Genomic DNA, 72089 nt, shown 5'->3' with positions numbered 1-72089 from the left:
TCAGGTCTTGAAATCTGTAATTTTTTATTGATGTATAATTGATTAATAATATTAATTTAGTTTTAGATGTACACCATAGTTGATTCACTATTTTTCTAGATAATACTCTATTGAACATTATTATAAAATATTTGCTGTATTCTTTGTGTAATATATCCTTGTAACGTTTCTTTTTTCACTTTATCTTTTTATTTATAATTGAAGGATAATTGCTTTATAATATTGTGTTGGCTTCTGCCATATATCAACGTGAGTCAGCCATAGGTATACATATGTTCCCTCCCTCTTGATCCTTCCTACCACCTCCTATCCCATCCCACCCGTCTACATTGACACACAGCACCACTGGTTTGAGCTCCCTGAGTCACACAGCAAATTCCCACTGGCTATCTGTTACATACGGTAATGTATATGTTTCCACGCTACTCTCTCCATTCTTTGCACCTTCTCCTTGTCCCCCTGTGTCCATAGGTCTGTTCTCTATGTTGAAGTCTGTGTTTTTAGCCAGGCTAATAGTGTCAGACTTTATTCTGGGGGGCTCCAAAATCACTGCAGATGGTGACTGCAGCCATGAAATTAAAAGACGCTTACTCCTTGGAAGAAAAGTGATGACCAACCTAGATAGCATACTAAAAAGCAGAGACATTACTTTGCCAACAAAAGTCCGTCTAGTCAAGGCTATGGTTTTTCCAGTGGTCATGTATGGATGTGAGTGTTGAGACTGTGAAGAAAGCTGAGTGCTGAAGAATTGATGCTTTTGAACTGTGGTGTTGGAGAAGACTCTTGAAAGTCCCTTGGACTGCAAGGAGATCCAACCAGTCCATTCTGAAGGAGATCAGTCCTGGGTGTTCACTGGAAGGACTGATGCTAAAGCTGAAACTCCAGTACTTTGGCCACCTCATGTGAAGTGTTGACTCATTGGAAAAGACTCTGATGCTGGGAGGGATTGGGGGCAGGAGGAAAAGGGGATGACAGAGGATGAGATGGTTGGATGGCATCACCAACTCGATGGACATGAGTTTGAGTGAACTCTGGGAGTTGGTGATGGACAGAGAGGCCTGACGTGCTGCCATCCATGGGATCGCAGAGTCGGACACGACTGAGCGACTGAACTGAACTGAATAGTTAAGAAACTGTCTTATTTTGGAAGATGATAAAAAGATCATCTAGCTCACCCCACTCGTTTTACAAAGTGAAAAATTTTCAAAATTTTTCAAAAAAAATCCACCCATTCAAAACATATTTAAAGGGCACATACTCAACACAGAAGGCAGTGGAAATACAGTGTCAAATTAAATAGGTGTGGACCTTGTCTAACAGGAAGATAGGGTTAAAGGCAGAAGTAAGAGTATGAGATTTAGTTGTTCAGTTGTTAAGTCGTGTCCAACTCTGGTGACCTCAAGGACTGTCACCCTCCAGGCTCCTCTGTCCATGGGATTTCCCAGGCAAGATTACTGGAGTGGGTTGCTGTTTCCTTCTCCAACAGATCCAGATTATGTCCTAAATCAGTGTTCCTGCCATTATGACACATAATTTTTCCTTACCTTGGGTTGCCATTACAATCCCTGTAACTGAGAGAGAGATAACATCACTGAAACGAAAAAAGACTTATATTTCCAATTTTTCTTATGCTTATAAAAGATCTGTTACATTTTCAATGGTTGCATCTTCTTATCTGCTCCCACACGTAGAAAGCTGAAGGTTGCATTGAAATGTTAGGATCTAGGAAGCATCTGCCTCTTCAAGTTTTTTCATAAGTGTTGGTCACTCAGTCATGTCTGACTCTGCGACCTCATGGACTGTAGCCCACCAGGCTCCTCTGTCCATGGAATTCTCCAGGCAAGAGTACTAGAGCAGTTAGCCGTTCTCTTCTCCAGAGGATCTTCCCGATCCTGGGATTGAACTTGAGTCTTCCACATTGCAGGTGGATTCTTTACCATCTGATCCACCAGGGAAACCCATGCAAACAGCTTCAAAACAAATCCTGACCCTTCCTTCCAATCACATTGCCAGCTCTTCACCGTCCTACAAAAGCTCTCTTACTTACTCATGTCCAATTTCTATAACGCACATTTGGGCTAACCTAATGTGAGACCTAAGCCCTAATGATGAGCTCAGTCTTTGCTCATATTGAGGAAAGCAAGCTCTTCTGTTGTCAAAGGTATGTAACTTTTACTTATGGAAGGATACATTGTGCAGTTTTGCTATCAATAGGACAAGTAATGCAGAAACTGATGCTTAACATGGTTCTTGCTCATTTTTTTAAGAAAGGTGGCTCAGTTGATACATTCTGCATGGACGTGAAAGGTTTGGGAGTGAAGCAAATCTCAAAATGAAGATTCTAGTATATTAAATCTCTGTTAGATATCAAAAGAGTTCATAACTAAAAGCTGATCATTTGAATATTAGTTTAAATTCCAAAGCTAAATAAATGCTCTCACTATTGCTAACTCTAAGATCTGGACTAAATAAACATCCACTTTAAGGGTCTTTACCAAAATTCATTAGGTCTCATTTGTTTATTTTTGCTTTTATTTCTGTTGGCTTGGGAGAATGACCTAAGAAAACAGTGCTATGATTTATGTCAGAGAATGTTTTACCTACGTTCTCTTCTAGGAGTTTTATGGTGTCGTGTCTGATTAAGTCTTTCCACCATTTTGAGTTGATTTTTTGCATATGTTTTGAGAGTGTGTTCTAACTTCATTGATTCACCTGTGGCTGTCCAACTTTCTTAACACTGCTTGTTGAAGAGACTGTCATTTCTCCATGGTCTATTCTTGCCTCCCTTGTCCAAGATTAATTGACCTTAGATGTGTGGGTTTATTTCTGGACTCTCTCTTCTGTACCATTGATCCATATGCTTGTTTTTGTGCCAGTACCGCTTTGTTTTGATTACTCTACTTTTGTAATATTGTCTGAAGTCTGGGAAGGTTATGCTTCCAGCATGGTTTTTTTTCTCAGGATTTCTTTGGCAATTCTGAATCTTTTATGGTTTCCTATAAAATTTAGCATTATTTCTTCTGGCTCTGTGAAAAAAAAAGTCATGGGAAATTTGAAAGAGATCACATTAAATCTGTAAATTGCTTTGAATAGCATGGGCTTTTTAACAATATTAATTCTGTCAATCCAAATCATGGGATATCTTTCCATTTTATTGAATCATCTTCAATTTCCTTTACCAATGTTTTAGCAATAGCTTTCTGCATATAAGTTTTTCACCATCTTGGTCAAGCTTATTTTTAATTATTTTATTTTATTTTTTAATGGGACTTTTAAAGGGATTGTTTTTTGACTTTCCCTCTCTGATATTTCATTGTTATTGTAAAGATTCATTTCGTTACATGCATCCCTATCTTAGAGGCATTAGGTACTCAATCAAATACTGTTGAATAAATGAATAGTGAATTACAGTATCATAATTCTCAGTAAATTCTAAGCAAATTTTTAACAAAATTTTTGTTTAATAACTAGTTTAACATCTACCATTTAAGTTTCAGATTTCATTGTAGGCGTATAGTGGAGATTTCTCAAGCATACTGATAATGGTGTTAACTTTTAATTTCATATTAACTTAATAGATTATACAATATATTAAAATAATTTTTAAACTTCAAATTGCTACACTCTTTCCAATTAAATTGTCATTTGTACTTGGATACTTAGATGGAATTTCATACTAAATTTTTAAAAGGCTAAAGCCATAAGAAATTATTCCGTTTGATACCATAAAGTTTGCGTATTTATTCAGATCTTCTTAACCTTGCAAGTCTGTTGAAAGTAGTATGGAAATTGTTCATGAACAGGCTTTCTCATTAGATTTTTGGCATCGCTACATCAGTCTCAGCCAGAACCCTGAAGAGCAAAGGCAAAATTGGAACACATTTATTTGAATATTTCAGACCCTCCAATGAGGTTACTTCCAAAAGCTAAGGAAGGGTCATGGGGATTCTTTTTTCCTTGCTTCTTCTTCTATGAAAGTCTTCCATTATCCAAATTCATTATTTTTAAAAAAAATGCTATCTCCAAATGTGCTTTATTTGTAGAATGTCAACGAAAAAACTTTTTGGTCGAGTTTCAGGTCCTGAAAACAATTGTATTAAACACAGTGGCCATCCAAGTGCAATTTAAAGATCCCCTGGCAATTTTCAAAAGGAGCAAGGATTAATCCCAAATCCTGGCCAATATCAATAAAACTGCCTCTAATTTCCTCAGTCCCGTTTGAGCTACTGTCAAGAACATAATAGGTTTCTCCCATTAGCATACATAGTTTCTCTCATACCTAGTTAACTCATTACTTTGTAAAGCACTCTAAAGTACTTTGAAATACCCCAAGTATGAAAACTGCTGTTTAAAAACAATTCTCCGCTGTTCTGCACCATATCAGAATAACCTAGCTAACCCACCTGAAATAACACTAATGACTCTTAAACTCAAGGCTTTACAAAAAGCCTTTTTTCTCCACTAATTCCAAATAAAGTAGATGGCATCATGTAAATTACTTTCAACCCTTATCTCATTAACCTGCTATAGCTTACCCTGTGTTTGAAAATGATCACGGGTGATATAAGTCCTCACTTTGACCACAAACATCTTGAAAACAGGGTCTAATTTTGTATCCTCCAGAACCAAATCATGGTACCTTAGAAAAGTAGATAGTAGACATTTGGTATAAACATTATTATTTATTTGTTAGTCCTTTCAAACATGTGTCCATTCACCTGTACTTCACACGTGGAAGTCATGAGTCAGGCACTACAGGTAAAGAAATAAAATTTTAAAATAAGTCAATATAAGATAAACAAATAGTTTGATTGATCCTCAGGAGCTCTTACAATAATGTTGGAAAACAGAAATGAAAATTGACAATAAAATACAATCAAATTCATAGGAATCCTTAACAGAGGGTCTATGGTAACATGAAGGAGCTTAACAGAGGATTTCCTGGTTGAGAGACACCTGAAGTGAGTCCTTAGGGATGAGTGACTAGTAGCGATGCCAAGTAGAGGAAGAACATCTCTTGGAGACAGAAGAGAATAAGCAAAGGCTGGCAGTTCAGGGAACTGCAAGTACTTAGCATGACTAAAACAGTGTTCTCAGTGGTGGCAGGACCGCCCCCTAGGGGATGCTTTGAAAAAGCAATGGAGATATTTTGCTACCAGGTCCCATTGAATGGTGGGTACAACTGGCCTATAAATGATAAAAAGCCAAGGATGCTAGATGTTCTGTAACAGGCAAGCCAATTCTGCATAATGAAAAATTGTCCCAAGTTCTATACAAGTTTGGAATGTCCCTTCAGACGTTCATATCAATGGAAAACTTGTACGTAACTCTCTTGGTTTAGAGCCTAACCTCATATTACATATAATATGAAAAATTTTTGCAGAATTTTAATGTACACTGAATTTGCCAGGAATGCAATCACCACATGAATCAAAGAAAGATTGTACTTCACCTTTTTTGGAACTTTATCAAGAGTTATTCACCATTTCAGAAAATAACATCAGTGATGCCACATATTTCTTGGTATCTGAGTTACCAATTCAGCCACCTGTGTCAATCCATATCTATAGTTATCATAGTCAAGGTGATTCTATTTATAAGCACAAGCATCTGATGATTTCATTAAGTCCAAGCATTTTATATTATTATTTATCACTTTTCTTTCAATTTTCCTTCATATTATAATTAAGGCATTTAACGCATTCTTTGCACAGATAGGTTTAATTTATGAGTTTCATTTCAGGATAGTAAAATTGTGTTACAAAATGCTCAGTGTAACAAAGAGGGCTTTATATTGCAGAGGAGAGATGGGCTGGTGTGTTGAGAGCATCTCTTTCCCTAAAGACCTCAGTTGTTACACATGAACCTCTAATTGCCATGAGATGTTCCCAGTTCTAAGAGTCTGATTATGGTTTAATGCTTGCTGGAAAAATAAATGAGAAAAATCAAGTTAGGGGACCACTTATTTTTCCCTGCATGAAACATTTTAATGTGATTTTGCACTTACATTTCCCTGGCTATTTCAGCAACATAAAAAGCCTATCCCATCTCAGGGCCCAAGTGAATAAATTCAAGAGCGTTTTTTATCTTAACTTCCCTAATTGGTCCTTCAGCATCATTCAGAGATGGTAGCAATGATACCAATATTAATAAGCTAGCATTTATTAAGCACCTACTACATACTAGGTACAATGCTAAGTATTTTTCATAGGTAATTGCTTACTCTTGCAATTACCTTGTAAAGGTATATACTTTTATCATCTGTTTTTGATAAGCAAACAGAATTAAGTGACTCTTCTGAGGCCACACCAGCTTTAAGTGGTAGAGGCAGGTTCTAAGACCAGATGCACTGGGATCCAGAACTCATAATATTTCCAAGATACTAAGCTTTGCATATGCAAAAATAGTTTTTTTCTCTTCTAGGTTTCTATAGTTTCTCAATTTTAGACAGAGAAGATTTCAGATGGACAAACTGTAGCACACAATTCAAATCTACTCCCACTTGAAGCTGTGGTAGAAAAACATTCATATCTAAAAAAGAGAATGTGACTAACTACTCAGTGATTGCTACAGGATACCATGAGAAAGTGGCAAATTTACTGGCTGCTCTCTGAAATGTTATGAAAGCATATCAGATATGAATGTATTGGTGTTGGGTTTGTCAGTGAATAACTAGTATTACTCCAGATTTGGAATCACTGAATAGATGTTATTTGGCCTACCTCTTACATTGCCCAACATCAACTGAAATATGGAACATGATCATACAGAAAAAAGAAGGAGTGCTTGAGTATGTCATCCTTTAGAAGAAAGCACTTTTTCTTGATCTCTATTAAAAATGTAAAAAGAAGATGCAACAGTGAAATCGTCACCATCTGAAGTGAGGGATTCCTTTATACCAAAAATAAGTTACCCATCACTATGATAAGTAGCACCCTCTTCTTGTTCAAAACATTTAGAACAAAGATTTCAAGTTAACGATGAAAGAGATCTGAAAAATATTGCCTTTAAATTTGCTCTAATATACAGAAGTGAAACACCCACCAAGTTTTACTTTGATTTCATTTGTTTTTTCACTTAAAAAAAAAACCTCTCCAGATTCATCTTCCTTATCGGCATCGTCACTGTTCACATGTGGAAGCAGTGGTGTTGAACAGAAAGATGGCTGGTTTGGGAACCAAAGAAATTTAGATTGCAATTCTGAGTCTGGATGGGAAGCCTGGAGCAAGTCACTTTTCTTACCTGCACTTCATTTTCCTTATCTGTAAAGGAGGATTATGCCACATATATAACAAAACCATGCCAGGCACATAGCATGTGTTCGATAAATGGTAACTATTACTGAACATGGTAAGTGCCAAAGAGGAGAAGAGGTATAAAATACGGTCACTGCCCTTGAGCAAGCTACAATCTACTTGGAATAAAAGGACTCATACATAAAAGATAAATGATAATAGAGTGTGGACTATACTAATTGCAAAATGAGTTAGACAAGAATATTTTTATAAATTTATTTTTTAATTGAATGACAATTGCTTTACAAATTTTGTTTTTTCTGTCGAACCTCAACATGAATCAGCCGTAGGTATATGTATAACATCTGTCCCCTCCCTCTTGTACCTCCCTCCCCTCTCCCTCCCCATCCAACCCCTCTAGGTTGATACAGAGCCGCTGTTTGAGTTTCCTGAGACATAGAGCTAACTCCCGTTGGCTATCTATTTTACATATGGCAATGTAAATTGAAAAAGAGTCCTACAGGGAGGACCAGGATGGTTTCATGAATGGGCAGAGCCTGGGTTGGGTCTTTGAACATCATTGGGAAAAATAAGAAGGTGTTTCCAATATCAGGGCTGGCATCCAGTAGGTATAGTGCCTGGGGTCTCAAGTATGTTTAAAGATCCATGAAATCTTTTCATTTTGATTTCTTCTAAAAATCAGAAGAAAGAGATGAATATAATAACAATGAATGTGTAATAATCAACCGAACCTGGATTTTATTTGTCTTTATAATAACACAGTCATAAAAAATAGTTGTTGTGATTTTTCTGGTGAAAGAAAGAATGAAGGCAGATATTCCCGAAGTCCATGTCAGTCATTCTGCAGACCTGCCAGAGAGAGGACTGGTAAACTTTTTCCAGAATTTCTGTCACTATGCTAATAATTTATTTTTTGATATAAACTAAATGTATCCCACCAAATTCATATACTGAATTCACATCATAAGTACAATGTGATTGTATTTAGAGATAGGGACTTTGGGGAAGTGCCTAGATGATGAAGGTGGAGTGCTTTTAAATCTTATTAGTGCCCTTATAAAAGAAACCCCAGGTTTAGCACCTTCCACAATGTGAATTTACAGTCTTCTAGAAAGTGGGCCCTCATCACTCACCGAATCTGCCAGCACCATGATATTGCACCTTCCAGCCTCCAGAACTGTGAGAAATAAACATTTCTTATTTACAAACCACTCGATTTACCTGCAGCTAACATAATACTCAAAATACTCAACAATGAAAAGCTGAAAGCCTTTCCACTAGAATCTGGAATAAGACAAGGATGCCCATTCACAACTTTTATACCACATAGTATTGAAAGTCTTAGCCATGGCAATAAGACAAGAAAAGTAAATAAAAGGTGACCAAATTGGAAGAGAACAGGTAAAATTGTCATTATACGCAAATGATATGATACTATATATAGAAAACTCTAAAGACTCCACATAAAAACTACTAGAACTGATAAATGAATTCAGTAATTTTACATGATACAAGATTAACATACAGAAATCTGTTGCATATCTTAACACTAACAATGAAATGTCAGAAAGGGAAAGTAAAAAAAAAAAAGCAATCCTTTCAAAATTGCATCAAAAAGTAAAACAAAATACTTAGGAATACACTTTATCAAGGTGGTAAAAGAACTGAGAAACTGGTAAAAGATGCTGAGAACTGTTGATAAAACACTGATAAAGGGAATTGAAGATGATTCAATAAAATGGAAAGATATCCCAAGTTTTGGATTGACAGAATTAATATTGTTAAAATGCACACACTACCCAAAGAAGTTTACAGATTTAATGTGATCTCTATCAAATTACCATGACTTTTAAAACAGAATTAGAAGAAATAATGCTAAAATATGTATGAAACCACAAAAGACCCAGAATGCCAAAGCAATCCTGAGAAAAATAACAAAACTGGAAGCATAACCTTCCGAGACTTTAGACAATATTACAAAGCTACAACAGTTCAAACAACGTGGTATTGGCACAAAAACAGACATATGGATCAATGGTACAGAACAGACAGTTCAGCAATAAACCCACACACCTATGGTCAATTAATCTTTGACAAAGAAGGCAGGAATATGCAATGCAGAAAAGATGGTTTTTTTAGCAAGTGGTATTAGGCAAGTTGGACAGCCACAGGCAAATCAATGAAATTAGAACACACCCTCACAACATGTGCAAAAAACAAACTCAAAATGACTGAAAGACTTAAATATAACACATGATACCATATAATTCCTAGAAGAGAACATAGGCAAAACATTCTCTGACATAAATCATAGCAATGTTTTCTTAGGTCAATCTCCCAAGACAATAGAAATAAAACCTAAAGTAAACAAATGAAACCTAGTCAAACTCATAAACTTTTGCACAGAAATGAAACATTAAGCAAAATGAAAAAACATCCTACAGACTGAGAGAAAATATTTGCAAATGTTGTGACTGACAACATTCCAAAAATTATAGATAGTTCATACACTCCAACAACAAAAAGATAAAAATGGGCAGAAAACCTAAATAGATATTTCTCCAAAGAAGACATACAGATGGCCAATAGGCACATGCAAAGATGCTCAACATCACTAATTATTAGAGAAATCCAAATCAAAGCCACTATGAGGTATCACCTCATATTGGTCAGAGTGGCCATCATCAAAACAATCTATTAACAATAAATGCTGGAAAGGATGTGGAGAAAAGGGAACTCGCCTACACTGCTGGTGGGAATGTAAATTTGTACAGTCAATATGGATACGGTATGGAGGCTCCTTAAAAAACTAAAATTAGTGTTACCATATGATCTAGCAATCTTACTCCTGGACATATATCTGAGCAAAACTACAATTTGAAAAGATACATGTACCCCAATGTTCAGAGGAGCACTATTTATAATAGTCAAGATATGAAAGCAATCTAAATGTCCACTGATGTAGTGTATATATAAACAATGGAATACTGCTGCCGCTGCTAAGCCACTTCAGTCGTGTCCAACTCTGTGTGACCCCACAGATGGCAGCCCATCAAGCTCCCCCATCCCTGGGAGTCTCCATATATAAACAATGGAATACTACTCAGCCATAAAAAAGAATGAAATAATGCCATTTGTAACAACATGGATAAAGTAAGTGAAGTAAGTCAAAAAGAGAAAAGACAAATACTATACAATATCACTTATATGTGGAATCTAAAATATGATACAAGTGAACTTATTTACAAAACAGAAACAGACCCACAGATATAGAAACAAACTTACAGTTACCAAAAGGGAAAGGGGATGAAGTAGGGATAAATTCAGAGTCTTGGATTAGTATATAACCATATATAAACCAGGTAAACAACAAAGTCCTACTGTGCAGCACAGGGAACTATATTCAATATCTTTTAATAAACCATAATGGAAAAGAATATGAAAAAGAATATGTATATATAACTGAATCATTTTGCTATACTCCAGAAACTAACACATTATAAGTCAAATATGCATGCATGCTCATTCTCTTCAGTTGGGTCTGACTCTTTGTGACCCCATGGACTGTAGCCCACCAGGCTCCTCTGTCCATGGGAATCTCCAGGCAAGAATACGGGAGTGGATTGACATTTCCTTCTCCAGGAGATCTTCCTGACCCAGGGATCCAACCCAGGTCTCTGGTATTGCAGGCAGATTCTTTACCATCTTAACCACTGTTTGTGAATCGTATCAGAAGCAACCATACACTAGATAACAAAACTGACTGTTATTTCAAAGGAAAATTTTAATAGCACACAAGATTCTCTCTTTCAGTTCATCAAAACTGACCTGACAGTTTACCTCCTAAAAATCTTCCATGCTTATTCTGGCTTCCCAATGACTCCAAGGACTCAACCCACAGGAGTCCAGAAACATGCGGCCCCTCTTTGTGTCTAGGTATTCTTGGGCTGTCCCCAGATGCTGAGTGAAACATGTCATCATTTCCCTTCTGACAGAAAAAGAAAAGGGGCAATCAGAGCCACCAACTGCAGTCCCTGATCCCTACCTAGATAACTTACCAGCACTGGAAAAGAGATAGTCCTACCGTCCAATAGAGAAAGAAAGAAAAACCGTATTTCAGAATTCTCTCTGGTTTATGTAAAGAGCTCAAAGTTATCTATCTTGTTTCCTCCTTGGTTTCAAAAATGAGTATCATGTTTCCGCACTTGCTGTCCCCAAATATAAATAATATGGTAAATTGATAACTGGGTTACATAAATCAGAGTCTTGTGTCTGAATTCCTTCTAGGTGACAATCATAGAATTTCAGAACCAAATGAGATCACAGGCAATATCAAATCCAACCATTTTATTCTGTTTCCAACTCTAAGTTCATAACTAACTAAATAGCCCTCATTGGATTGTCACCTCTTATGCTCCCATCAGCCTTGTCCTCTTAGGCCATGGTGATCTTCCTTAAGCTATTTTGTGTCTTCCCTTTTTTTTGCCTATCCTGTGGTGCGGGTGCTCACCAGGTTTTTAATTTTATTTTTTATTTTATGACACTACAGGTCAACCTGCAAAAATTTTTAAGGACAAATTTTTTTCTCCAAAAATTTTCCTTTCTTCAGCATAATCCCTCCTTCATAATGGAGGGTGAACTTCGGCAACTATTTAATGAGTGGTTGCTCTTTGGCCCAGTCTCAGCAGGATATTTTACCTTTTCTTTGATGATAGTTTTAGAATTTATCTTCTGACTAAGATGACCCACACTTTTGCATACTGGAAGAATCCATCCTGAGACTTTGAAAATATCCTTCCATCCAATGAAAGAGAGCATTTGTTATCAATTAAATGTGAAAAGGTGAACTCTTCTGGAATATTTCTAATTCTAATGCCTGCAGTGATGGAGACCTGGGTTTGATCCCTGGGTTGGGAAGATCTCCTAAAGATGGGAAAGGCTACCCACTCCAGTATTCTGGCTTGGAGGATTCCAGGGACTGTATAGTCCAGTCCATGGGATTGCAAAGATTCAGACATGACTGAGTGGCTTTCACTTTCAGTCTCTTTAATTCTAAAGCGCTATTCTCTATTAAAAAAAAAAATTGCTACCAAATACATATAGCTATTGAATGAACAGCATGGCTTCAACAGCTTGCAAAATGAAAATAAAATGAAATTTGGAATGTAATTCACAGTTATTTAGTAATCTGGTAAGTGGTACAGTAAGATGGTATAACAAAATAATTATGGGATTTGGAGATAAGAGATCTGCAATCCAGTGTCTACTTCAAAAGACTTGGTCAAATATTTAATTTCTTTGAGATTCAGTTCCCTTAATTGTAATTCTGGAAGGATGATAATAATAATACACCATCAGTTTGGTAAGAGAACATTTTATATATTAAATATAGAATGTATGCAAATATTTCCCTTCTATCTTACAGTATAAATAGCTCATAATTTTCTATTTTAAAGAGCTATGACTTCTTTGAATATGGGGAGAACACTGAGATAAATGGCCCTAGTCCATTCTGATCATTTCTATTATTTCTGATCTTTATATATATTTACTAGGGAAAAAATTACCTCTGTTCACTTGACTCAATAAATTAGCTTGTCTCATCTCCACTGCACTGGCACATAAGAAATGTTCAAAAAATGTTTGCTGAATGTTGACAAATGTCACGAAATTCCAAGGTAACACCCAGAAAATTTTCATGATGAAAATAAATGCAAGAATCTCATGGAGAAGAAAGTAAATGAAGAGAGGTAGAAAATCTGGATGAAAAGATGAAAATCAAGGCATTCATGAGATTTGGCAATAAGAGGGAGTCACAGCTCCCTAGAGGAGACCCAAGAGTCTCTCCATCCCCTGGAGGGAGTTCTCTGGTTCTGATTTCCTCCTTCTGACACGAGCATCTCTGGCCAGCTTCTCAGCAGGTCATTGATAGATGACTTGATTCCCTCTCTCTGTCCTGTTTAGTTTTCACTTCTCATATTTCCTCCTGCCTCTTATCATTGTTCTTCTGCCTTCCTCTAGCTGTACTTCTTCTCTCTTTCTTTCATTTTCATCAGTGTGTGCATGTTCATCTGTATCTATTGTATGGGAACACACACACACATGCATAGATTCAGACGAACTATATTGACCATGAAAACTTATGAATTCAACAAAGCTTTATTTAAATAATAACTAGCTGATATTTCAATAAGATAATGATTTAATCTACTAACTGATGTTCTTTTGTTTTTAATTTCTGGATACTTCTTCCAGCCAAGAGACAGCTTAGGTAGTCTAGACTTACTGCCATTAGGGAAGGGAAAATAGAGCTAATGAGTCAGATTTCTTGGCATAGCTAGTAGATTTTGAAGAATACATAATTGGCCAAAGTTGCATTCTTTCTGCAGTCCAGAGCTGATGAAGGGCTGGGGAAAGGAAAGAGCTTAACAGGGAAAGAAAAAACATAATAGGCAAGGTACAAATATGATGCCATCAAGGGGACAAGATAACAGAGTCTCCTAAGTATTGTGATCTGAGAGCAGAGGAGACCTTTGCATCCCTTTTCTGCATAGAGTTAAAGCAAAGGAGCAAATGGGTAAAGAAAAGCCCCAAGTCAGTATTGGCAGAGGCAAGAAAATAAAAATGGCTGAGTACATATTGATGCCTTAATGAGTGACCACAAATTCAGTTCAGTTCAGTCACTCAGTTGTGTCCAATTCTTTGTGACCCCATGAACTACAGCACGCCAGGCCTCCCAATCCATCACCAACTCCTGGAGTTTACTCAAACTCATGTCCATTGAGTAGGTGATGCCATCCAACCATCTCATCCTCGGTCATCCCCTACTCCTCCTGTCTTCAATCTTTCCCAGCATCAGGGTCTTTTCAAATGAGTCAGCTCTTCACATCAGGTGGCCAAAGTACTGAATTTCAACTTCAACATCAGTCCTTCCAATGAATATTCAGGACTGATTTCCTTTAGGATGAACTGGTTGGATCTCCTTGCAGTCCAAGGGACGCTCAAGAGTCTTCTCCAACACCACAGTTCAAAAGCATCAATTCTTCGGCACTCAGCTTTCTTTATAGTCCAGCTCTCACATCCATACATGACTACTGGAAAACCATAGCCTTGATTAGAATGGACCTTTGTTGGCGAAGTAATGTCTCTGCTTTTTAGTATGCTGTCAAGATTGGTCACAACTTTCCTTCCAAGGAGTAAGCATCTTTTAATTTCATGGCTGCAATCACCATCTGCAGTGATTTTGGAGCCCAGAAAAATAAAGTCTGACACTGTTTCCAGCGTTTCCTCATCTATTTGCCATGAAGTGATGAAACCAGATGCCATGATCTTAGTTTTCTGAATGCTGAGCTTTAAGCCAACTTTTCACTCTCCTCTTTCACTTTCATCAAGAGGTTCTTTAGTTCTTCATTTTCTGCCATTAGGGTGGGGTCATCTGCATATCTGAGGTTATTGGTATTTCTCCCGGCAATCTTGATTCCAGCTTGAGCTTCATCCAGCCCAGCATTTCTCATGATATATTCAGTATATAAATTAAATAAGCACAGTGGCAATATGCAGGCTTGACGTTCTCCTTTTCCTATTTGGAACCAGTCTGTTGGTCCATGTCCAGTTTTAACTGTTGCTTCCTGACCCACATACAGATTTCTGAGGAGGCAGGTCAGATGGTCTGGTATTCCCATCTCTTTCAGACTGTTCCACAGTTTATTATGATCCACACAGTCAAAGACTTTGGCGTAAACAATAAAGCAGAAATAGATGTTTTTCTGAAACTTTCTTGCTTTTTCGATGATCCAGCAGATGTTGGCAATTTGATCTCTGGTTCCTCTGTCTTTTCTAAAACCAGCTTGAACATCTGGAAGTTCACAGTTCACGTATTGCTGAAGCCTGGCTTGGAGAATTTTGAGCATTACTTTACTAGCATGTGAGATGAGTGCAATTGTGCAATAGTTTGAGCATTCTTTGGCATTGTCTTTCTTTGGGATTGGAATGAAAACTGACCTTTTCCAGTCCTGTGGCCACTGCTAAGTTTTCCAAATTTGCTGGCATATTGAATAGAGCACTTTCAGACAGAATGCTTGATGAACTATGGACAAAGGTTCATGACATTGTACAGGAGACAGGGAGCAAGACCATCCCCAAGAAAAAAAATGCAAAAAAGCAAAATGGCTGTCTGAAGAGGCCTTACAAATAGCTGTGAAAAGAAGAGAAGCAAAAGCAAAGGAGAAAAGGAAAGATATACCCACTTGAATGCAGAGTTCCAAAGAATAGCAAGGAAAGATAAGAAAACCTTCCTCAGTGATCAGTGCAAAGAAATAGAGGAAAACAATAGAATGGGAAGACTAGAGATCTCTTCAACAAAATTAGAGATACCAAGGGAACATTTCATGCAAAGATGGGCTAAATGAAGGACGGAAATGGTATGGACCTACCAGAAGCAGAAGATAGTAAGAAGAGGTGGCAAGAATACACAGAAGAGCTATACAAAAAAGATCTTTATGACCCAGAAAACCACAGTGGTGTGATCACTCACCTAGAGTCAGACATCCTGGAATGTGAAGTCAAGTGGGCTTTAGGAAGCATCACTACGAACAAAGCTAGTGGAGGTGATGGAATTCCAGTTGAGCTATTTCAAATCCTAAAAGATGATGCTGTGAAAGTGCTGAGTTACCACAAACAGTGACTTTTATATTAACAAATATTTCTTGTTTTACAGCTACAGATGTCACCATTTCAAATAGAGTCTCCACAGAGTAAGACCAAGGTATTTACAGGACTTTACTTCTTTCTGAGGGCTCTCAAGGCTTTCCTGCTTCCAAAAGCTGCCTGCATCCATTTGCTTGTGGTCCCTTTCCTCCATTTTCAAAGCTAGCAGTGTCCAGTCAAGCCTTTCTCACTCTGACAACAATTTCTCTGCCTCCCTCTTCCATATTTAAGGACCTTTATGATTACACATAGGGGCTTCCCTTGTGGCTCATCTGGTAAAGAATCTGCCTGCAATGCAGGAGACCTGGATTCAATCCCTGGGTTGGGAAGATCCCCTGGAGAAAGGAAAGGCTACCCACTCCAGTATTCTGGCCTAGAGAATTCCATGGACTGTACAGTCCATTGGGTTGCAAAGAGTCAGACACGACAGAGAGACTTTCACTTTCACTTTCATGATTACACTGAGCCCATTTGAATAATCCAGGAGAACCTCTCTAATTTCAAACTGATTGACAACCTTATTTCTTCTACAGCCTTAATTCCCTTTTGATATGAAACCTAACATAAACACAGATTCTGGCAATTCAGACAGGGACATTTTCAGAGAGTCATTATTCTGCCAGCTACAGCTGTGCTCTTTGTGATGACGGACACAGCTTCACTGAGTGTCCAAGGTATCGCAGGGAAGAGCAAAATGTTTCTCATACAGTTGAGAACAGCATGAGAACATGCCATGGGGTAGGTCCTGGAGGAACCAGAGAGGTTGTACTGTCAAACTCAGGAGAATATAGCAGGATATTTATATAATGCCCCGGAGACTAGGAATGAAAAAGCGCATGCTATGTACATTTCAATAGCTTCCAGCACAGAAAGATGGCAGCCAAGGACTAGATGGCCTCTTTTATCCTGACCCCGATGACTTTATGATACATAGTGCTTTGATGTTCCCACAATTCCCCTACAAACTTAAATGCAGCCTCAGGGTGAAAAAGAAATGGCAAACCTCAAATCAACGGAGTTTCCCTGGAATTGACTAAGACTAACTTTCCACTATCAATAGACTAGGGGCTCCACATATAAATTAGGTGCATTTGTACACTAGGTACATTAGGAACACTTGTACATTAGGTATACTTGAGTTTATTATTTGATATTTAATGTGCATTATATTTTCAACACTTTTTAAATTAGAATGAGCACTTTTTCTGTCCTGTCTAAACCCACTTGTGCTTGTACTTCTTCTCACGTTCAGAGACAAAGATCCTGGGTGATGGACCCCAGACCAGAACACTGTGTCCCATGGAGTCATCGTCTCCTTTCCCATTTCATTTCAAGATGGATTACTTTACCAAGGAAGATATTTTTTCCTTAAAATATATTTCTATTTCTAGTCCCCTTGGGTTATCTTAGAACAGTTAGTCGAGATCTTTCCTCCCAGAAAAAAAATTTTTTTTAACCTTTACCTTTTCCAGGGCTTATATGAAACAACTTCTTTAAAGAACCCCATTTTGCCAACCACATGGAATTTTGACTTAAGAAATGTCAAGGGAGAAGATGATCAGGGCTATAAAGGTTTCTGCTAGGAGTTTTATATATTCCCTTTAATTCCCACAACATTTTAAAATAGTTATTATTACCCCAATTTACTTACGAGAAAATTGAGATCCATGAGGGCACCTCACTTGTGCAAGGAGCCTTAGCTGAGGTCCCTCCTGAAGGAGAAACTGATAAAAAGGCTTATGTACAGATAGTTTGGTGATGGACAGGGAGGCCTGGTGTGCTGCAATTCATGGGGTCGCAAAGAGTTGGACACGACTGAGCGACTGAGCTGAACTGAACTGAACAGATAGTTTATCTGGGAAGTGAGCCAGGGAGCAGAGCTGAGGGACAGCGGAAGAGGGACAGGGAAGAAGGAAAAACCAATACAAGGATCTATTATGAAGTTGGCCACCCTTGAAGGGGACAGAGCTTGACTCTGCAGGGCCCTTCCTAGGAGATTTGTGAGCGTGTCACCGAACTGTGCACTTGGGTTTGGAAAGGGAGAAGAATTTACCATATTTTACCCTGGCTGGTCAAGGTGGCCCCATAGGTGCTAACTCCGGAACCCTTCTAGTTTTGCAGGGACAAAGCCAAGAGCATTCCCATGAGTGTCCCACATCTAAGCCCTGGGGCAGGAAGCTAGAGATATGGGTGGAATGTGACAACACATTGTCCCATTTCACCTGTGTACAGTGACCAGGACAGTAGCGGCTAAACAAGAAGTGGAGCTGGGAGGTTATGGAATGATACAGAGAAGTGGCTAATACTCAAGGTCATGAGACTATTAAATACTTGAAATCAGGCCTGCATGACTGTAAGACCTGGATGCCTTCCATAATTCAAATGAGTTCCCAAGAAGAGATTTGGCTTTGAGGAACTAAAGCATGAGTTTATTACCATTGGCAATTAGACAAGGGTCTGATATTGATTTTATACTGTCTCAGAAGTGGACCATTAAACGCTCAGTCTTGGTATATCTAAGGGCAGGAATTCTTCCCCCATTAACCTCAAAAATGGGTCTGAAAATAAATGTTACATATAGGACTCCAGAACAGCACTATCAGGTAAAAAATAAGGTGAGATACATGTGCAATTTTAAATATTTTAGTAACCAATTGAAAAAATGAACAAAGAAGCAAGTGAAATTAATTTGCATAATCTTTTACTTAACCCACGGTTTTCAAGGTATTATCATGTCAACATGTAATTAATAAAACAAGATTGTTGAAAATTTTTTCATTCTCTTTTTTGTGAGGCTAAGTCTTCAAAATCTGGTATGCATTTGATACCTACAACTACAGCTCAGTTTAGACTGGCTATATTTCAAGTTTTCAGTAGCTGCGGGTAGCTACTATTACCATTTTGGAGAGTACAGCTGTAGGATATTTTCTACTCATGAACTGAAGGAGTTAATCTGTGAAAGACATTTCCTTAGGATGAGATAGAATAGGGAGGATTTCTATTTAGTCTTCTGACGTTATGACTCTCTGAAATAAACAAAACGTCAAATTGACAAGGTTCAGGGCCTAAAGTGGTCAGAAGCGTAATTCGAAAACAAAACCAAGCTATGTATGAATCTAATATTTCAGGCTTTATTTCCTCTGTTCACTTGTCTTTAAACTGCAGGACAAGTAACTTTTAACTGAAAATAATGTTTTGCATATTCAAGGATACTGCATGTGGCAAACAGCATAAGATTGTAATTCTAAAAATGAGTCACAAACAAAATATCCTATGCCCCCTGAGTTATGACATGCAAATTTCTTTGCCTTTACTCCTATAGAAGGTATATTTTATTTTCATGGGTTCATATTTACCAGGCACATATGTAGCTTATATGAAGTCTAATGAGACATTTGGAAGATATGGGTATTATAAATACAGTAGTTAAAAACACAAGATTTCTATCCCCTAAAAAAGAGTTACCATATGATCCACAATCCCACTCCTCAGCATATACCTGGAGAAAACTCTAATTTGAAGATACATGCACCCCAGTGTTCATAGCAGCTCTGTATATGGTAGGCAAGATACAGAAGCGACCTAAATGTTCATCGACAGATGAATGGATAAAGAAGTTGTGACATATACGTAGAATGGAATCCTACTCAGCCATAAAGAAGAATGAAATGATGCCATTTGCAGTAACATGAATGGACCTAAAGACTACCATACTAACAGAAGTAGGTCAGACAAAGACAAATAGCATATGATATCACTCATATTTTATAAGATAAAAATAGTCTCACAGACATAGGAAACAAACTTGTGGTTTCCAAAGGGAGGAGGAGAAATTAGGGATTTGAGATTAACAGATACATTATTGTTTAGTCGCTAAGCTGTGTTTGACTCTTTGCAACCCCATGGACTGTAGCCTGCCAGGCTCCTCTGTCCATGAAATTGTCTAGGTAAGAATACTGGAGTGGGTTGCCATTTCCTTTTCCAGGGCATCTTCCTGACCCAGGGATCAAACTCTCATTTCTTTCATCTCCCGCACTGACAGGTGGCTTCTTTACCACTGCACCACCTAAGTTGTAGTAACAGGTACACACTATTATATATAAAACAGATAACCAAGGACCTACTGTGTAGCACAGGGAACTATATTCAATATCTTATAATAACCTAATGGAAAAGAATCTGAAAAAAGAATATATATACATGTACATATATATATGTATATATGTAATTGAACCACTTTACTGTATACATGAAACATTGTAAATCAACTATACTTCATTTTTTTTAAAAAAGTACAAGATTTAGAGATGAATCTGGGTTCAAATCCCAGATTTCCCCCTTACTCTGTGTAACTCTGGGGCTTCCCTGGTGGCTCAGATGGTAAAGAATCTGCCTGCAATGCAGACCTGGGTTCAGTCCCTGGGTTGGGAAGATCACCTGGAAGAGGGCATGGCAACCTACTCCCGTATTCTTGCCTAGAGACTCCCATGGACAGAGCCTGGCAGGCTATAGTCCATGAGGTCTCAAAGAGTCAGACATGACTAAGCAACTAAGCACTGTGTAACTCTGAGTCATTTACTACAACTCTTTGAGCCTGTTCTATCATCTCTGCGATGGAGATCACAACACCTATCTTACAGGGTTATGAAAGTGAAAGTGTCAGGCATTCAGCTGTTTCCAACTCTTTGCAACCACATAGAATGTAGCCCGCCAGGCTCCAGGAGTAGAATAAGAGTTAAATAAGATAGTGTATGTTAACAATAGTACCTGGTGTGTAGTTAGCACTCGGTAAATGGCCGTTTATACTCTTAGTGAACAATAATCTAATAGTAAGGCAGACTGTAGAATGCTCACCTTGCCATCAACATTTCTCACAGGCTACCAAGTAAACATCTGCAACCCACGTATGGAACCATGAATTATTATGGGTGCCACTAAACTCTAGGTGTTCAGAAATTTGCCAACAAAAGGGGCATTTTCCATTCAATGTTGGTCAAATAGTTCATCAAAATCCACAGCCTCAAAGCAACCTAGCTGAGTAAATTTTTTTCCTATTCTTTTGTCTCTTAATCCCTACACTGTGGCCTGATTCCCATAACAGCTGAAATTAGCACTTTAATTTCCACATTATCTCCTTTATATTACAGATGAATAATGTGCTAGAATAAATGGGGGGATCTTAGGGGGAATTACCAAAGATGAAAAAAAAAAGTATTATGCTTCTTCCTGAACAGTCTTTTATACCCTGCCCTGAATTATCACTGGAATATGTCTCCAGCCATTTAGTCTAGAGCCAAATCAGAGGCTATCATTCAGGGAAACAGAAGTCTCCTGAGAAAAACTTCCTGCATTACTTGACCCACACCTTCTTGTCACTGCCTACTTCAAGACAAGTGGTTTAAGCACACTTGTCTTTGAACAAAATGCTCTAGATTGCATAGTCCTAAGGCTGATAATAGCTAAAATTTCTTTAAACATTGCTTATGAGACAAGTATTGTGCTAAACATTTCACATGCATTAGCTCATTTATTCAACCCTATGAGTTACCTGGCCGACACAAGTGGAAGTTACAGAAGTGTAATAGCTTGTGCCAAACCCCACAGCTCGTCAGAGGTAGAAGCGAGATTCCAAGTGAAACCTTTTCATCCCAGCACCCACACCCATAACAAAACAGAAGGGAGACCCAGCACTTGCACGGTGTAGCAGCAGGATCTGCTGTCTCTACTTCTAAAACAAGTTGCTAGTCCATTCTCTTCTCCATCTTTACCAGCATCACTGTGGTATAAAGCCACCATCATATCCTGCCTGGAGAACTGCAAAGCTTCAACTTGTCTCTCTACTTTCGATCCTACCCTCCTACAACCTGTGTTCCACACAGCCACCAAGTGAACGTCTTAGACTATAAACAAGACTCTACCCTCATTGTGCTCCAATGCATGCAGCTCTTCGCTGACTTCTCCATCTTTCCTTGAATAAATCCAAAGTCCCAACCATCGTGTGTAAAACCAAATACAGTCTGGACTCTGCCAGCCTCCTCACCTCATCTTCTCCTCCATCATATTGTCCTTTTTTTCCCCCCAAGTATGTCAAGTTCATTCTTTTTCTAGGGTCTTTGCACTTGCTGTTCCTTCTGGTTGGCACACCTAGGCCTCACCTCTTTGCTTAGTTGAATACTCCTTGTCATCAGGCCATCAGTTCAAAGGTCACCTCCTACAGGAGACTTTTCCTCATCTCCCATACTAAAGCCATCCACCCTTTCTCCACGTCCCCAGATGCTCTCTACTTGACCCATTGTTACTCTCTTCATAAGTCATCTCTAAACAAAATCATTTGGCATTTATTTGTTCACTTCTCAGTTTCCAACCTCCCCTCTGTCTCTTGCCAAATGTAAAGTTCCATAAAGCAGAAACTTGTCTGATCTATTCATTGCTCCATCTGCTGGGCCTATGACCTGGCATATAATAGGCATTTACTCAATAATGGACACATGTATGGCTGAGTTCCTTCACTGTTCACCTGAAACTATCACAATATTGTTAATTGGCTATACCCCAATACAAAGCAAAAATTTGGAAAACAAACATATTGTAGGGATTTCCCTGTCAGTTTAGAGGCTGACTCCATGCTTCACTGCAGGGGGCGCCAGTTCCAACCCTGGTGGGGAAACTAAGCATGCCACATGGTGCTGCCAGAAAGTTAAAAAAATAATACGAATTTTAAAATTAATTAAGGAATTTTTAAAAATAAAAAATTTAAAGCATATTAAATAAAATAAAACCTCATGCGAAGAGTTGACTCATTGGAAAAGACTCTGATGCTGGGAGGGATCGGGGGCAGGAGGAGAAGGGGACGACCCAGGATGAGATGGCTGGATGGCATCACGGACTCGATGGACGTAAGTCTGGGTGAACTCCGGGAGTTGGTGATGGACAGGGAGGCCTGGCATGCTGCAATTCATGGGGTCACAGCGAGTCAGACACGACTGAGCGACTGAACTGAACTGAACTGAAATAAAATATGAATACATTATATAATTATGTGACAGAAAACACTCACCTTTAAGTACACAGTTAGTTCTCTGGAGTCCTCCTATCAAAATCAATACGCTGCTGCTACTGCTGCTGCTGAGTCGCTTCAGTCATGTCCGACTCTGTGCGACCCCATAGACGGCAGCCCACCAGGCTCCCCCATCCCTGGGATTCTCTAGGCAAGAACACCTTCTCAATATGGTGGTGAGAAATGTGATACAGATAGAGAAGCTATGAATAATGAACTTCAAAAAGAAATAAAGAACTAGACAAAATGTGGTTTAGCTGTTGACACTCTTCCCAGGCCTCCTATTGTATCTCTGCCACAGTACTTTATCATTTCTCTTATTCTCTTGACTTCTCTTGAACAAGAAGTTTTGAGAGCATATACACCAGGTACTCTGCTAGGTACTTGGCTCCATAAATACATAAGAAATTCAAAGGCAGGCTCAAGGTGTTTACCCAAAGGACAATGACAAATGTTCTTCTTGCGGTTTGTAAGAATTGTTTTTGAACAGTGGAACATTAAATAATCGTGAAGAAAAATGTGAAGGTTTTAGTAGCCAAGGAAAAACATGTATTGAAAATTACTACTAATAATTTTTGATGAATAGAACAAAAATTACTAATTCCCTTTACCGCTCATTCTTCTTCTCCTGGTTCTAAATCAGTCAACTTAGGTTCACTGATGCTTTAAGAAGAAACGATCCCCAAACTTGATCTGTCACTGATCCTCACATCCACCACGGGATTAGACGTAGCACTGCTCCATGTTCTCTTCGTTCTTATCCATCGCTAAAGGATAAGCCTCTACCTGGAACATTCCAGTCTCAGGTCAAAACCAATGGCTTTTTCTTGATAATGATACATGCCATTCCCCTCGCCTTTTATTGATCTAAGCAAGCCACAGGACTGGAAAAGGTCCATTTTCATTCCAATTCCAAAGAAAGACAATACCAAAGAATGCTCAAACTACCACACAATTGCACTCATCTCACAAGCTAGTAAAGTAATGCTCAAAATTCTCCAAGGCAGGCTTCAGCAATACATGAACAGTGAACTCCCCGATGTTCAAACTGGTTTTAGAAAAGGCAGAGGAACCAAAGATCAAATTGCCAACATTCGCTGGATCATCGAAAATGCAAGAGAGTTCCAGAAAGACATCTATTTCTGCTTTCTTGACTATGCCAAAGCCTTTGACTGTGTGGATCACAATAAACTGTGGACAATTCTGAAAGAGATGGGAATACAGACCACCTGACCTGCCTCTTGAGAAATCTGTATGCAGGTCAGGAAGCAACAGTTAGAACTGGACATGGAACAACAGACTGGTTCCAAATAGGAAAAGGAGTACGTCAAGGCTGTATATTGTCACCCTGCTTATTTAACTTCTATGCAGAGTACATCATGAGAAACACTGGACTGGAAGAAACACAAGCTGGAATCAAGATTGCCGGGAAACATATCAATAACCTTAGATCTGCAGATGATACCACCCTTATGGCAGAAAGTGAAGAGGAGCTAAAAATCCTCTTGATGAAAGTGAAAGAGGAGAGTGAAAAAGTTGTCTTAAAGCTCAACACTCAGAAAATGAAGATCATGGCATCTGGTCCCATCACTTCATGGGAAATAGATGGGGAAACAGTGGAAACAGTGTCAGACTTTATTTTGGGGGGCTCCAAAATCACTGCAGATGGTGACTGCAGCCATGAAATTAAAAGACGCTTACTCCTTGGAAGAAAAGTTATGTCCAACCTAGATATCATATTCAAAAGCAGAGACATTACTTTGCCAACTAAGATCCATCTAGTCAAGGCTCTGGTTTTTCCGGTGGTCATGTATGGATGTGAAGGCTGAGTGCCGAAGAATTGATGCTTTTGAAGTGTGGTGTTGGAGAAGACTCTTGAGAGTCCCTTGGACTGCAAAGAGATCCAGCCAGTCCATTCTGAAGGAAATCAACCCTGGGATTTCTTTGGAAAGAATGATGCTGAAACTCCAGTACTTTGGCCACCTCATGAGAAGAGTTGACTCATTGGAAAAGACTGATGCTGGGAGGGATTGGGGGCAGGAGGAGAAGGGGACGACAGAGGATGAGATGGCTGGATGGCATCACTGACTCGATGGACGTGAGTTTGGGTGAACTCCGGGAGTTGGTGATGGACAGGGAGGCCTGCTGTGCTGCAATTCGTGGGGTAGCAAAGAGTCAGACACGACCGAGCGACTGAACTGAACTGAACTGAAGCAAGCCACATGGTTGTGCCCTATGTTCCCAGTGAGCAACTGCACTCCTCTTGTAAGGAGAGGCCTCAAATATTTTTTAAAGTCTACCACAAGTTGTCCTGTACTTTCCAACTTTTCTGCAATGAGTGTGTGTCATATTTATTAAAAGAAAAATATCAGAGGTACTTCCCTGGTGGTCCAGTGGTTAAGACTCTGTGCTTTCACGGCAAGAGATAGGTTGGGTTCCATCCCTAGTTAGGGAACTAAGACCCCACATGCCACGCAGTGTGGCCAGAAAAAAAGAAAAATATCAGAGCCTTTGACTTTTAAGTAATTTTACTTCCATTTAAATAGAAATGCATTTAGCTGCAAATAATGGACAATTTGACTTTCAATGGCTTAAAAAGTAAAAGCTTATTCTCTCACATAATAAGAAGTATGAGGTTAGGAGGCCTCAAGCATTGGTTCAGCAATTCAATAATATTAGAGCCAACTTCTTGTCAGCTCTCTAGACTTTTCCCTCGTGTTTGCAACCCATTTCACACATGGCTGCTGCTACTGCTGCAGACCTAACATCTTTAACGAAGAAAAGAGGAGAGGAGGTTTAACAACAAGAAAAAAAAGGCAATAACAACCACACAAGTCCCTTTAGTAGGAAAGCGAAAGTTGCCTCAGAATTTCGTCCAGCAGACATGCCCTCAGAGTCTATTGGCCAGAAATGAGTCACATGACTGCTCCCCTCTATAATGAGCTTTGGGAAATCAGGAAACAGTATTGCTGTGATTGGCTTAGAAAAATTATGATCTTCCCTGGGCCTATTGCTGATTTAAACAAAGTCTGGCTTATATTAGTGAAGAGGAGCTGGGGACAGGATACCACTTATGTGTCTGCCACAGAAGCCACGAGAGGGTGTAATTCATTCTGATAAGTGAACTGGGTAGACATTTTTTGCTGGATTTGGAAAGACAGTGGAACTATGCCCCACAAAGTAGAGGAACACCCTTTCAAAAAGAAAAAAAGAGGTGCAGCATGAGCCCTATTGAGAAGGTGGTTTGGAAATGTCGACTAGTTCATCTAATATAACCAGAGGATACAATGTGGAAATGTCAAGAGAAAGTAGAAGCTGGGAGATAGGAAAGGGCCAGGTGATGGATAATAATGATAGTTTGCATTTATTGGGTGCCTACTATAGATCAGGTACTTTTATCCCCATTATTTTATTTAATTTTCTCAACTCCATGAGTGCTACTATTTCCCCCCATTTTACATGTGAAGTTAGACAACCTCATATGGGAAGATTAATACACAGAATAAATCATCCAAGATGCTTCTCCTTGTCTGCACCTCTCGAATCACAGCAAAAGGGACACAACACTTTTAGTAAATTCAAAATGTTTGCCCCACCCCCCAGCCAATTCACATTATCTGACACAAACAAGAAAGCATATGAGCCAATGATTGGGCTATAACTCACCCATTATCAGAGAGGAGATGAGCTTAACAATAAGGCTTCCCAGAAACACTTTCAAGTACCAGTTCAGCTGCTTAAAAAGTACTGCCTGAGACACTAATAAATACTGCAGATCCAGATAATATACTTCTTCATACCAACTGTAACCATGACGTAATTTTTTTGGCTTCTGTTTCTTCATCCAGATCCATAAGTTTTCTTTATAAAATTCTAACTTCTTCTTCCACCACATTTTTTAAAGCAAAAGACATATATACACAAATAAAATCCAAAGAAATGTATAAATATTCACATAGCAATTTCTAAAACATTTTCAAGACTTCCCTGGTGGCCCAGTGGTTAAGACTCTGCACTTTCAATGTAGGAGGCATTGGTTCCATCCCTGGTCAGGAAAGCTCCCACATGCCATGTAGCTAAATAAAATAAACATTTTATAAAAAAATGTTTATAAATTAAAAAAACACACTTTCAGTGTTCTACCTTACTTTAGGTATGGGTCAGTGTTTCTTAATTGGGCAGTATTGTGTTGGCACCCTTGGCCATCAGTAGCATTTCCCAGCCATGTGACAATCAAATAAATAAGTAAATAAACAACCACACATGTTTTCAAGCATCTCCTCTGGAGACATTTTTCCTGCTCTCTCCTTCTACTCTCTTGAGAAACACAGGTTGAAATATGACAGAATTATGTAAGTATTATGGTTCTATTTACTATTCATGGGAAATGAATTGACTTCCATATCTGTAGGTCTATGTAGCTACCTTATAGTAGAGATCATATGAAATATGTAAAACACAGTGCTTGATACATACTCAAGTACATAGCCCCATCCAAAATGCTAGCATAAATTAAGTATAGCATCTAAACATTTTTCCCTGCCTTCCCAGGAAGTACTTAACTCTAGTGAATAAAGTTTGAATTCACTCTTCCATTCTGTATTACCATATTCTCACTCCTGTTCATTTAAGCAATTAGATAACTTGAAGCTATATTCAAAAATTGAATATAGCTGTATGATTGGTACAAAGTAGGATATATAGCAATAACACTAGAAGAGAGGGAAAAGTCCATTCTGGAAAAGATAGAAATGACAGATCAGTCAGGTCATTCAGATCAGTCCCAGGAAGTTCTATTTCCTTAATTTACAGATTTATAGATTTAAAAATTACCTTGCAGGATTTCTTATAGAGAGCTTCAATGAGTGGGAAGTTAAACCAGATAATCCAAAAGGTTCATCCAATTTCTAAAGTTCTGTTAAAACTTTTATGATTTGATCAACCTGATTTCTAGCACTAAAGATATGCGTGACTTTCAAGTCCTCTACCCTAAAGTGTTCCTTTATGGATTGTGATGATTGTACACAATAGCCAGAAAGTTATTCACTATTTCTAAGTCAATAACTGATAGGGAACAAAATATGACTTCTGTCCACTCAATTATATCTATATACTCCAGTTCAGTTCAGTTCAATCACTCAGTTGTGTCCGACTCTTTGCGACCCCATGAATCGCAGCACACCAGGCCTCCCTGTCCATCACCATCTCCTGGAGTTCACTCAGACTCACATCCATCGAGTCAGTGATGCCATCCAGCTGTCTCATCCTCTGTTGTCCCCTTCTCCTCCTGCCCCCAATCCCTCCCAGCATCAGAGTCTTTTCCAATGAGTCAACTCTTCTCATGAGGTGGCCAAAGTACTGGAGCTTCAGCTTTAGCATCATTCCTTCCAAAGAAATCCCAGGGTTGATCTCCTTCAGAATGGACTGGTGGGATCTCCTTGCAGTCCAAGGGACTCTCAAGAGTCTTCTCCAACACCACACTTCAAAAGCATCAATTCTTCAGCGCTCAGCCTTCTTCACAGTCCAAATCTCACATCCATACATGACCACAGGAAAAACCAGAGCCTTGACTAGACGGACCTTAGTCGGCAAAGTAATGTCTCTGCTTTTGAATATGGTATCTAGGTTGGTCATAACTTTTCTTCCAAGGAGTAAGCGTCTTTTAATTTCATGGCTGCAGTCACCATCTGCAGTGATTTTGGAGCCCCCCAAAATAAAGTCTGACACTGTTTCTACTGTTTCCCCATCTATTTCCCATGAAGTGATGGGACTGGATGCCATGATCTTCGTTTTCTGACTGTTGAGCTCTAAGACAACTTTTTCGCTCTCCTCTTTCACTTTCATCAAGAGGATTTTTAGCTTCTCTTCACTTTCTGCCATAAGGGTGGTGTCGTCTGCAGATCCGAGGTTATTGATTTCTCCCAGCAATCTTGATTCCAGCTTGTGTTTCTTCCAGTCCAGCGTTTCTCATGATGTACTCTGCGTAGAAGTTAAATAAGCAGGGTGACAATATACAGCCTTGATGTACTCCTTTTCCTATTTGGAACCAATCTGTTGTTCCATGTCCAGTTCTAACTGTTGCTTCCTGACCTGCATACAGATTTCTCAAGAGGCAGGTCAGGTGGTCTGTATTCCCATCTCTTTCAGAATTGTCCACAGTTTATTGTGATCCACACAGTCAAAGGCTTTGGCATAGTCAATAAAGCAGAAATAGATGTTTTTCTGGAACTCTCTTGCTTTTTCAATGATCCAGCAGATGTTCTCAATTTGATCTCTGGATCCTCTGCCTTTTCTAAAACCAGTTTGAACATCAGGGAGTTCACTGTTCACGTATTGCTGAAGCCTACCTTGGAGAATTTTGAGCATTACTTTACTAGCTTGTGAGATGAGTGCAATTGTGCGGTAGTTTGAGCATTATTTGCATTGCCTTTCTTAGGGATTGAAATGAAAACTGACCTTTTCCAGTCCTGTGGCCACTGCTGAGTTTTCCAAATTTGTTGGCATATTGAGAGCAGCCCTTTCACAGCATCATCTTTCAGGATTTGAAACAGCTCAACTGGAATTCCATTACCTCCACTAGCTTTGTTCATAGTGATGCTTTCTAAGGCCCACTTGACTTCACATTCCAAGATGTCTGGCTCTAGATTAGTGATCCCATCATCATGATTATCTGGGTCGTGAAGATCTTTGATTGGGAACAAAATATGACTTCTGTCCACTCAATTATATCTATATACTCAAAGACGTGTAAACATTTTTGTCATAGAGATTTAACTAAGCAAACAATTTGTAGGGGAATTTACCAAAGCCTAGCTCCCTTCCCAAAGTGAAGAAAATAAAGTAAAAAAAGGGATATTTTTAACATGTTAAATATGCTAATTTTACTGTAGATTTCAGTTTTGTACAAAACTATTCCAGGAGCAAAAAGATTTCCTTAACAGAGAAATTTATTTTACTGGATATTTCCTGTTACCCTTCTGAGATATTCCTCATCCTGCTCTGGACCCTGAGAGGCAAGGCCTTATAGATCATGTCAGATGGGCCCTTGGCTCTCTTGTTCCATTTGGGTTTAACCAATAGGAGAGAACAGCAGGATATGGGTGGATGGGAGGAAAATGAGAGGGAAGTATTTCTTCTGGCTCTCTCATTACGTAGTCAGGGAAGATTGGCTGTATTCCTCAACCAAATGCCACAGATCTTACCTGGCGGCCCTCACATTTGGTTGTACCTAGTCTGTCTACATCCTAATAACCATTTCCCTCATTTTCCTCTTTTAGATTGGATTGGTGATAGTTCCACACTGTTGCTAGCCCCTCAAGGTTACACCACTCCTTGTTTGTGTCCCCGAACTCTGTAATATGCCTTTTATTATAACTCTTCAGCTAGCCAGTTTTGAGTATGTCATCCATTTCCTGCTGGAACTCTGATACATTCACCTTTGAAACTGGCTACAAAATCATTTTGTAACTACAGTGTTGGGTCATTCAGAGTTCAGTGGTTCCACGTGCTAGTGTGAGAGTCCAAAAGTCTGGGTTGAAATCATGGCCCAACACTTTACCTACCGTGTGACCTTGAATAAATTTATTAACTTCTACATCTCAGTTTCCTCATCTACTCCAGGAGATAGTGAAAGACAGGGAAGTCTGGCACGCTGCAGTCCTTGTGGTCACAAAGCATCAGATTCGACTTAGCAACCAAACAACAACAACAAATACATATACACTACCATGTATAATGGTACCTAAAGATAACCTACTGTATAGCCCAAGGAACTCTACTCAATGCTCTGTGGCGACATAAATGGGAAGGAAATTCAAGGAAGAGGGGATATACGTATATATATAGCTCATTCATTTTATTGTACAGCAAAAGCTAATACAACACTGTAAACCAAATACACTCCAGAAAAAATGAAGAAAAAAGAAAACCAGATGGATACTAGTAGAAACTACCCCATGGTGCTATTCTGAGAATTAAAATATCTTAGAAACATGTCTGGCACATAGTTAGTGTTTATAAATGTTGACTATTTTTTTATGTCTTCGTATACTCTGTAATACTCTATATTCGGTAATAGGCACAACATTAGTACATTATGATTAACTAAACTCCAGACTTCATTTGGATTTTGCCAGTTTTTCCGCCAATGTCATTTTGAATTTTTTAAGGAGAAAGAAAACTAATAAAAGGAGGGGGGATGTTTCGGTAACCAATTGAGGGAAAAAATAACATAAATAGACAACAATGTTAATTAAAGATAACTAAAAATAGAGAATTTTTTAAATGCCTAAGATTAATCTTTTTGACAGACTCCTGCCCACTGAGCGACTTCCCTTTCACTGTTCACTTTCATGCATTGGAGAAGGAAATGGCAACCCACTCCAGTGTTCTTGCCTGGAGAATCCCAGGGACGGAGGAGCCTGGTGGGCTGCCGTCTATGGGGTCACACAGAGTCAGACACGACTGAAGTGACTTAGCAGCAGCCTGCCCACTACAGTTTGTGGCCTCCCTTGCAGTTATGTATAACCGTGTAGCCAATTTCTTCCCCTATTCAAAGAGAGTGGTATTGACACACATAACTTTGGGGCCTGGGTGTTAAGATCTTGGGCATCCCCTTCCAAGTCTCTCTTCTCTGTTTTCACAGTAAGAACGATAACCTAAGGAAAGGCAGAGAAGTTGCCTGTTCCTAAATGGGAAGAGCATAATTCAACCACCCATTTGAACCGTTCACACAGTAAATGTTACATAAGAGAGAAATAACCAACTCTTGCCCTTTCATTTATAATTTTAAAAATGGATTTGCAGCCCATTAGAAATAAGAGGGAACTTTCTTAACCTGATAAGGAAATATCTAACAAAAACCTGTAGCAAACTTCATACTTAATAGTAAAAGTTTAAAAGTATTTTCATCAATGTAAATAATGAGATAAGGTAACCCACTATTTTCATTACCAGTCAACCTTGTAATACTAGAGGCTCTGACATTACAACAGGTAAGAAAAAGAAATATGCTCTACAAGAGTTGGAAAAGAATACACAAAATTGTCATTATTTGCAATACTATGGGTTTGTTTACACAGAAAGCAGAATAAATCTATGATTATTAAAATGTATGAGAATGTAGCAATTTTTCTGGGTACAAAAAATCCATCGCATTCCTGTAACCAACCATTAAATAGTTCCAGACAATTGGATTTCCAGATAGAAAAAATATTTGTAAATAACCCATGCCAAAAAATTAATTTCAGATTGATTGATTAGACACCTACAAGGGAAAATAAACTTTGTCTATTAGCAGAAAATATATGAAAATAACTAACTTCATGGACTCATGGTAAAGATGAACATTTTTAGGCAACATACCAAAGAAATCAAGGAAATGTTTGATAAGTCAGCTTCGATCATTTCTGTCACTTGTTGTTCCTCAAAAGATACCCCAAATAAATGGAAATGATAAGCTATAGACAGGGAAAAGATACTCACAATGCACATAACTAACCAAAAATTGATATAAGAATATACAAATCATTTCAAGAAAATATGAAAAGATAAATAACCCAATGGAAAAAAATGGGAGGCAATTATATTAGACAATTCATAGAAGAAATAAAAATGGCAAATAAATATGAAAAGATGCTTAATGCAGAAAAATAGGGAGAATAATATAATCCACCATCAGAATGTTTTAAAAGTTAATCTTCTGTCACCATACCTCCATATTTTTTTTATTGTTTATTTTTTATTTTATTTTTTTTAGTTTTTTATTTTTTAAATTTTAAAATCTTTAATTCTTACATGCATTTCCAAACATGAACCCCCCTCCCACCTCCCTCCCCATAACATCTTTCTGGGTCATCCCCATGCACCAGCCCCAAGCATGCTGCATCCTATGTCAGACATAGACTGGCGATTCAATTCACATGATAGTATACATGTTAGAATGTCATTCTCCCAAATCCTCCCACCCTCTCCCTCTCCCTCTGAGTCCAAAAGTCCGTTATACACATCTGTGTCTCTTTCCCTGTCTTGCATACAGGGTCGTCATTGCCATCTTCCTAAATTCCATATATATGTGTTAGTATATTGTATTGGTGTTTTTCTTTCTGGCTTACTTCACTCTGTATAATCGGCTCCAGTTTCATCCATCTCATCAGAACTGATTCAAATGAATTCTTTTTTACGGCTGAGTAATACTCCATTGTGTATATGTACCACAGCTTTCTTATCCATTCATCTGCTGATGGACATCTAGGTTGTTTCCATGTCCTGGCTATTATAAACAGTGCTGCGATGAACATTGGGGTACATGTGTCTCTTTCAATTCTGGTTTCCTCGGTGTGTATGCCCAGAAGTGGGATTGCTGGGTCATAAGGGAGTTCTATTTGCAATTTTTAAGGAATCTCCACACTGTTCTCCATAGTGGCTGTACTAGTTTGCATTCCCACCAACAGTGTAGGAGGGTTCCCTTTTCTCCACACCCTCTCCAGCATTTATTGCTTGCAGATTTTTGGATCGCAGCCATTCTGACTGGTGTGAAGTGGTACCTCATTGTGGTTTTGATTTGCATTTCTCTAATAATGAGTGATGTTGAGCATCTTTTCATGTGTTTGTTAGCCATCCGTATGTCTTCTTTGGAGAAATGTCTATTTAGTTCTTTGGCCCATTTTTTGATTGGGTCGTTTATTTTTCTGGAGTTGAGCTGCATAAGTTGCTTGTATATTTTTGAGATTAGTTGTTTGTCAGTTGCTTCATTTGCTATTATTTTCTCCCATTCAGAAGGCTGTCTTTTCACCTTGCTTATATTTTCCTTTGTTGTGCAGAAGCTTTTAATTTTAATTAGATCCCATTTGTTTATTTTTGCTTTTATTTCCAGCATTCTGGGAGGTGGATCATAGAGGATCCTGCTGTGATTTATGTCTGAGAGTGTTTTGCCTATGTTCTCCTCTAGGAGTTTTATAGTTTCTGATCTTACATTTAGATCTTTAATCCATTTTGAGCTTATTTTTGTGTACGGTGTTAGAAAGTGATCTAGTTTCATTCTTTTACAAGTGGTTGACCAGTTTTCCCAGCACCACTTGTTAAAGAGATTGTCTTACTCCATTGTATATTCTTGCCTCCTTTGTCAAAGATAAGGTGTCCATATGTGTGTGGATTTATCTCTGGGCTTTCTATTTTGTTCCATTGATCTATATGTCTGTCTTTGTGCCAGTACCATACTGTCTTGATGACTGTGGCTTTGTAGTAGAGCCTGAAGTCAGGCAAGTTGATTCCTCCAGTTCCATTCTTCTTTCTCAAGATTGCTTTGGCTATTCGAGGTTTTTGTATTTCCATACAAATCTTGAAATTATTTGTTCTAGTTCTGTGAAAAATGTGCCTGGTAGCTTGATAGGGATTGCATTGAATTTATAAATTGCTTTGGGTAGTATACTCATTTTCACTATATTGATTCTTCCAATCCATGAACATGGTATATTTCTCCATCTATTAGTGTCCTCTTTGATTTCTTTCATCAGTGTTTTATAGTTTTCTATATATAGGTCTTTAGTTTCTTTAGGTAGATATATTCCTAAGTATTTTATTCTTTTCGTTGCAATGGTGAATGGAATTGTTTCCTTAATTTCTTTTTCTACTTTCTCATTATTCGTGTATAGGAATGCAAGGGATTTCTGTGTGTTGATTTTATATCCTGCAACTTTACTATATTCATTGATGAGCTCTAGTAATTTTCTGGTGGAGTCTTTAGGGTTTTCCATGTAGAGGATCATGTCATCTGCAAACAGTGAGAGTTTTACTTCTTCTTTTCCAATTTGGATTCCTTTTATTTCTTTTTCTGCTCTGATTGCTGTAGCCAAAACTTCCAGAACTATGTTGAATAGTAGCGGTGAAAGTGGACACCCTTGTCTTGTTCCTGACTTTAGGGAAATGCTTTCAATTTTTCACCATTGAGGATAATGTTTGCTGTGGGTTTGTCATAGATAGCTTTTATTATGTTGAGATATGTTCCTTCTATTCCTGCTTTCTGGAGAGTTTTTATCATAAATGGATGTTGAATTTTGTCAAAGGCCTTCTCTGCATCTATTGAGATAATCATATGGTTTTTATTTTTCAATTTGTTAATGTGGTGAATTACATTGATTGATTTGCGGATATTGAAGAATCCTTGCATCCCTGGGATAAAGCCCACTTGGTCATGGTGTATGATCTTTTTAATGTGTTGTTGGATTCTGATTGCTAGAATTTTGTTGAGGATTTTTGCATCTATGTTCATCAGAGATATTGGCCTGTAGTTTTCTTTTTTGTGACATCTTTGTCAGGTTTTGGTATTAGGGTGATGGTGGCCTCATAGAATGAGTTTGGAAGTTTACCTTCCTCTGCAATTTTCTGGAAGAGTTTGAGTAGGATAGGTGTTAGCTCTTCTCGAAATTTTTGGTAGAATTCAGCTGTGAAGCCATCTGGACCTGGGCTTTTGTTTGCTGGAAGATTTCTGATTACAGTATCAATTTCCGTGCTTGTGATGGGTCTGTTAAGATTTTCGATTTCTTCCTGGTTCAGTTTTGGAAAATTGTACTTTTCTAAGAATTTGTCCATTTCTTCCACGTTGTCCATTTTATTGGCATACAACTGCTGATAGTAGTCTCTTATGATCCTTTGTATTTCTGTGTTGTCTGTTGTGATCTCTCCATTTTCATTTCTAATTTTATTGATTTGATTTTTCTCTCTTTGCTTCTTGATGAGTCTGGCTAATGGTTTGTCAATTTTATTTATCCTTTCAAAGAACCAGCTTTTGGCTTTGTTGATTTTTGCTATGGTCTCTTTTGTTTCTTTTGCATTTATTTCTGCCCTAATTTTTAAGATTTCTTTCCTTCTACTCACTCTGGGGTTCTCCAACTCTTCCTTTTCTAGTTGCTTTAGTTGTAGAGTTAGGTTATTTATTTGACTTTTTCTTGTTTCTTGAGGTATGCCTGTATTGCTATGAACTTTCCTCTTAGCACTGCTTTTATAGTGTCCCACAGGTTTTGGGTTGTTGTGTTTTCATTTTCATTAGTTTCTATGCATATTTTGATTTCTTTTTGATTTCTTCTGTGATTTGTTGGTTATTCAGAAGTGTGTTGTTCAACCTCCATATGTTGGAATTTTTAATAGTTTTTCTCCTGTAATTGAGATCTAATCTTAATGCATTATGGTCAGAAAAGATGCTTGGAATGATTTCGATTTTTTGAATTTATCAAGTTTAGATTTATGGCCCAGGATGTGATCTATCCTGGAGAAGGTTCCATGAGCACTTGAAAAAAGGTGAAATTCGTTGTTTTGGGGTGAAATGTCCTATAGATATCAATTAGGTCTAACTGATCTAATGTATCATTTAAAGTTTGCGTTTCTTTGTTAATTTTCTGTTTAGTTGATCTGTCCATAGGTGTGAGTGGGGTATTAAAGTCTCCCACTATTATTGTGTTATTGTTGATTTCCCCTTTCATACTTGTTAGCATTTGTCTTACATATTGTGGTGCTCCTATATTGGGTGCATATATATTTATAATTGTTATATCTTCTTCTTGGATTGTTCCTTTGATCATTATGTAGTGGCCTTCTTTGTCTCTTTTCACAGCCTTTGTTTTAAAGTCTATTTTTCGGATATGAGTATTGCCACTCCTGCTTTCTTTTGGTCTCTATTCGCGTGGTATATCTTTTCCAGCCCTTCACTTTCAGTCTGTATGTGTCCCTTGTTTTGAGGTGGGTCTCTTGTAAGCAGCATATAGAGGGGTCTTGTTTTGTATCCATTCGGCCAGTCTTTGTCTTTTGGTTGGGGCGTTCAACCCATTTACGTTTAAGGTAATTATTGATAAGTATGATCCCGTTGCCATTTACTTTATTGTTTTGGGTTCGGGTTTATACACCCTTTCGTGTTTCCTGTCTAGAGGATATCCTTTAGAATTTGTTGGAGAGCTGGTTTGGTGGTGCTGAATTCTCTCAGCTTTTGCTTGTCTGTAAAGCTTTTGATTTCTCCTTCGTATTTGAATGAGATCCTTGCTGGGTACAGTAATCTGGGCTGTAGGTTATTGTCTTTCATCACTTTAAGTATGTCTTGCCATTCCCTCCTGGCCTGAAGAGTTTCTATTGACAGATCAGCTGTTATCCTTATGGGAATCCCCTTGTGTGTTATTTGTTGTTTTTCCCTTGCTGCTTTTAATATTTGTTCTTTGTGTTTGATCTTTGTTAATTTGATTAATATGTGTCTTGGGGTGTTTCGCCTTGGGTTTATCCTATTTGGGACTCTCTGTGTTTCTTGGACTTGGGTGATTATTTCCTTCCCCATTTTAGGGAAGTTTTCAACTATTATCTCCTCAAGGATTTTCTCATGATCTTTCTTTCTGTCTTCTTCTTCTGGGACTCCTATAATTCGAATGTTGGAGCGTTTCATATTGTCCTGGAGGTCTCTGAGATTGTCCTCGTTTCTTTTAATTCGTTTTTCTTGTTTCCTCTCTGATTCATTTATTTCTACCATTCTATCTTCTATTTCACTAATCCTATCTTCTGCCTCCGTTATTCTACTATTTGTTGCCTCCAGAGTGTTTCTGATCTCATTTATTGCGTTATTCATTATATTTTGACTCTTTTTTATTTCTTCTAGGTCCTTGTTAAACCTTTCTTGCATCTTCTCAATCCTTGTCTCTAGGCTATTTATCTGTGTTTCCATTTTGATTTCAAGATTTTGGATCATTTTCACTATCAATATTCGGAATTCCTTCTCCGGTAGATTCCCTACTTCTTCCTCTTTTGTTTGATTTGGTGGGCAACTCTCCTGTTCCTTTACCTGCTGAGTATTCCTCTGTCTCTTCATCTTGGTTATATTGCTGCGTTTGGGGTGGCCTTTTTATATTCTGATAATTTGTGGAGTTCTCTTTATTATGGAGCTTCCTCACTTTGGGTGGGGTTCTATCAGTGGCTTGTCAAGGTTTCCTGGTTAGGGAGGCTTGTGTTGGAGTTTTGGTGGGTGGAGCTGGGTTTCTTCTCTCTGGAGTGCAGTGGAGTGACCCGTAATGGGTTATGAGACATCAAAGGTTTTGGGATAATTTTGAGCTGCCTGTATATTGAGGCTCAGGGAGTGTTCCTGTGTTGCTGGAGAATTTGCGTGGTATGTCTTGTTTTGGAACTTGTTGGCCCTTGGGTGGAGCTTGGTTTCAGTGTAGGTATGAAGGCTTTTGATGAGCTCCTATTGCTTAATGTTCCCTGAATTCAAGAGTTCTCTAATGTTTTCAGGCTTTGGGTTTAAGCTTCCTGCTTCTGGTTTTCAGTTTTATTTTCACAGTAGCCTCTAGACTTCTCCATCTATACAGCACCGATGATAAAACATCTAGGTTAAAGATGAAAAGTTTCTCCACCTTGAGGGACACTCAGAGAGGTTCACTGAGTTACAAGGAGAAGAGAAGATGGAGGGGGTAGTTAGAGGTAACTGGAATGAGATGTGGTGAGATCAAGAGAGGAGAGAGCAAGCTAGCCAGTAGTCACTTCCTTATGTGCGCTCTATAGTCTGGACCGCTCAGAGGTATTTACAGAGTTATACGGGGAAGAGGAGAGGGAGGAAGTAGACAGAGGTGACCAGGAGGATAAGAGAGAGGAATGAGTAGGAGAGAGACAAATCCTGCCAGTAACCAGTTCCTTAGGTGTTCTCTACCGTCTGGAACACACAGAGATTCACAGAGTTGGATAGAGAAGAGATGGGGGAGAAAAGAGACAGAGGCCACCTGGTGGAGAAAAAGGAGAGTCCAAAGGAGGAGAGAGTGGTCAAGCCTGTAATCTCACTCTCAGGTAAACTTGGGTAGTGAAGTTTGGGTTTTTAAATGTACAAAATTGACAACAAAGATTAAAAATCTGGAGTAGAGGTTGGATTTTCAAAGATACAATATTAAAGAAAAGCAGAAGGAAAAAGGAAGAAAGAAAAAAAAGAATTATTAAAAAACAAACAAACAAAACAAAACAAAACACCAACAACCATCCAAAGAGTATATATGGTGTTTGCCTTAAAAAAAAAAAAAAAAGTCTTTTTTTTTTAAAAAAAAATAGTAATACTAGGTTATAGAAATAAAAATTAGAGGAGAAATAGAAGATTTAACAATTAAAAAAAAGCTCAGAAAAAAAAGAAAAAAAAAGCAAAAGGCAAAAAAAAAAAAAAAGAATGATTTTAAAAATATTAAAAAATTAAAAATGTATCTGGCTCTTCTCTGATGTTATGGGCCGTGTGGGCTCACTTCCAAGGTGGTTCCCTCTGTTTAACTTCTTCTGTTTGCTGGTTTTTAGGCTCACTAGTTCAGTCGCGCTGTGGGGAGGGGGGATGCTGCAAACAAATAGCACTGTCGTGTGTACACAGTATCTCTGCCCCGCTTGACCTGTCCTTCCATATTTTTAAAAAATATAAGAGACCTAAGCTATTATTGATCAACATAAAGTCCCCTTCATTCCCTCTCTAGTACTACCTGGTTCCCAGATTCACCTTGGAGCAATAACAATCACATATTGCATATATATGCTCCAGTCTATGTCTTTATATGCATTTTAGATATATGTATTGTTGTGTGGTTTTTAGAATGTACTTAATGGAATTTTTTTCAAAAAGTAAAACTAGCGGTGGTCAGAGCCTGACATTCAATCCCTGAAGGGGCCTGCCTTCAAAACCCACACTTTTCCCATCAAGAAAGATTGTGTGGTACTTCTGAGACAGTGGAGGTCTCCTTCTGGACCTCAGAACCAGACTGTTGTCCTGTATGCTAGAGCTCTAGCGTTTCCCTGGCTGGAATGGGTGAAGCGTGAGACAGAGCAGAGCCATGGGCAAATTGGGGCCTCTAAGAGATAGAAATCATAAGGGATTTGATTTAGGTCATGCCTGAATGGTCTACTGGTTTTCCCCACTTTCTTCAATTTCAGTCTGAATTTGGCAATAAGGAGTTCTTGATCTGAACCACAGTCAACTCCCAGTCTTGTTTTAGTTGACTGTATAGAGCCTCTCCATCTTTGACTGCAAAGAACATAATCAGTCTGATTTTGGTGTTGACCATCTGGTGATGTCCATGTGTAGAGTCTTTCTTTTGTTTCTGGAAGAGGGTGTTTGCTATGACCAGTGCGTTCTATTGGCAAAACTCTACTAGCCTTTGCCCTGCTTCATTCCATATTCCAAGGCCAAATTTGCCTGTTACTCCAGGTGATTCTTGACTTCCTACTTTTGCATTCCAGTCCCCTATAATGAAAAGGACATCTTTTTTGGGTGTTAGTTCTAAAAGGTCTTGTAGATCTTCATAGAACCATTCAAGTTCAGCTTCTTCAGCATTACTGGCTGGGGCATAGGCTTGGATTACTGTGATATTGAATGGTTTGCCTTGGAAATGAACAGAGATCATTCTGTCATTTTTGAGACTGCATCCAAGTGTTGCATTTCAGACTCTTTTGTTGACCATGATGGCTACTCCATTTCTTCTAAGGGATTCCTGCTAACAGTAGTAGATATGCTCAAAATTCTCCAAGCCAGGCTTCAGCAATACATGAACCGTGAACTTCCAGATGTTCCAGATGGTTTTAGAAAAGGCAGAGGAAACAGAGATCAAATTGCCAGCATCCACTGGATCATCGAAAAAGCAAGAGAGTTCCATTTCTACTTTATTGACTATGCCAAAGCCTTTGACTGTGTGGATCACAATACACTGTGGACAATTCTTCAAGAGATGGGAATACCAGACCACCTCACCTGCCTCTTGAGAAACCTGTATGCAGGTCAGGAAGCAACAGTTAGAACTGGACATGGAACAACAGATTGGTTCCAAATAGGAAAAGGAGTACATCAAGGCTGTATATTGTCACCTTGCTTATTTAACTTCTATGCAGAGTACATCATGAGAAACACTGGGCTGGAAGAAGCACAAGCTGGAATCAAGATTGCTGGGAGAAATATCAATCACCTCAGATATGCAGATGACACCACCCTTATGGCAGAAAGTGAAGAGAAACTAAAAGCCTCTTGATGAAAGTGATGAAAGTGAAAGAGGAGAGTGAAAAAGTTGGCTTAAAGCTCAGCATTCAGAAAACGAAGATCATAGCATCTGGTCCCATCACTTCATGGGATATAGATGGGGAAACAGTGGAAACAGTGGCAGACTTCAGTTTTTGGGGCTCCCAAATCACTGCAGATGGTGATTGCAGACATGAAATTAAAAGATGTTTACTCCTTGGAAGGAAAGTTATGACCAACCTAGATAGCATATTCAAAAGCAGAGACATTACTTTGCTGACTAAGATCCGTCTAGTCAAGGCTATGGTTTTTCCAGTGGTCGTATATGGATGTGAGATTTGGACTGTGAAGAAAGCTGAGCACCGAGGAATCGATGCTTTTGAAGTGTGGTGTTGGAGAAGACTCTTGAGAGTCCCTTGGACTGCAAGGAGATCCAACCAGTCCATCCTAAAGGAGATCAGTCCTGGGTGTTCATTGGAAGGACGGATGCTGAAGCTAAAACTCCAGTACTTTAGCCACCTCATGTGAAGAGCTGACTCATTTGAAAAGACCCTGATGCTGGGAAAGATTGAGGGCAGGAGGAGAAGGGGCTGACAGAGGATGAGATGGTTGGATGGCATCACTGACTCGATGGACATGAGTTTGGGTGAACTCCGGGAGTTGGTGATGGATAAGGAGGCCTAGTGTGCTGCGATTCATGGAGTCTCAAAGAGTCAGACAAAACTGAGTGACTGAACTGAACTGAACTGAAGAGTTAGAAATAAAACCCTTGTGAAAACTCCTCAGAGAAACCCAAGCTTCAAGACCTGGAAAGACTAACAACAAACCTGCAACTCATCAGAGGCAGAACATAAGTCTGGGTAGCAAAACAAAGAGTCCAGTATCAGTAGAGATGGTGATGGAAGGAGGAACTTTCAGCAAGTGAAAAATCAGACCTTTCCAAGCATTATCTCAGGGCCTCTGGCCTTCATGAATTATAGACATATGATACCACCAAGTCAAGTTGACTTAAAGGACGTTTTCACTCCTTTTCCCTGCCAAACTAGTGATGGCCAGCAAGTCATTCTCTGTCTTAAGAAGTAGTGGATAATAGGAACCCAAAACAGAGTAAAGGACCATCTCCCATCTTTGCCCTCTCCAAGAAAAAATCACCATCCCAATGTTGGGAGTGCAAGACTGTCTCAGCCTTTTGGTGAATAAAGGGATCACAGAAACCTAAGCTCGCCATGGGCCTGCCAGATGGATGCTGGACTGAGAAAGAAAGACAAGCAGGTGAAAATGGTTTGCAAGCAGGTCAAAGAAGTCTATATAAAAAATGAGACAAAGTCCTACAAGCGTAGTAAAACTCTTTAGCTTTCATAACCCTATCATGATTGTGTCAGATTTGCTGGGTCAATTAGCTGCCTACTCTGTCTTCTTCCACTGTTAATAATGGGCAATATTCTCTCCCTTTAAGGAATGAAAATGAGGGATTTGTGGTTATAGTAAGCTATCATTAAAAGCACATGAATTCCTAAAAGCCTCTGAAAATAAATTAGTCTTCACATTACCATCTGCAACCATTTCACCTCAGCTAGTGATCCCATTAGCCCTTGTGCACTCTAAATAGGAGAGGGCTTGGATATTACTTAAGGAAAGATCTCGAAGGGAAATCAAGTGGTTGTAGAGATCAAAAAGAGAAATTCCAAAGATGGCATCTGTACTCTCACATTGCTCCAGAGCCAGGACCCCTGGGCCACATGAGAACACCTACTGCCATCTCTCAAAAGTAAAGACAGACTCTCCAGTACAAGCCACCAACAAGACTCCAGAATGACTGAAAACAAGAAGAGAATCTGCACGTTCAGATTCAAGGATCATCTACTAAAATTTTATCAGCAGATCTCCTCTTTCCAACAAATTAAGACAAGTTTTAAACTATTCTCTGGACCTCTCTTCTGCAAATATCACAAGCTGCTAACACTACCTTCTTTCGGAATTTATCTTTTCTCTTTGTATACTGGGTTTCAGTTTCAGTTTCACTTCAGTCGCTCAGTCATGTTCGACTCTTTGCGACCCCATTAATTGCAACACGCCAGGCCTCCCTGTTCATCACCATCTCCCGGAGTTCACTCAGATTTACGTCCATCGAGTCCGTGATGCCATCCAGCCATCTCATCCTCTGTCGTCCCCTTCTCCTCCTGCACCCCATCCCTCCCAGCATCAGAGTCTTTTCCAATGAGTCAACTCTTCTCATGAGGTGGCCAAAGTACTGGAGTTTCAGCTTTAGCATCATTCCTTCCAAAGAAATCCCAGGGCTGATCTCCTTCAGAATGGACTGGTTGGATCTCCTTGCAGTCCAAGGGACTCTCAAGAGTCTTCAACACCACAGTTCAAAAGCATCAATTCTTCAGCGCTCAGCCTTCTTCACAGTCCAACTCTCACATCCATACATGACCACTGAAAAAACCATAGCCTTGACTAGACGGACCTTATTCGGCAAAGTAATGTCTCTGCTTTTCAATATGCTATCTAGGTTGGACATAACTTTTCTTCCAAGGAGTAAGCGTCTTTTAATTTCATGGCTGCAGTCACCATCTGCAGTGATTTTGGAGCCCCCAAAAAATAGTCTGACACTGTTTCTACTGTTTCCCCATCTATTTCCCATGGAGTGATGGGACCGAATGCCATGATCTTCGTTTTCTGAATGTTGAGCTTTAAGCCAACTTTTCACTCTCCTCTTTCACTTTTCTCAAGAGGCTTTTAGTTCCTCTTCACTTTCTGCCATAAGGGTGGTGTCATCTGCATATCTGAGGTTATTGATATTTCTCCCGGCAATCTTGATTCCAGCTTAGTATCCTCCTAAAATTTATGTCCCTAGATTGGGAAGATCTCCTGGAAAAGGAAATGTTTCACCACTCCAGTATTCTTGCCTGGGAAATCCCGTGAACAGAGGAGCGGACTACAGTTCATGGGATTGCAAAAGAGTTGGACATGACTTAGCCACTAAACAACAACAACAAAATGTTTTCATGTCCCAAACCTTGAAATGTGGCTTTATTTGAAAATAGGTGCTTTGCAGAAGCAGTTCATTAAGGTGAAGTCATACCAGAGTAGAGGGGACTTTTAATCCAGTACGACTGGTGTTTAATAAGAAGAGACCCAGAGACACAGACATAGAGGGGAGATTTCCACGTGACAGCAGAAGTAGAGATAACAGCGATACATCTGCAAGCCAAGGACCACCAAGGAGTGCAGAAAAACCACAAGCCAACAAACAGCCGTGAACAGATTCTCTGAGTCCCTAAGAAGGAACCAACCATGCTGACACCTTAACTTCAGACTTCTGGTCTCCTGAACTGTGAGAGAACACACTTCTGTGTTTTAAGCCACCCAGTTGCTGGGATAGCAGTCCTTGGAAAGTAATATACCTGACTTCTAGAATGCCGCATTGTTTGGTGTTATACACTGTAAAATCCACTAAATATCTGGCCCTTAAATGATGGAGTTTCTCTAGGGTCTGTTCCAGACACCTTCTTTTTCTCACTCTAATCTTTCCTTAGCTGACTTGATCCTTTCTCACAGCTTCCATTACAACCAACCATCATACAGCTGACTAGTACTGGATGGTGAGTTGTATTAGTTGTGTATTTTGGATATTAACTCCTTATCAGATATATTGTTTGCAAACATCTTTTCCCATTCTAGTAGGTGGACCTTTTGTTTTGTTGATAGCTTCCTTCACTGTGCAGAAGCTTTTTTACTTCAATGTAGTTTGATTTATTTTTTTTTCTTTTTTTTTCCCTTGACTGAGGAGACGCATCCAAAAAAATGTTACTGAGACCCGATGTCAAAGACTGAACTGCGTTCATTTTTCCTATAAGTATAATGGTTTCAGGTCTTACATTTAAGTCTTGAATTCACCTTAAATTTATTTTTTGTGGGTATGACAGAGTAGTCGAGTTTGAATCTGTTGGATATCTATCCAAGGAAAATGAAAATAATAATTAGAAAAGATGCATGCACCCCTCTGTTCATTGCAGCATTATTTACAATAGCCAAGATACGGAAGCAACCTAAATGCCCATCAATAAATGAATGGATTAAGATGTGGTGTGTGTGTGTGTGGTGGAATATTGTTCAGACATAAAAAAAGAATGAAATCTTGCCATTTGTGGCAATATGAATGGGCCTAGAGGATATTATGCTATGAAACAGGTCAGGTGGAGAAAGATAGGTAGTGTATGAATTTATTTATATGTTGTTGTTGTTTAGTTGCCAAGTTATGTCCAATTCTTTTGCGATCCCATGGACTGTAGCCCACCAGGCTCCTCTGTCCATGGGATTTCCCAGGCAAGAATACTGGAGCAGGTTGCCATTTCCTCCTCCAGGGGATCTTCCTAACCCAAGGATTGAACCCACGTCTCCTGCATTGGCAGACAGGTTCTTTATCACTGAGCCACCAGAGATAAATACTACATGATTTTATTTATGTATGGAGTCTAAAAAAAAATGAATGAACATTACAAAACAGAAACAGTCATAAGTAGAGAATGAACAGGTAGGTGCCAAAGGGGTGGGGGGTGTAGGTGAAGGAGAGACGTGGGTGAGGGAGATTAAGAGACATCCAGTTGCAAAATGAATGAGTCACAGGTATGAAATGTACAGTGTGGGGAATACAGTCAATAATTAATATCTTTGAATGGTGACAGATCATAACTAGACTTATCATGGTGATCATTTAGAAATATATAGAAATACCAAACCACAATGCTGTGTAACAGGATATCACGTAGTACTATAGGTCAACTATATTTCAAAAACAAACAAACTCATAGGAAAAAGAGACCAGATTTGTGGTTATCAGAGGAATGGGCAGAGGAAGAGGGGATTGGATGAAGGTGGTACAAACTTGCAATTATGAGATAAATCAATACTCAGGATAAAATGCACCACATGATAAATATAATTAACAAGGCAGTATGCCATATATGAACATTGTTAGGAGAGTAAATCCTAAGTGTTCTCATCACAAGGAATAAAATGTTTTCTATCTCTTTAATTTTGTGTCTGTGTGAGGTGATGGATGCATACTAAACTTCTTATGATAATCATTTCATGATGTTTACTACTCAAATCATTATGCTGTACACTTTAAACTTACACAGTGCTGTGTCAATCATATCTCAATAAAATTGGGAGGGAAAAAAGAATGTCTAAATATGTTTGACAGCCATGAGCATCAAATTTCTTCACCTCTACCGGGCTTCTGGTGTCAGAGTCAAAACTGAGTCAGCAGACACCCATGCAGGAATGTCATTTCTACAGAAAGCACCTCTACTTGAAATTTGAAAATCTCTTATCTTTTGTTCATACTGCAATAGTGTAAATTTTAAATTTTGGATTTTTTTAATCTCCTAATTCAATTTTTAAAGGTTTGACAACTTTCATAATAATAAGTTTTTCACAACTAAGTATCATAGAGATTTTTTTCTGCCCTAAAGGTCAAATGTCTTTCCGGACATTGAATAACATTAGACGGTTGCTGAGAAAAGAGCTCACAAAGTAATTGAAAATAATAACTATCATCTGTCCATGATGAGTTAATTTGTCCACTGTGCTTGCTTTGAAATGTCTATTTTCAGTGTAATGATGAAATTATATGCCTTTCCTCATTAGACCCTGGCATCATATCAAAATTAAATGTGTTGAGCCTGATAAAATAGAGTGGCAAATTCTACTGGAGTTCAATTTTTTCATGAAATGTTATACATTTAGCGATTTTTTTAAATACTTACTCTTTTTGTATATATTTATGAAAAATTTTAAAGCATCCAAGAGAGAACTCTAAATAGGAATCAAAACACTCAGTCCAGTTTCCACCTTGTCTATACCACTAACTAGCTGTTGGCCTTACAACCTCTTTACATATAGTAATGATTAAAAGGGAACATTTCCTACCTTTATATCTGAAAGGGTTGCTATGACACTCATGTGTGGAAAAGCTTAAAGAGTTAAAATTCTATGCTAATGCAAGAAATAATTATAATTACTATTATTTATCAATCCCTTAAGGAGACAAAGCCTTACATAGAGAACAAGAAGAGCAAGGCAGAAACAATCCACAAAATATGTATGACTCACAGTTCATTGATAAACGGTTTCAAGTTATTTACGAATAAGAGTTAACTAGCGGTCATCATCACAACTATCAGTGATCACCAATGTGCAAAGTATGAAACATTTCCAAATAACTGAATAAATGTCATGGTAAAGGCAAAATATCCAGATGTTGGAAACCATCAAACAAGTGATGCAGAATAATTTAGGGAGATGGTGATGGACAGGGAGGCCTGGCGTGCTGCGATTCATGGGGTCGCAAAGAGTCAGACACGACTGAGTGACTGAACTGAACTGAGTCTTATCTAAAAAGAAATGAAAAACCAAACTAAAAGTGACATTAGCACATCACTGCTGATACAATAAATAAATCAGCATAACCCTTCTGGAGTGAAGTGTGACCATGCGTGTCAGGAGACTTCAGAAGGCACAGAACCTTGTCCACAGGAGTTACGTTTTCAGAAACTTCACCTGAACACATAATCAGGGATATGCTCAAAGTTATGCATAAAGACTCACAAAATGGAAACCACAATGAGGCTATCATTCCAAAACAAGCAAAAAACAAGTGTAGTAGGAATTGGAAAGGACATGGAGAAAGTAGAATTCTTGCGTATTCCACAAAGTAAAAACTTAAAATGGTATAACCACTGTGGCAAACAGTAGTTCTTCAAACACTAAACACAGAATTACTGTATGATGCAGAAATTTCATTTCTAGGCATACACCTTGAAGAATTGAAAGCAGAAACTAGGAACAGGTATTTGTATACTACTGTTCATAGCAGCATTATTCACAATAGCTAAGAAGGGAAAACAACTGAAATATTCAGTGAATGAATGGACCAACAGAATGTGGTATAGACATACAATGGAATATTATTCATCTTTGAAAAGGACTTAGATTCTGACACATACCACAACTCGGAAGAACCAGAAAACACTATGCTAAAGTGAAATAAGACAGACACAAAGGAACAAATATGTATGATTCCACACATATGAGGTACCTAGAGTAGCAAAATGCACAAAGTAGAATAGTGGTTATCAGGGGCTGGGGGAGGGAGTTATTGTTTAATGGGTATAGAGTTTCAGTTTGAGATGACAAAAAATTTCTGGAGATAGATAGTGGTGATGTTTGGACAAAAATGTGAATTCCTTAACGTCACAGAACTATACACTTAAAATGGTACATTTTATGTTATGAATGTTTACCATAATAAAAAAGAGAGGGCAAAAAACTCACAAAGGTTTGCACTGCAACATTCTTTATGATTGTGAAAACAGCAAATAATTTACTGACCAACAATAGAGGTTGAGTTAATGGCAGTTGTTTATATAGTATGCTGATTCAATGGGTTCCTACACAAGCACTGAAAATGATTTGTATGTTTAAAAAAGACTTGAGCAACAATGTTTCCAGCAGCTTTAATCAAACTAGCAAAAACCTGGGAAATAAATGTTCATTAATTGGAGAATGGAAAACCTAGTCAAGCTGTGGTATATTCATACAATGAATGATACTCAGTGATCAAAAAGATAGAAATAGGTGCAGCAGCAAGAACAAATTACAAAATCATTTTATGTTGAGGAAAATATGGCAAAACTAAGAGACTACATACTGTATGATTCCATTTAAATAAGCTCAAGGACACGTAAAACTAACGACTTATCTTTGAGGAGGTAATGTTAATTAAGAACTGACTGGAAGAAGGAATAGTTCTATATTTGAACTGTGTTGGTTATGTGGTTGTATACATTTTTGAAACTCATAAACTGTACCATGTGTTGTAAGATGTACTTCAGTAAAAGTTGTTGAGAAAGAATGTGCATTTAGGTGGAAGCATTTTCCTAGTATATTAATGAAGTTTAAACAGAGACAATAAAAACAATAGATTATTCATGATTCCTGAGAGATGGGAGGTAGGCAGGGAGTGAGGATAAAGGACATAAAAGGACATGGCAACTTGGGGGTAGAAGAAATGAGCCATTTTTTCCTTTTAGATTTTCTGTGTTTTCTGTTTTCCACATCAGGCATTGCAATAATATTTGTGAAGAGAATAAAACAAATTTTTTAAAGTGTAAAATGACCCCCCCAAAAAAGTGTGAGTTTAGGAATACCATCAGATTTTTCTTATAATTCAACTGTATATTCAATATATATAGAATACTGGCTTTTTTCAAGATTGCTTGTTGGAACAAAATTCAAAACATGACTTAGCTTACATTTCTGCAATCTTTGGTGTCATAGGGAGAGGGTAAGATTATTCAAGATATGTTAATAAGCTTAAAAAAAACCTGGGTGTCACCCACTCTACAATTTTCCAACACGATGCATAATTTTGGAAGTGCCACTTTCTGTCAGAACAAAGAAGAGATGATTTTTAAGAGAAGGGTGGGTTTTTGTGATTTGAGGAGACCTGGTTTCAAGACTAGATTTGGGTTCTGCTTTAGGAAAAATCCAATGAAACAAAAATAAATATAAAAACCGTCATGATATCTTCAAAATGGATTTACAATATGGCATACATGAGAAAGGAAAAAAAGCTCATGAAATTGAATGTTGGCCCCTTGAAATCTATATATCTGATAAAGTGGTGGTCAGGCATGTCAAAAATCAATTTCCCCTCTGAGCCTGAGAAAATTAAATTTAAATGTCTTTTTTGGTTTCCCATGTTTAGAATTTTGAAAAATAGATGAAAGAGAACAAATGTCTATATTGACTTTTTTTCTAGAACTTAAAGTGATTTGATGTGAGTGGCCAGGTTATAAGATGCCACCCTTTGTCACATCTCCTAAAGCAGAGATGGAAAGAATCACTGACGTTCTTCCACACGAAGCACAATGGATTTTAAAATTCCAAGGGTTATTTGCGATGATGTAGTCTAGGATAAAGGAACCTGTTTTCATCTCAGATATTACCTCTACTATATGGATGGAATTTCCTGGATTGCTAAACCGAAAGAGGTTCAAAAGCTACACTCAAGGTAAAAAGGGCAATGGATTATAACTGATTATCAAACTCTGAGCTGGTCATGGAAAGGAAGAGTTAGTAAGCATCCCCCAAATCCGCTGTCCCAGCTTTTAGCCTAACTCACTGATTTTACAAAAGAGGAAAGCAAAGTTCAGAGAGTTGAATTTACTGATTCATAAGATTGATGAAGCACCCAGTGCCGTCCATCCTCTTCAGCATCTTCTGCCACTGTTAATGCCTATTCTGTACCAGGTTTACAAGCTTGCAATATTTATCTTCCCTTTCCCATTATCCCGATATTATTTCCTTCTTTTTACCTTTACCACCGTTTGGGGATGATCACCCCCTTCTCGTCCCTGGTAGGCGCTGACATACATCTCTCGACATCTTATCTCTTCAGAACACCAGGGTTGATTATTTTACAAAGAAAAGAAATGCATTGCTATCACACAACTGTTAGATTGAGACCCTATTATTATAGACACTATTTAATTACAACCTATTTGAATCAAGCCTTGTTCTTTTTTTTTTTTTTGCTTGGGTATTTATTTGGGGAAGTTTGGCCCTTGGCAGATTGAGGGGAAGATATTTTTCAGACAGGGAAGTTTGATTAAACTGTCTAAACTTGACTATCTTTCCACAGGAAGCTTCCCTCTTGCCTGGCCATCACTTCTCCTGCCAATCTGAAAACATTTCAGCTCTTTAGATCAGTCTTGAGACTTGGTCCCACTCCCTTTTACCCTTTCTGTCTCTTTCTCCATATCCTAATCATTAACGTTAGCTGTAATTTTTAAAATTTTTATTGGAGTATAGTTGCTTTACAATGTTGCGTTAGTTTCTGCTGTACAGTAAAGAGAATCAGTTACGCATATACATACCTCCCCTCTTTTTTAGACTTCTTTCCCATTTAGGTCACCACAGAGTATTGAGTATAGTATACGTGCTGCCTAAGAAAGCATGAGTATTGAGTATAGTTCCCAGTGCTATACAGTATTCATTAGTATCAGTAGTTATTCACTAATGAATTAGTATTCATTAGTTATCTTTATTATGGAGAAGGCAATGGCACCCCACTCCAGTACTCTTGCCTGGAAAATCCCATGGACAGAGGAGCCTGGTAGACTCAGTCCACGGGGTTGCTGAGAGTCGTGCATGACTGAGCGACTTCACTTTCACTTTTCACTTTCATGCATTGGAGAAGGAAATGGCAACCCACACCAGTATTCTTGCCTGGAGAATCCCAGGGGCAGAGGAGCCTGGTGGGCTGCCATCTATGGGGTCGCAGAGAGTCGGACACGACTGAAGCGACTTAGCAGCAGCAGCAGTTATCTATGTTATACATAGTAGTGTGTATATATAGATAGATAGGTATCAAGCTGTACTTTTTTTTAAGATGAAGGTAAAGTTCTTCAAAGAAGCCAAATCATATAATAAAGGATGTCTGTAAAATCTCTATACGGACACTGAAATATTCAAGGATAGTGATAGAATTTATATATCAAAAGGAAAAGATGATCCAAGTGTCCCACAACCTAGTACCTAAAAACCACAAATATTTATTATCTAGCTCGTGTTCTGTGAGTTGACTGAGATGACTGGGACAGCCCAAAATGTCTGGTCTAAGTGGAATCAGCTGATCTTTGTAGTCGGCAGCCCTGCTGGGGACGGAAAGCCTAGGATGTCCTCATTCATTCATCTGGTGGTTGGATCTCAGCTGGTCTGCTTATTTCTGCTCCACATGGTCTCCATCTCCCCTCAGCTCCACTCAGTCTGTTCTGATAGTGACACAAAGAAAGCTGCAAGACTTCTTAAGATCTCTGTTCAGTAGCAGCTTGATGTCCTTTCTGGTTCATTTGATTGGCCAAAAAACTTACAAGTCCAGTCCAGAATTAAAGGATGGAGAAATGGACTCTTGATGACAGATGACAAAGGCTTTATTACCTGTGGAAACTGAACAGGAGAGAAGAAGTTGTCAGCAAAGAAGGGAAGAGTATGGCAAACACAGAGAGAGTGGGCTCTCGTGAGATTTGGAAGTTACAATGAGAATGTTCCCTCTGTTTCCACGCTCCATAATTGTTGGGGTAACTCACAGAGTGGTCTCAACTTAAGATAGCTACAAAGGAAGTAAGATCCTCAAGGAAGAACAAGGTTTCCATTAATAGATGAGGAAAATCAAACATTTAGGTAAAGATCACTTTATCAATTATCACTTTGTCTCCTGGAGACACTGGGAAAAGTTGAGGGAAGCAGAGGAAGGGAGTGATTAACTGGGGGGGGGGGGGGGGGGGGGGGGGCAGTAGATGGACAGAAGAGTTAGGTATCAGAAAACAAAAGAGAAAATATTTGCAGTGCTATCTAAAGATGACCAGGGTAAGAGGAAAGGAAAAAACAAACAAAAAAAAAAAAAAAAAAAAAAAAACAAAAACAAAACTAACCTCAACAGTCTTAGAAATTTGACCAAGGGGCAATTTTCAGACTGACCTTGATATTGGCCCCATCTTTGGGGAACCTCTGCATGTGCTTGCACTGAGCTCCTGGTATCACTCTGGGTCAGTTGGGTAGTTTCCAGATCTAGCAAAGAAAATACAAATATCCAATAAACACAGAATACCTTTTTTTTTTAAATATGTCTCATGCAACTCTTGGGCTATACTTTTATAAAAACATTATTCTTATTTGTCTAACATTTAGATTTAACTGAGCACCCTGGATTTTACCTCTCAACCCTGGGGTGGGGAGGGGAAGAAAATGAAGCAGGTGCTGAGCAGTACTGATCATAGCCATCAACCCTAGTAGCTAATTAGAATAGAACCCTGTTTAGAACCACCAAGTCCTGTGAATTCCAGCTGGGTGCCCCTCGCCATTTCCATTTATGAGAGGTTTTCTTTTTCTCCTCTCCACCTCCACCCCGACCTCACCTCTCTCCCATCATTCCCCTGTCTTCTTTTGCATTTCTCAGCCTTCAAGTCTCCTGGTGCCAAACCACGGCTCTCATCTCTTCACCATTCTCTGACCCTGCCAGTCAACTTCATGCTCATTCAAAAATGAGCATTTCTTATTTTTTAATTTATTAAGAAGTGTTGAATTACAATGTTGTGTTAATTTCTGCTGTACAGCAAAATGACTCAGTTATATGTGCCTGTGTGTGTATGGACTTCCCAGGTGGTGCTAATGGTAAAGAACTTGCCTGCCAATGCAGGACACATAAGAAATGTGGGTTCGATACTTGGGTCAGGAAGATCCCATGGAGGAGGGCATGGCAACCCACTCCAGTATTCATGCCTGGAGAATCCTATGGACAGAGGAGCCTGGCAGGTTACACTCCATAGGGTCACAAAGAGTTGGAGACGACTGAACTGACTTAGCAGGCATGCATATATGTGTACCTATATACACATATGTATTCTTTTTCATATTCTTTTCCATTATGATTTATCACAGGTAAAATGAGCATTCCTACTTCACCATCCTCATTTGCCAGTTTTTGTCTCCAGAAGAAGGGGGAGATAAAATAGCCATCTACTATAAACAGGAAGGAAGGGGGTACTCCTTCAATCACACTTTCAATCCCCAACCTTGATGCCAGTGCTGAAAGAATATGTCCTTAATTCTGCAAATCAGGGATGAAGGTGACACCCATTAAGAAACATCAAATAAAATATTTAAATGTATTTAGATTTCATATCCTCAGGTTGAGGAAAGCTATAATATAACTGATTATGGAAACCCTCAGGGTTTGTAGGAAAGGCTGCTTCTTTTAGTGAGCAGTGAATAAATAGCAAAATGAAGTACTTAAAATTGGTTTACAATACACCTCAGCACAGAGCCAATAAATTAATAAAATCTGATAAGTTTTCAGATCCCTTGAGGGGTGAAATGCAGCTTGCAACACAGAGAACTTGCAGCAACGTCACAGAACAGTGAAAGTTAATTTTTTCATTTCCTATGTGGCAAGGTCCAGCTAATTTTTCACTGCCAACTCCTCTTTTAAAAAAATATATAGTTCTTAGTGTGGAATGGTTAATCATGATTTTCACGTCATTCTTTTTTTTTCCAACTGCTTTTAAGGAATTCCAACTTACAAATGAGGTGAACAGCAGCTGAATTTTATCTTTTTTACTCAAGTATTTTCACTGAACTCAGTAATCAGTGGGGTATTCTTATTCTGGTGTTGGGCAGGGAATTGCATACCCAGCTCCTATTACTGTTCATAAATTACTGCCCCCATATGTACCATCCTGAAAACGTATCTCAATGAGCTTTGTTTGGGCTGTGTGCTCCTGCCATCAATGGTGGTAGGAATCTCACCAGAAATCTAGAAAAAACCAATTAAAAGGCAAATCCTCTCTTCTCAATCCAATAATGCTGACCAAAGCAACATAAGGAGATAAAATGTGAATTATTTTCTATGTTTTGCATAATCATTGTTAATTTTAAAATACATTTCAATACACAACATAATGTCCCCTGAAAAGTTCTGTTTACAAACCTTTTTAAAGACACATCACGCAGACAGCCTACCTACATAATTCTAAAGATCTCAGATATTTTTCATTACAGCAGTTCTAATGGATGGTACTTAAATGGTAACAAAATTAAGTAAAAGCATAAAAACTCCCATCCTTAGGGATAAAACAAATAAAACAAACTTTGGCACACATAACAGCCATCAGATAATGCCACAGTAGGACATTTTGTGCTCAGTTGCTCAGTTGTGCTTGACTCCTTTTGACCCCATGGACTGTAGCCTGCCAGGCTCCTCTGTTCATGGAATTTTCCAGGCAAAAATACTGGGGTGGGTTGCCATTTCCTTTGTTCAGTTCAGTCACTTAGTCATGTCTAACCCTTTGCGACCCCATGGACTGCAGTACGCCAGGCTTCCCTGTCAATCACCAACTCCCGGAGCTTGCTCAAACTCATGTCCATCGAGTTGGTGATGCCATCCAATCATCCCATCCTCTGTCATCCCCTTCTCCTCCTGCCTTCAATCTTTTCCAGTGTCAGGATCTTTTCCAGTGAGTCAGTTCTTTGCATCAGGTGGCCAAAGTATTGGAATTTCAGCTTCAGCATCAGTCCTTCCAATGACTATTCAGGACTGATTTCCTTTAGGATGGACTAGTTGGATCTCCTTGCAGTCCAAGGACTCTCAAGAGTCTTCTCCAACACCACAGTTCAAAAGCATCAATTCTTCAATGCTCAGCTGTCTTTATAGTCCAACTCTCATATCCATACATGACTACTGGAAAAAACCATAGCTTTGACGGACCTTTGTTTAATAGTTAACTCCCTTGTCTGATTAAGTAACATTACTATATACTTATTGATGACTTCTAGAATCTCAACTTGGGAGTGATCCCATCTCACAGAGACTCATATGAGCATCTTATAAAGGTCTGTGGAATAAGAGAGTCTTCAATTTATTGGCTTGTGGGTACCTTAGGACACCATTCCTGTCCTTAAGTAGTTCCCAGGCAAGTAAGGGAACTTGAAAGATGTATTCAGAGCAAAAGGATAAAGATGCCTGACATACAGAGGACTCCAGTAAGCCAGGCACAGGTGATCCAGTTTGTTTCCCTTTTTTCCCTTTTTCCTCTCTTTTAGGAGCACTGATATTAATCACCAGGGGGAACATATTTCAAATGTTTTTCCTTTTGCTTTATCTACAAAAGTTTCTTCCCTACACAGAGACTTTTTTCATAAGAGGTGTCTTCTGTAAAATAGCTACCACTTCAGTATAAAATGGTTGGTCAAATTACAGGAAAAAAAAAGTACGGACTTCCCTGGTGGTCCAATGATTAAAGCTTCTTCCAATGCGGAGGGGTACGGGTTTGATCCCACCTGCCTTGTGGCCAAAAAAACAAAAGATGAAACAGAAGCAGTATTGTAACAAATTCAATAAAGACTTTAAAAATAAAAATAAATTTAAAACATTTTAAGAAACACTCTAACTCAAAAATGAAAGAGTTGTCACTCAGAGGAAAAGTGAGCTGGTCTGTAATAGCAGTGAACCTGATCATCTAAAATATTCTGACAGATTCTTGAGCAGTTTGCTTCTCTCTTCATATCTATTTTATCTTTATTAGGGAAGTTGATGAAGCCTTTGATGTTCCAAAGACATAATATGGGATGAATGAAACATCATTTCCACAATCATGTGTGCAGATTTGGACTAATGATATTTTTTTAACTCAGCCAATCAGTGTCCAAAGCAGTTTTCCTTATTATTAACATCTTCTCCCACCAATTTCTCTCCCAGCCTGATACCTCATCCTGATTAATGGACTAGTAGCAGGGACTACTTTTTTTAAATGATGTTTTGCTTAAAGCATCTGTTTATGTTTCAGCAAAACAAATAAAGTCAGGCGTATTAAGGAATATGGTGTTTTAGAAACAAAGAAAACAACCAAGATTAGAGAAAAGTTAACTGTTCCCTCGGGAGAAACCCTGGTGGTTAAACTGTTTCATCAGCAACAATACAGAAATTGTTTTAATGGTGTTTTCAGCATCTTATTCTGGAAAAAAAAATAATAATACCCAGGTTCACAAAACACAAAGGTTGAAATCAAGGCTATCTATCTGGAAGACTGACATTTATTGAGAGCAACATTGCACAAAGTCTGTTAAAGCCAGTAGAGTGAGCATATAGACACTAATGATGTACCTTTATCCTTTGAAATATTTTTCATGCTAAACTGGTTACCATCACTGAGAACAATTAACACGATTCAAGAACTGGAGAGGGGTTTACTTCTTAGGGGTGAGTTCTTCTGACAAAAACCACGCAGCAAAGCTTATTTAATAAAATTGAAGAGAAGTCACACAGGGAACAAAACCAAAGTCCTCTATCTATATAGAAACAGAAGGGCACCTATGGAGTTTATCTTCGCATTCTCTTCCCAATTAAAAATACAACATTCCTTTCTTTATGTTTGCATGTCCCAGGCTCAGTTTAAACAATTTACCTCTCCTAAATATTCCTTTGAAGGTTAGGGAAAGGCCTTTCCCTCATGTAGTGAAAACTGCGGCAGCTTTTTCCTGTCCTTTAAACACGGTCGTCATTAAATGCACACAGCTGTCCATTGACTATCTGGGAGAAACTTCCAGGTTTGTCACAGCAACAAACTCCATCATGAGCACAGGAGAGTATAAACAAGCAGGGCAAGATCCACCTCAGGCAGAATATCCACGTTAAAGGCTTTACATTTTTCTTTCCCTTGGTCCCAAATACAGCACAGTGTCCTTTCACGAAAGGCTTTGGTTTGCCTTGGTAAAGGCTGTTTCTTACAGCCCGTGTTGGGGGCAGAAGTTCTTTAGTAAAACTTGTCATTATTTATGTACCAGAAAGGAAAACCTTGTCTAGTAAATTAATTAGAATGTGACCTGAAAAGGAATATTTTTGATCAGTGAAAACAGAAGTCTTCGGGTAAAGGGGGGAAAAAGGCAGAAAGGTTCAAAATACAGAACTGCATTGTTTGCAGAAAGCCTGCTGCTTCCTTTATGCCTAGCTGAACCATGCCAGGAGCCCTCTTGAATTTCGACAAGAATACAGTTTCAGATCATCTGCATTCAGGGCCAGAGTCATGGCCCTGGAACCGATAATTGCCTCTGACAGGATTTAATTACCTTCTCTAGGACCTTTTCTCTGTTTGATTGGAGACCACCCCCTGCCTCCGATCAAATCAGACAGTAATAACACGCTGAAGCGCAGCAGCCAATCACGAGTCAAGTCTGAACAGTGACCTTGCTGAGTCGAAGCTGATTGGTGGTGTCAGCCTTGTCAACGGTGTCAGGGAACCGTCAGACAAGAAAGAGCGAGGGGGGAGCGGAGGAGAGCGAGGGGAGATAAGAGAACAGCATTAATGCTAATGGAGGCTGTCAGCATTCAAGGCTCCAGGCCGCCTCACAAGCGGCCTTGCACAAAAACAAAAATATTAGAGAACTCATACAAGTCTAAAATATTCAGAAGGGGAACATTTGCGCTTCTCCAGTTTGGGGAATCTATTCAAGGTGTAATTCACAGGCAATTCAGATCCAGATATACGTGCATGATGTGAGGGAATAATTGTCATGAGAAGAAAAAGGCCCGTAAAACTTAGATAAATTGGGGGATGGTGGGAGAGGGAGGGAGGGAGGATAAACTACTGCTCCATGACTTTGCGTTGTCTTTTTTTTTTTTTTTAAACTAGAGCCTTGAGAATGCTGGTACTTAAAGATGCACCACAAAACTGTGCTTTTAATATTAACTTGACTTAGCAGTCACTGTATTATTTATGACCACTTTAGTGTGGGATTTAAGCCCACCTATAATGTTAACAAAGAATAATACATTCATTAAATGGCCAATCTTTATGTACATAGAGTTTTAAGATAATTTATAGTAATGGCATAATTCTGGTCATCTGCAAAAAATGGTTTAACTAAGCTATAAAATTTGGTTAACCTCTAGTCCATCAAAAAAAAAAAAGTTCTTTTCTACAGAAAAACAACACCAAGGCATCAGTGAGTTATGCAGAAAGTCTGTTACAAAATAGTTATAAATCAAGATTTGGAAGAGAAGTAGAATGCATTACTAAGACTGTACTAATTTGGAGTTTAATTTATTAATTACATTTGTCTATAAATTACCTTCCCCTTAGCATTTGTTTTGTTTCTGACTCACCCACTTCTTTACAAATGTAGCAACGAGTATGAAAAAATACATTTATAGAGGTGTATAGAAGTAGAATGTTTATAGCGATTAACAGTATTTTTCTTAAAACTTCCAATCATTTACAAAAATTGGTCTAATTTAACTTCTCTGGCAAAGTAAAGGGACACTTTGTTACATGATTCCTGGACTTTACCAAAAGGAATATTGTTTTTAAAAACAATACCGGCTAATTCAAGATAAGACAAGCTTCTGCCACATGTATACAAATAAACATTTCTTCAAGTGACTTCCAGTTTCACCAAGGAATTTTACCTTAACAGAATTGCACAAGTGGATTCATTGTTTTTGACTCCTATTCAACTCTTTACATACTTCTCCCTACAAAAGATGATTTTTAAATAAAGAATGGAATCTTTTCCTATATCTCTACAATTCTTTTCCTTTAATAGCCATGGGATTTAACAATGGTTACCATATAAATAAATCATATTTTTCTATACCAGATCAAAATTTATAATGGATATGTTAGGATGATCATAGTTATAGCAACTTTTTAAAAAGCTATCTGCAACAACCTACAGGGATGCAGAGTTACTTCGAGAAGATTGCATCTTTTCAGAAACTCATGGTTAAAATAACTCATTTAATGGGAAAATGTATCTTACACAGAAAATCTGAGGCTTAGAGTCTTGTTCCAGCTTTGCTGTCGACAAGCTGTCCAATTTGAGCCAAGTCACTCACTGTCCTCATGTGTTTTGGTTTCCTCAACTATAAAAGGCAGTCAACAGGAGGTTACTTAAAGAATTAAAAGTATGTAGAGTACGTCTGTAATTAGAATGTAGACAGGATAACAGTCTTTTCGCTTCCTGGAAACACTATTCAAGGTTGGTTTTTCTCTGCCTCTACTCCAACTCCATTCTGCCACATGCATTTACCACCACCCAACACAACATACACTGATAAATATTTTGATAAATATGGGGACATATGTAATATTTCATCAGTAACAGTATCAGGACCAGAACCCAAATTTGCTAAATCTTATCCCTAGGTTCTTTCTGACTGCACTTTTTTTCCACTTGGAACTAATAGATTTTTTTGGTACTCAGATCGTGCTGATCTTTTACTATGCTGGGTTTACGTATAGTCCGTTAGTAAACTCCATATGCATCGTGCATTTTCTTGGATAAGGGAGCAGATACTTAACAAATGCTTTTAAAAGAGACTGTGCAAAAGTAAACAGGTCTAGTCGTTGTAAAATTTTTGGCCCCTTAGGATTTTATCCCTATCTAGCATGTATGGAACTTTGAAAATAAGGACAAACTTTATTTAGCTATTTTTCAAGTTTTAAAGAGAGTGTAACAAATGAATGTGTGTGTATTCTAGACCTAACAAGGAAACATAAGGTTTATTATGTCTCAAAGTGAATAATCAATAACATTTTATTTCAGTGGAAGATACTACGCTTTTCAAAGACAATCTACCCCCAATTGTGAAGGGAAGGGCAAATTTTCATTCTGTCCTCCTCCTATCACATCTTCAGCCAGTTCAGATCAGAGCAACAGCAACAGAAAGAAAGGAAAGGAAAGAAGGCAATAGCTTGCCTTATTCATTTCTTTAGCAACGCTATTCTCACCCTGGAAAGGTGAATAATTAATACCCATCTGAATCCACCTAATTAAATCCACATTTGCTTTTTCTGTTCATTTGAAAATGCTTTCCTTTAGAGAAAATGGCTTTTGCTTATCTTCACAGTTTATATTTCTTAAATGGACTCTTTTGGAATTAAAGAGATTCTATCTTGGTTTTGAAAAGCCTTTCCCTTTTTTTGTTTTAATCATTAGGAATCAATGACAAAGCTTACTATTTCTCAAAATGGGAGACAGAATATTAACCAATTGCTAGACTTAGATTCTTATAAAACAGATAGTCAAGCCAGCTGTAATTCTAGATTATGTCCTTTTTTTTTCTAAAGAGATGAAAAAAAAAGTCTTTTGCTCCTTTAAAAACTGAACACACAACAACTAATAGAGAGAAATTAAAGAGAAACCATATACCAAATCCTGAATTAAATCTCAGTTGCTGTTTCAAAATGATCTGTGCATAATCTGAATTACACAAAAGAGTGACTCTAATTGCAAATTCAATCACTCCTAGACTGAGGCTCAGAAATCAATTTTCAGTAAAATATGACACTCAATCATTCAAAGCAATAGAATAGTCAATATTTCACCATCAACAGTCTAGTTAGGACCTATTTCAATACAATACAAATTCAATTTTTTACTGTGCCTAGCAAACCTCTTCTATTCCTCATAACCTCGTCTAACACTCCGAATAATCAAAATCATGATGGAAAGTTAAATAAAATCCTGAGATTTCCAAGACTTGTCAAGAGAATTGCACTCAAATAATTCTGATCCAGACTTCTGATCTTTTCCTTAATTAGTACTGATTGTCAACTTTACTTGCATCCTCCTTGCTTGGCAATTTAAATTTAGACAGGGATCATCCCAGTGAGACAGACAGCACTGCGGATTGAGGGGCAAGGGACAAGGAGGGTGAAGAAGATTCAGATTCGAGTAGCTGATCTAGAATCCAATCTGAGACTATAGGGTCCTGGAGTTTACTGCATTTCAGCAAATGAATGGAAATAGCAGTACAGTTTGCAATAGACGTCACTTTGGCATCATTTTCTCTAACTCTGAAAGACAAAGATGGAAGAAAGAACTCAGATATAGAATTAGAAAGGAAATCTAGATAGAAAATAGGTAAACAGAGAGTTTTCAGTCAATAAGTGTTTCCAAGACTAAAATTCCCTAGTTTTGACTGATTTTTACCTCTTACTTGGTGACCTTATCAATTCATCTGATGCCCAAAATTCTATTTCTCTTTCTCAACCCTGGACTCCCAGATACTAAGGCAGGACTTTCATTTTGCAGCTTGAAGTTTTACTAAATAAAATACTCAAGGCCTAAATTGTTTTGTCACACTATTGTTGTCACTATTATAACAATATTGGGGTTTGTCTGTATGTTTGGGAAGAGGGTGTTTCTAAAAAAGGTATATCTGATTAAGTGCACTGTTTATTTACTTTAGAATCCACATTTTTTAAAAACGTGCACACAAAAGGCTTAGAAATGCATCCAAAATGAGAAACTCCAGTCAACTGACTACTCAGCTGGCAAAATGGAAATTTCAAGTTGCATAGACAGCTAATTGTGGCCTGCCTCTGGAATGACAGGTCTATAATTTTTAGTTTTGTGTGCATTGAAAGCCAGTCACCTTGACACTCAGTGCTCCATTATCCGCCAACCACCAACCATATGATGATATTCAAGGAGTGATGGGCACTATCCATTATGGATGGTGAAACACATGGAGTTTTATTTGGATGAAGCTGTCCTGAGGGAAAAAAAAAATCCACGTGTCTACTCCTCCCCATGAGCGACAATGACACTGAAACACCTTTAATTCCAGAGGAGCAACTTCTTTGTTCGTGTATAATAACAACCATCAGTTTTTCTTGGTATTCATTACTAACTTCCCGAAAGTGCTGTAATGTGTCACGATCCTAGCCTTTTAAAAACAAATTTTGCGTTTTAATGTCAAGAGCTCTCCCCATTAAATTATATTATCTTAGAAGAACTTGAAACCTAGTTAAAGCCTGCATCCCAGAGAAAGTGTAAAATGTTTGTTCTTTGCCCTTTTCTTCCCTCCAAGTTATCATTTCAGTTGTTCCAAGGCTTCACAGGTAGAGGGAATATTGTTGAACTAAGAGCCAGAAAATGAAATTGTAATCCTAGTTATGAAGAATTTTGACTGTTGACCTTGCAGAAATGTATCACCTCTTTGAGCCTCAAATTAGTCATCTTTAAAATAAACAGGTTGAGCCAAATGTTATCTATAGTTTCTTCTATCTGTGGAAGTCTCTGTTTCTATATTAATATTAAGGTCTATATTATTAAAGTCTGATCCATATAACATTGAAATAATATAACACTCTCCTAGAGAAGGCAATGGCAACCCACTCCAGTGCTCTTGCCTGGAAAATCCCATGGACAGAGGAGCCTGGTAGGCTGTAGTCCATGGGGTCACAAAGAGTCAGACACTTACTGAGCAACTTCACTTTCAGTTTTCACTTTCATGCATTGGAGAAGGAAATGGCAACCCACTCCAGTATTCTTGCCTGGAGAATCCCAGGGACAGTGGAGCCTGGTGGGTTGCCATCTGTGGGGTCGCACAGAGTCGGACACGACTGAAGCGACTTAGCAGCAGCAGCAGCTACAAAGAGCAGTGAACTTCATTTGATTCAAATGGAGCCATGAAGGTGTACTCATCTGCAAATAACATTATCCACTTCCCTGGTGGCTCAGATGGTAAAGCGTCTTTCTACAGTGTGGGAGACCCGGGTTCGATCCCTGGGTTGGGAAGATCCCTTGGAGAAGGAAATGGCAATCCACTCCAGGACTATTGCCTGGAAAATCCCATGGACAGAGGAGCCTGGTAGGCTACAGTCCATGGGGTCGCAAAGAGTCGGACACGACTGAGCGACTTCACTTCACTTCACTAACCGTGGCATCAAGAGAAAAGTCAGCTAATTGTCTTCCCTAAAGGAAATTTGGAGGCATATTGTTCAAGGTGCAGTGCAGTGGCTCAACATTGCTATTAAGAGCCTAGGCTCTCTCCATCCTTGGTGTGCGGTTTTTATCCTCTGATGTCATTTTGTTGTTGTTGTTTAGTCGCTCAGTCATGTCCAACTCTTTTTCGACCCCATGGGCTGAAGCCCTCAAGACTCTTCTGTCCATGAAATTTCCCAGGAAAAAATACCTGAGTGGGTTGCTGTTTCCGTCTCTAGGGGCTCTTTCTGACCCAGCAATCAAATGCACATCTCCTGTATTGCAGGTGGATTGTTACCACTGAGCCACCTGGGAAGCCGTTGATGTCTTTTACCAGTTACAACATGGCTGCAGCAGCACTAAGCATCCAAGCTTCAACAAAGATGAACCAGGAAGACATTATGCTAAGGGCTCAAAGTCAAGAAGAGAAAGAAAAGTGCTATATGGTCTCACTGATAAGTAGAATCTAAAAAAGTCACACTTGCCTTCCAGTACAGGGGGTGCAGTTTCAATCCCTGGTTGGAAACTAAGATCCCACATGCAGAGGCGTGCAGCCAAAAGATTTTTTAAAAATTAAAATAAATAAGTAAATAAATAAATCACACTCAAAGAACCATCGAGTAGAAAGATAGTTGCCACTGACTGGAGGGTAAGGGAAATGGAGAGCCTATTTCTTAAAGGGCACAAATTTTCTGGTGTATGTTGATTAAGTTCTGGTGATTACAGTGAATAATACTATAGTGCATACTTGAAATAGGCTAAGAGAGTAGATCTTAAGTGTTCTCAACACACACACACTCACCAAAAAGTACTAACTTGATTGTGATAATCATTTCACAATATACAAGTTTATTAAATCATCATGTCGTAGACCTTAAAAATATCACATTGTACAGTCTACACATATACAATTTTTATTTGTTAACCATACCTCAATAAGGCTAGAAAAAAATGTAGTTAAAAACCATGGCTACAAAATAAAAAAAGTCTCCCACAAATTCTTAGCAAGGAAGGGAGAAACTGAAGAGAGGGCTCATCAATGATGAGAAAGCAAAAACTTACCCAAAGGCCTGGTCTGTGGACTAATACATACCATATCCTCCTCTTAGCCCTTAGAACCAGTGGGTGTTACTTATACAGCAAAAGGACTTCACAGATATGATTAAGAATCTTGAGTGGAAGATGATTCTGGATTAACTAGGGGATCTCTGTGTGTAATCACAGGGTCCTTATGAGAGGGAGGAAGGAAGTTTGACACAGAAGAGAAACAGATCATAGAATGACCAACAGAAAGCTGGAGTGATACAAAGAAGGAGTCACAAGCCAAGAATGCAAATGGCCTCGAGAAGCTAGAAAAGGCAAGCAAACAGATTGTCACCTAGAGTTGCCAGAAAGAACAGCTCTGCTAACATCTAAACTTTAGCCCAGTGAGACTGACTTTGGACTTTTGGCATCCAGAGCTTTAAAAGGATATGTCTGTGGGCTAAGGCACTGAATTTGTGATAGCTTCTAACAGCAGCAACAGGAAACTCATGCAAGCCCTGAGCATCTGATTGGGCAGATATAGGCCATTCCAGGACACAAGAAAAGCTAGGAGAATAAGTGACCAGCAAACAGGAAGGAAACAGACATGATCATATTAGACTTGTTTTGATTCACATCCTGGGCTTGGATATGTTGCGAGCCACAAACAAACTAGAATTCTGTTACCATGTCAGTAGGGTCTGCCATATCAAGGTTCAAAAAAAAAATGAATTTTGAGATTATTTTTCCACTTTGAGATCATTCAGATATTCAGTCACAATATTTAATAGAAAAGGTCAGTTTTCATTCCAATCCCAAAGAAAGGCAATGCCAAAGAATGCTCAAACTACTGCACAATTGCACTCATCTCACATGCTAGTAAAGTAATGCTCAAAATTCTCCAAGCCAGGCTTCAGCAATACGTGAACCGTGAACTTCCTGATGTTCAAGCTGGTTTTAGAAAAGGCAGAGGAACCAGAGATCAAATTGCCAACATCCGCTGGATCATCGAAAAAACAAGAGAGTTCCAGAAAAACATCTATTTTTGCTTTATTGACTAGGCCAATGCCTCTGACTGTGTGGATCACAATAAACTGTAGAAAATTCTGAAAGAGATGCAAATACCAGACCACCTGACCTGCCTCTTGAGAAACCTATATGCAGATCAGGAAGCAACAGTTAGAACTGGACATGGAACAACAGACTGGTTCCAAATAGGAAAAGGAGTATATCAAGGCTGTATATTGTCACCCTGCTTATTTAACTTCTATGCAGAGTACATCATGAGAAACGCTGGACTGGAAGAAGCACAAGCTGGAATCAAGATTGTTGGGAGAAATATCAATCACCTCAGATATGCAGATGACACCACCCTTATGGCAGAAAGTGAAGAGGAACTAAAAAGCCTCTTGATGAAAGTGAAAGTGGAGAGTGAAAAAGTTGGCTTAAAGCTCAACATTCAGAAAACGAAGATCATGGCATCTGGTCCCATCACTTCATGGGAAATAGATGGGGAAACAGTGGAAACAGTGTCAGACTTTATTTTGGGGGGCTCCAGAATCACTGCAGATGGTGACTGCAGCCATGAAATTAAAAGGCGCTTACTCCTTGGAAGGAAAGTGATGACCAACCTAGATAGCATACTAAAAAGCAGAGATATTACTTTGCCAACAAAGGTCCATCTAGTCAAGGCTATGGTTTTTCCAGTGGTCATGTATGGATATGAGATTTGGACTGTGAAGAAAGCTGAGCGCCGAAGAATTGATGCTTTTGAAGTGTGGTGTTGGAGAAGACTCTTGAGAGTCCCTTGGACTGCAAGGAGATCCAACCAGTCCATTCTGAAGGAGATCAACCCTGGGATTTCTTTGGAAGGAATGATGCGAAAGCTGAAACTCCAGTACTTTGGCCACCTCATGTGAGGAGTTGACTCATTGGAAAAGACCCTGATGCTGGGAGGGATTGGGGGCAGGAGGAGGAGGGGACGACAGAGGATGAGATGGCTGGATGGCATCACCGACTCGTTGGACATGAGTCTGATTGAACTCCAGGAGTTGGTGATGGACGGGGGGCCTGGCGTGCTGCAATTCATGGGGTCGCAAAGAGTCGGACACAACTGAGCGACTGAACTGACCTAACTGAACTGAACTAGTCACTCAGTTTAAAACTTCAGTGACTTGCAAAGCTCTCCTTTGTCTCACCCCTGCTTATCTTCCTGTCCTATCTCCCATCATTCTCTAGGGATCTAGCCTTACAGGTTTTTCAGCTTTTGTTACAAATTAGGCTTTCTTCCTCAAAGTCACCCCAGCAGACTTTCACTTTGCTTTCCATGAGAATCTCTCCCTAATCCGACTCAACTCCTATATTTCTACTTAGCTAAATTCCACTGACTTTTCAACTCCCAATTTACACAGTAATTCTTCAACATCATTCCCCCATCATCTGTTACTAATTTAGGCTTACTAACTACTAGCAGTAGTGAGCATCTTGAAGTGAAAGTATTAGTCTCACAGTTGTGCCCGAATCTGTGACTCCGTCGACTGCAGCCTGCCAGGCTCGCCTGTCCATGCAATTCTCCAGGCAAGAATACTGGAGTGGGTAGTCATTCCCTTCTCCAGGAGATTATCCCGACCCAGGGATCAAGCTCCAATCTCCTGCACTGCAGGTAGGTTCTTTACCATCTGAGCCACCAGGGAGGTCTTATGATTACATAAAAGATGCTCGCTTAACTTCTTTTATGTAATCACAAGACTGACAACTACTTCTTTGATGTTGTATCTTCCATTAGTCCAGGGTAAACCCTGGTTCTAACAATAGAAGACCATCCTTGAGTCTAGAACAAGAAATTAGACCAACTCTATTTAACTTGCAAGGGAGCAAAACATAAGGCAACATAATTTTTCCTACCTGTCTCACTGCTATAATCTGAATATTTGTATTCCCCTAGATTTCATAAGGGAGAAGGAAATGGCAACCCACTCCCGTATTCTTGCCTGGAGAATACCAGGGACAGAGGAGTATGGTGGGCTGCCGTCTATGGGGTTGTACAGAGCTGGACACGACAAAAGTGACTTAGCAGCAGCAGCAGCAGATTTCATAAGTTGGAACCCTAACATCTGATGTGATGGTATTAGGAGGCAGGGCCTTAGAAAGACACTTAGGTCATGAGGATGGGGCCCTTCTGAGTGGGATCAGTACCTTTGTTAAAGGCCCTAGAATGCATGCTAGCTGCTGTGAAGTAATAGAAAATACATCAATTGGTCTCTGCCCTTGATTCATGGCACCGAGCCCTTAAAACCCTGTAATTTCCTAAATGATAAGAGTATTAGAAGCGTCTAGAAGAGCATCTTCTATTCTAATATTTGGTCTTTCCCAGGAAGGGGAATCATGGGAACCTCTGATTTGTAACCAAGTCAGACAGAAGTTGTGGGTGACTTGGGAACCTACTACTTGCCATTGGCACCTTAAGTGGGGAGCAGAGATGATAGGCTGCCTCATGGAACTGAGCCCTTCACCTATGGAGTCTGTGCTAACTCCAGCTAATGTCAGAGTTGAACTGAATTGCAGGACACTCAGCAGGTGTCACAAACAACTGTTTGGTGTGGGGGGAAAGAATCTATGTGAATGGTCTCAGAAGTGTTGAGTATGGTGGTAACATGAGAATTACGGAGAAACACAGGATGAGTTTTTCTTTTCCATTCCCCTTCCACCATGCGAGGCCACATCACTCATCATGAACCAGGGAGAGGGCCCTGACCAGAACAAAACCACCCTGGTACCTTGATCTGAGGCTCCCAGACTCCAGAACTGTGAAAAATACATTTCTGTTGTTTGTAAGCCACACCATCTTTAGAATTCCATTATAGCATCCATCCCAGGCCAACTAAGACCCTTTCCATGAAAGCACTGGTGTTTCCATGGTGGGTTGAACAATCTAACTCTTAGTTTCAAAGATTTTCTTTGACATATTCTTCATCATAGTTCCCAGAAGCATGTCAATTGTCAAAAAGGAGCCATTTTGAAAGAATATGCTAAGTGAGGTATTGAAAAGTGCCCTCTTAAGACTCCCATGCGTAGCCCAGTGGTTAAGACACCATGTTTCCACTGCAGGGGACTCCGGTTCAATCCCTGGTCAGGGAACTAAGATCCCACATGCCATGGGATCTTGCTTTATTAACAGCTCCATGCACAGACCTAGGCTCAACATGTTCTTTGGAGAAATAATATTTATTGAATGAAGGCATCAAGCTAAGTGCTGGGGCTATGGACGTGAATAAGACGGGGGCCTGGTCAACACGGTGGTCAAACACATCAAACTACACAGGCTTGTGCTTCTTAAAATTTGGTCCACTAACCACTTGTATCAGAAACTCTTGAGGCACTTATTTTAAAAGAATATTCTTGGACCCCACCTTAGACCAATTGAATCAGATTTTTCTTTGGGGTATAAATGATTTGAGACCAATCAAAGTTGAAGAATCCTTGCTGTAAACTGAAAACAAACATAAACAATTCTATTTTTTTTAGCTCAAGAAATTTTTTGTTCTCATTTGCTTACCTCACATAGACACTCACCTTTTTTTCCTCATATATTCAGCACAATGCTTTGCAAACATTAGCTAGCAATTCCAGAATCTTCATCTATTCCTCTATGCAAACCATAGAACTAACACACCATTTATGCCACAGAATAGCTTGCTCTTGGGGAATTGTGTTTCATCTAATTTCTTACAATTAATGAATAAGTTCTATCAGTTTTAATGGTGTTATCTCAGGCCTACATTTTGACATAAATTATTTATCCTACTAATTTAATGGCAAACAGTCACCAAGGTGAGCTTAAGGCAGTAATTTCACACGTACATTGGTTATAGGTTAATTATTTAGGTGCCACAACTAGCTTTGTGATAATGAACTCTCCTGGGCAGACCCCATAAAATACATTCCTCAGCTTTAAAAAAAGAGGCGGTTTAATGCTTCAAAGTCTCTCGTGCTGAGGTTTATGTAACTTCTGAGTTGTACTGAAATTTTACGAAAGAGACAGGAAATGTTTGTCCCAAGCAAAAGACAGAGACTGGGATGAAGGAAGAAAGAGCAAGCGTATTTGCAAATCTTTATATGAAACTTCTGAAAATTAGTAGTGCCTTTAGTCAAAGAATTATGAGACTTAAAAAATTAAATGCCCACATTTTATAGCATGTCATATTTTTAAAAGTCTTTTAAATTCTTCACTCTTACTATATAACCTTAATATTTATAATATTTTGAAATTAATTTTTGTTGGAGTATAGTTGATTTATAATCTTGTGTTAGTTTTTGCTGTACAGCAACGTGAATCAGTTTTATATATATAAGAATTTGCTACAACAGTGGTTCTCAACAGCTAGGATGTCACATTGGAATACTCTGAATCTTCTGCAGGCATGTGCTAAAGTCTGATCACTTAAATTTTTATTTATTACAAAATAGGATATATACAATGAGATCCAAGAGGGATTGAACAATTTACACAATGTGACATATTAGAGGATGAAAGCCCTGGAGAGTAAGAGATGCAGTATTAAGCCACAGCTGTTGAGAAATTACTGAAAAAGTTTGAGACATATTTTTCTTGAGTGCATGAATCATCAGGTTAAACATCTCTCTCAAACAGTAACACAAGGCTGAAGTGCTACCCAATGAACACAGTGACACTGATAGATATGTATTAATGTCTTCAAATATTCTGGCAAAAATTCTATGCTCAAAACCCAAAAAGTTGAGAACTGCTGCCATATAGAGTAATATGGGCTATGGCACAGATATGCACACTATTTAAGGACATGGAAGAGGAACTCTTATTCTGTTTAAGTTTGCAGACAGCAGGTTTGCCTTGAGTAGTTGAAATCATGGAAAAACATAATGTAACCTATGAGGGTAATTAATTTCTTTTTCCAAATAACCAGGAAAATAGTGAACAGAAAGTTAGACAGTTCCTTTGAGAAGAGAATAGACAATGGGTTGGGGAGGAAAAAGTATTTCTGCTCAGATGGTCGAAGATCCATCATCCCATCATTTGGCTGTCCACATCATCTCCATCTGTCTTCCCTGCATAGTAATTAGCTATATTTCCTCTTGTCTTCTGAAGCTAACAGACACATTAGACCAGCAGGCCAACATTTCACCTCTGCAAATCTGATGGCATTTAGGCAATGTGAGAAATGCAAACTTTTCAACCGCTGATCCCAGTATAAATCCAAAAACTCTCATATCTGTGTCATTCTCTTGACCCATAATCTCCAGGAAATCCTTTTAGTTCTTCTTCCCTGCCGAGTTCATTATTTTCTCCCTTGTCCCTTTGCTCCATTCACCACTTAGAATGAATCTCAAATCTATGAACTCCCTCCTGGAAAAGCCGAGCTGTCCTCCGTGCTTCTGTACCAGTCTCTCATAGTCACAGGAGTTTCTGTAAAGGTCTGATATATTCTCAGTTTTCTGATGAGCAACAGATAAGCTCTGCAGTTTACGTGGTAGCTTTGGAGCATTCTCTATTATGCCTCATTTTCGTTTTTTTCTTCTTTGTTTTGTGTTTTGCTCATGGGCATACTCATATTTTTCAGAAACTGTTTAAAGTGTTCTTAAAAAACAAACTATAATTTCAGTTCTCTGTGTTTTCTAAGACTCTCTTACTGTGACTTACTGTAGAATTAACTATCTATGTAATTATTTCATCCCCTTAAATAACACCATTGTTTTTCCTCCTATATGTTAAATATCTTATAATGGGTGGCATGATCAAATAAGATTTCAGCATTTATGTAACTTTAGACCTGGAATGAACATAGTCCTTTGATGAACAGCTATTGGTCCCAGAGGATAAGTCCTGCCCAGTTTCTTTGTAGGATTTAAGGTCTAATTTCAGCATGAATGACTGGAAAAGTGCCTCCAAAAATAAAACCTTTATTTTTTTAATTCTTAATTGATTTATAGGATAACTACATGTTCAAAATAATAGTAATAACAATGTATTCAATTATGTATGTTCATGTATTTATATATGCTTTTATATAAATGAAATGAATAATAGCAATGATATAAAGGGTAGAAAAGAGGAATTAGGAACATTTTGTTTTTATAAAGTACTTACACTATATGTGAAGCAATCTAGTGTCATTTGAAAGTGGACTTGGATTAGCTGTAAATGTATATTGCAAACTCTAGAGCAACCACTAAAAAAGTAAAAAAAAAAAAAAAAAAGACCGTTGATATAAGAAAACAGAATCATATAAAACTTTCAATTAAAACCATAAAAGGCAGAAAAAGTACAGGAAGACAAAACAGGAACAAGGATAAATGGCAACAAATAGAAAAGAATAGCAAATATGATATTACTCCAACTATATCAATAAGCATCTTAAATAGCAATTGTCTAAATACATCAATTAAAAATAGAAAGGCAGAGGAACCAGAGATCAAATTGCCAGCATCCACTGGATCATGGAAAAAGCTAGAGAGTTCCAGAAAAACATCTATTTATGCTTTATTGACTATGCCAAAGCCTTTGACTGTGTGGATCATAATAAACTGTGGAAAATTCTGAAAGAGATGGGAATACAGACCACCTGACCTGCCTCTTGAGAAATCTGTATGCAGGTCAGGAAGCAACAGTTAGAACTGGACATGGAACAACAGACTGGTTCCAAATAGGAAAAGGAGTACGTCAAGGCTGTATATT

At 38.6% G+C, this 72089-nt stretch overlaps 1 long non-coding RNA gene across 1 annotated transcript; it reads right to left on the bottom strand.

Annotated features, from left to right (window-relative positions):
* Window positions 1-50870: 50870 nt before the first annotated feature.
* Window positions 50871-57785, bottom strand: LOC105602330 (uncharacterized). The gene is made up of 3 exons (XR_001020930.5): window positions 57710-57785; window positions 52568-52657; window positions 50871-52036 (listed from the first exon to the last, which is right to left on the bottom strand). It is a non-coding gene; the product is annotated as an uncharacterized LOC105602330 (long non-coding RNA).
* Window positions 57786-72089: the final 14304 nt, after the last annotated feature.

This window comes from Ovis aries, chromosome 15 (genome assembly GCF_016772045.2).
Source record: "Ovis aries strain OAR_USU_Benz2616 breed Rambouillet chromosome 15, ARS-UI_Ramb_v3.0, whole genome shotgun sequence".
In the NCBI taxonomy this organism is placed as follows: domain Eukaryota; kingdom Metazoa; phylum Chordata; class Mammalia; order Artiodactyla; family Bovidae; genus Ovis; species Ovis aries.
Note: the sequence above shows the minus strand (reverse complement) of the source record. Positions and strands in the feature narration are given on the sequence as shown.